At 36.8% G+C, this 72,089-nt stretch overlaps 1 protein-coding gene across 1 annotated transcript; it reads right to left on the reverse strand.

Annotated features, from left to right (window-relative positions):
- Nucleotides 1-46,092: 46,092 nt before the first annotated feature.
- On the reverse strand, nucleotides 46,093-49,337 carry LOC133793852 (uncharacterized). Its single transcript, XM_062231104.1, has 3 exons — nucleotides 49,230-49,337; nucleotides 48,944-49,025; nucleotides 46,093-47,973 (listed from the first exon to the last, which is right to left on the reverse strand). Exon 3 carries the CDS (start codon nucleotides 47,930-47,932, stop codon nucleotides 46,304-46,306), a length of 1,629 nt encoding a protein of 542 aa, XP_062087088.1. The 5' UTR covers nucleotides 47,933-47,973; nucleotides 48,944-49,025; nucleotides 49,230-49,337; the 3' UTR covers nucleotides 46,093-46,303.
- Nucleotides 49,338-72,089: the final 22,752 nt, after the last annotated feature.

Genomic DNA, 72,089 nt, shown 5'->3' on the forward strand with positions numbered 1-72,089 from the left:
GTAACAAATCTCGCAAGATTCATCGTAGTCAAATAGAACCACAATTTTTGCTGCCACCTTTTAAAATTTTGTCCATTGAATTTTTCAAGTATTTCCCCATCTCTCAGAGGATGGTTTGTACGAACCACAGCAAAACCCCATTGGGTATGAGCTTGAACTGCCAAGGCTGGTGACTCAGCTGTCACCTCATTATTCCTGCCATTTTTGTTTGCTTCAGTTGTCATTTTGTCTGAAATCATAAAACCAATAGTGTTATTTTCCTAACAACGAAAAATTATATGGGGTTTGCTTAGATCAAACTTAAAGATAATTCTTAGGTTTGCCTAGAAGTGTAACTGTAATGCCCCAAATTTCCTAATAAGGTTTAGGACCTTGATTAGGAGGCCGGGAGGGCCATAATTGATTTAATATGTTATAAAATGAATATATGCATGTTAATGTGAATTATATTATTATATGATGATAAATGCATGCGTATGGGAGTATTTAAAATGATAAGGGCATTTTGGTAATTTGGCCTGTTGAGGGCATATTTGTAAATTGGGTGCATATTGTAATATGTGAATGAGATCTCATTATTATGGAGATATATTCGAGCTATGCGGCATGAGACGGTCATATATAATGAGTTAGCAGTTTTATCATAACGGGGTCAATTTTGGGGTAATAGAATTGTTATTTGGTGATAGATTGGGAATATTTGAGATCAGGGTGAAATTCTGGAAGTTTTGACTATAGTGTCCCCGGGGGTGTTTTCGGGACCCCGAGCACTAGGTTTTATTTAAGGTTACTTAAGCTTGAAGTAGCTTGACAGATAAGAACATACGTTAGAAACTTCTCGTTCTCTCTCAAAACAGTCCGTTTTACCGTTTGAGCCTTTTTGAGGAAATCTTGAGTTCTAGGAGTCGGAATCAAGCGAGGGTCGAGGCATAGTGATCCTAGGAAAGATTAGAAGATTCTTAACCGAAGGATTTGATGAGAAACAACCCAATCGAAGGTAATCTAAGTTTGAAGTTTTAAGTTTTTAAAGTTTTGAAGCTTAGAATTGGACTTTGTTAATTGTTGAGTTTTTGGTCGGTTTGAGCTTTGGGTTTTGAAGGTTTTGGAGTATTGGGAAGATTGGGAACTTTGATTTGATGATTGGGGAATGTTTGGGTATGTTTTTGGAAGATTTGGAGTGTTTAAAACGCGTTTGGGAATGGCCCAGGGTTGGGGGCCGCGGCCCCGTTCTTGTGCGCCGCGGCCCTAGTTCGAAGAAGCAGGTGTCAGGGAATTGTCCTTGCTGGGCGCCGCGGCCCTATATGGAGGGCACCGCGGCCCTTGCCTCAGAGAACCCTGGGGGCCGCGGCCCAAGGTGCTAGGGCCGCAGCCCTTGCCCTGTTTTCGCCCCGTTTGCTCGTTTTGACCCCGGGAACTTAGTTATGGGCCTCGGGAGTGTCCCTACTACTTGGATTAGTTTGGATTGATCTCTTGGGGGCAAGATATTGGTGTGGAACCTTTGATTATCATGTTATTAATGGTGTTCCATATATGGTTATGATTAGGTGACCGCTAAGGACTTAAAGGTTGATCGTTCTCAAGGATCGTTCTTATATTGGTACTAGCTCGAATCTGAGGTAAGAAAACTGCACCCTGTGTATATGTGACATGCATGGCTATTATGGATGCATGTTGGTTGATTATTGAGCATGACATGCATTGCTATTATGATGCATGTTGATTGGCTATTGAGTATGACATGCATGGCTATGATTGATGCATGTTGGACGTTTAAATGTAAACATTGTTAGCATAATGAATGCTTGGAAAATCTTGCCCATTTGCATATGACTGTTGTTGAGGCATGCTAGATAATTAAGTGTGATGCATGTAATGCACGTGAAACATGTGATAGGGCATGCCATGAACGATGAATATGAGATTGGTCAGAGCTTGAGTCTCTGAGTTTATGCATGATCATGACTGTGCTAGAAACTGTTTAGTAAGCATGCTGAATGCCCTATTCTTGGATAATTGGCATATGATACATATTGATAGCATTGCTTACTTGTGTATGGACTGAATACAGAATCGACAAAAGTGTTAGTATCAGCTGTGAGGCTGTGACTTATTTGTCAGGCTCAGCAGTGTTACTGGACACAGGTCAGGAAGCGCTGACTTACTTGTCAGAATGGCCTTAGCGTGGTTCACGCAAGCCAAAAGAGATTAGATCTAATCGATTACTAGCATTGAATGACTCAAGGAGCATTAATGCCTGACCGACCCTGAGGGTCGATGAATAAACAGAGCCTGAAGGCTAGTGGCTTACCTATCAGCCACTCTCTTGCTAGAAAACAGAGCCTGAAGGCTAGTGGCTTACCTATCAGCCACTCTCTTGCTAGAAAACAGAGCTTGAAGGCTAGTGGCTTACCTATCAGCCACTCTCTTGCTAGAAAATAGAGCTTGGAGGCTAGTGGCTTACCTAACAGCCACTCTCCCGCTAGAAAAGAGAGCTTGGAGGCTAGTGGCTTATGTAACAGCCACTCTCCCGCTAGAATCATGTGATGTGCACCCATTGGTTTGAAAGCTTTATATTCAGTGTGATTATAATGATAATCATTTGATAATGTTTATGAAAAGTGTTATGTTTTCTTGCGGGGCTTCGGCTCACGGGTGCTATGTGGTGCAGGTAAAGGCAAGAGGAAGCTGGACCACCCTTGAGTTGGAGAGCTTAGGTGATGACGTGTACATATGCGGCTGCTCGACCGCCACGGTCGAGGTTTAAAGTGGAACTAGGGTTGAACCCTATTTTGCCGCTTAGAACGGCCTGTTGTAAATATTTTCTGTAATAAACTCTGAATTGTATTTTCGGGATCCCAATGTATATGTTAAACGTTCTAGTGAAACGTTATATCTTAACCAAAATGTTTAATCCCTAAACCGCTAATCATACTTAGATCACGATTTTGGCCAAATGTCTCGATTAGCGAGTTTAGCACTATTTACAAGGCACACCGTAACGGTCCCAGGAGTTGGGGCGTTACAGTAACACCCTGGTTACCCCAGACAGTTACGGTGAACGGTGAACCGAAAATTGACTCGCTACCCGAGTCCTTTGGTTAAAAACGTGCTTCTAAGTGTTATTAACAGGCTAAGGTGGAAAACCAATCAAAAGGAAAGGATATATTTTATTTAATACATAAAACTATTCATGGGCCCATCAAAAACATTTACAAGTTATTTACAACTCAAAATGGTCATTACTATTTCAAATTTACAAACCCGCTGACCTAAGCGGCAAAAATAGGGTAAACCTCTAATTCCTCTGAGAACTCCTTGGCCATGGTGGTCAAGCGGCCGCATTGTACACATCACCACCTAAGCTCTCCACTCAAGGCTGGGTGAGTCTTTCTTTCCCTTTACCTGCACCACATAGCACCCATGAACCAAGGCCCAGCAAGAAAACACAATATAGCATGATATAATATCAACAATGACCATAATAATCATTCAGGACTTTCAACCCAAAACAGGTAAGTGACAGATGAAAAGTCACTAAGGTGGGTACAACTCCCTTTAGCCATGTGACGATAGGGTCATCGGGGATTAACAGATAAGTGAACCTTTCACTAGCTTAAACAGGTTAGGTGCATGATGACTAGTCACCGACATAACCTACCTCATGACCACAGAGTCATAACCATGGAATACTGTTCCTTAGCCATGTGACAAGCAGTCACCTAGGCCTTTGGCCCTGGCTCTCAGTAACTAGTCCTAGACTAGCCAAGCGCTTATAAGTTTCACTGACCTTAGGGTCGGTCCAGCATTAATGTCTTAGAGTCATTCAACGCTGATAATGATTAGATCTAATCTTCATTCAGCCCTGCGTTCTTATGCCGTTTCTGACTCTTAGGTCAGTAATACGCGACCTGTGTCGTCCCTGACTAATCAGTGCCATACATAAGTAAACAACATCTGCTAGCATTTAATATGCAATCAATGTCCACATTTATCAACCAACATGCCTCCACAACAAACATGCATGTCATATACACAGGGTGCAGTTTTCTTACCTCCGGTTCGAGCGAGAAATATAATAAGAACGACTCCTGAGAACGATCGACCTTTCGATTCCTTAGCAGTTACCTAATCACAACCAATTATAACCTCCATTAATGAAAATCAACCATAAGAGGGTCTTAACCTAAACCTCACTCTCGGGACCTCGAAACATGCCTACACGGTGAGTAGATTCAATCCCGGGCCTTAAGGATTGAAACCCCGAGCCAAAAACCCCTAAAAACACTCAAAACGGGATTCTGAAGGAACAGAGTAACGCTACAACGCGACTCCCTAGCGCCCCAGCGCTATACTCAGAACCCCCAAACCGCCCACAGAATTCCTGTGTAGCGCTATAGCGCCCTCTGATGGGCGCTATATCGCTACCCCCAGACTGATGCCCCCCTGAAACCTCCTTCTTCAACTCCTTCAATTCTAACCTGATTCCAATGCTTCCAAATCCCATTTTTGATGCCAAATGAACCCAAAAAACATCCTCACATACCCAAAGCATCACAACCACAAGAACCCTAGTCAAAACTCCCAACAAAACCAATCATTCAACCTAGAAATCCCAACTGAAAACCAGAACTAAAACAGAGCAAATGAGGGATTTTAATGGGTAGAAACTTACCTCAAGCTCAGATTATGATGCTCTTAAATGGTGGAACACACTCCCAAACTCCCAAGGCTTACTTCCCAAGCTTGAATCCTCAAGAATGGCTCAAAAATCCCAAAGAAAACTGAAGGAGAAGCTTCAAATGATACTCTGTTTCTCTATTCTTTTACAGCCTAAAATGGCTTATAACTATCCTAGGGGTGAAAAGACCAAAATACCCCTAGGTCAATTAAGGGTTTCTAAAGGCTCCCAAGGGCAAAATTTTTATTTCCCACTTATCCCGTTAATCATAATTAACGCTCTCCAATTCCCGCTATTCTTGATAATCTCAAACACCAATAATTCATATCCCGTTACCCTTTAATTCCCGTCAACGCTCTAATCATTAAAATCACCCCGCGACTCAACCAGAGCCCCGAACTTAAACCTGTTATGACTAGACCGCTAATTAATATTCCATGATCGTCTCATGCCGAATAGCTCGAACAAACCCACATTATAAAGTGGTCTCAACAATAGGTCACCGATATGCATACAAATATACAATTATGGCCTCAACGGGCCAAATTACCAAAACACCCCTGTAATGAAATGTGGACCCACATGCATGCATTTAACATCATATTATAATATAATTCACATATAAATGCATATTATCATTTAATGACATCATTAAACAGTTATGGCTCTCTCGCCCTATTAATCCAGCCATTAAACTGCATTAGGGATTTCGGGGCATTACAAGAAGAGTCAAAAGCCTAACCATTTGTGGTCTAGCCTCAAGTAGAATATTTCTATTGAGTATTTAACCAGCCCCAAATATAAATATCTCTACTAGATAGTTTCCAAAGAATACCAGGAGGGTCTAGCCTCTGCCTCAGTAGTCTAGTTTCTTTGAAAATATTCAGTTCCCAGGAAAGGCTAGAGGGGTCGCAAAAGGTCCCACTTAATACCCAGCTTTCCTAGACAGAACTTCTCTAGTGAGATTAAAGTAGGGGTGCACACAGGTCGGATTTTCGGGTTTTTTTGGGTTTCGGGTTTCTGATTTTTTCAGATTGGGTTTGGGTTGAGCTGGGCTTGCTGGGTTTTGGGCCGAAAAGCCCAGTTTTGCAAAAATACTATTTTCTTTTCAAAAATACCATATTTTTACACTTTTTTAATTTTTTATAGTTTGTTTTTACAAATTGATATTTAATTGATTTTTTTTTTACAAATTGGGTTGGTGTTAAATTTTTTTTTAAAATATAATGTCAATCAAAAGTCCAAAAACACTTCAAATACAAACAAAGTCCGAATTACAAATTACAAACATAAAAAATGTCAAAGTCCCAAAATACAACCATAAACAAAGATAAAGTCCATAATAAACTAAAGTACATAACTAGTTAAGTACAAAACCATAATAAAGCCCATAAGTCTACAACCATAAATAAACATAAAGTCCATGAAAATGTAAAATACAAAGAAAGTCCATGCCCTTTCCTTCCTTCATTTCCTTCATTCCTTTCAAAATTCAAATAAAAAATTTTATTAAAGAAATGAAATCAAGGATAATAAATAACAGCATACTAAGTAAAGGCATGCACGAATAAATTCTTACAAGTAATTCTTTCAATTCGTAGATTGTTGTGCAGATGGGGCTGAAGACTGAAAATTGACAGAGGATGAAGCTGACACATCATCACTTGTAAGTTCATTGGTCATCTCTACAAATATTATTAATATAAAAGATAAATATTAGATTATAAAACATTCACACGCTTAAATAAATATTTATAAGTTATTTATTAGTGTACTTTGAATGCCCTTGTTTTTTTTTTAGTCTCTTATAAATTTTAGTGTACTTTAGTTATAAAATTGTACCATAATTTATATTGTCTAATTGGTAAAAGCACATTCCACCAACAATGATTTTCAAGTATTGATGATCTAAAACCAAAACTAGATTTATTCATTAGCCAAAGTTTCATATTACTATTGTCAATTTTATAATATAAGGTCAATAATCATATACATAAACATATTCAGCAATATATATTAGACCAAACATATTCAGCAATATAAACGTATTCAACAATATATATTAGACCAAACATATTGAGCAATATATATTAAACCAAACATATTCAACAATATATATTAGACCAAACATATTTAGCAATATAAACATATATTAGACCAAAAAATAGCAAAGAGCAATGCAACCCATTAAAAAATTCAACACAAAATCTACAATTCAGCAATATCACAGAAAAAAATAAAAAATAAAAACCCAGAAATGTTGTTTAATGCCCAAATCATGACAACCACTAAGCGGTTGTTGTAGTATAATCGGCGGTCGATCCACAAGGAGGTAAACTAAACTCAAAAGATTAGTAGAAAATAACACAAAAATTAGTAACAAGAAATAAATAAAAAGATGGAAATGAAACGAGATTTAAGATTTTGATGTTGTCTTTTTGATGAAATGATAAAATGAGATAAGTGAAATAAAGGTAAGATGTAATTAAGAGTTTGAGAAATGGAAAGGTTTCAAGAATCATCCACATGCTTGTTTAGTTACTTGGTTACTTGATTTACAAAAATACACAAGTATTTACCGAGATTTTCGGAAACTAAACTAATGAATATTAGCTAAGACTAATGATATGGAATTTAGGAGATTAACACAGGATTTTTACGTGGTTGGGGCGTTAATGAGCCTTAGTCCACGAGTCAGTTGTATTAGAGCTTGGAAAGTCTTTTACAATGGAGTTTCTCTCTATGTTTTGACAGAGTAACTGTATACAAGTCGAAGAGAGGTCCTTTTTTCAATGCTCTATCACCGGTATTTATAGGCTCATAGGAACACTGGGTCTGGGCCGGGTATGACCCGGACCCATCAAAGATGTGGATACTCTTGGCTTCTCTGGCGGAAGCCCAATACAAAAGATAAAAATACACAGGCCCAAGAATAATTAGGGTCCAATGGGGCGGCCCAAGAACTATATTTTGCCCGACAAAATGGTGCTTTTAGTCTGGGCACTCTGAGTTACGAGGCAGATTCAGGGGACAAAACCAGTCAATGTACTTGGCAGCGCAGGTCTGAAACAGCAGCGTGTAATCCCGAGGTGGCCTTTTCCGTAGGTGAAAAGTGGGGACAACCCCCACGCGTCGTGGGGCGGCTTTAGGGTCACGGATGCTTTTCCTTGCCAACCAGGAGGAAGGGATCCGAGTTCGTTTACCTCTGTCCCTCTTCGTTTACCAGGGGCCCAGACCGTTTACCGGGCTCCGGGATCGTCTTTGCATACACTCCGACTGTAATCCCAGCTGACCATACATCTCTTGGGCGACTATCCTGGATAACCTTCCCGGACACCATCCGGGTTTAGAACTACACTTGGGTCGTAGCCCTTGATTACACCCGTACCAAGCGGGCCTAGGCTGGGCCCATATCCGAACGCCCAGACCATGGGCCTGGACCATCGTCCCGGGCCCACGACATGAAATGGGGATAACATTTACCCCCCAAGCCTTCGCCTGGGTTTGCGAGGTGGAGGCATGCCTGGTTCCCGGAGGCTCCACGGTTGCCTTCCCAATTCCTGTTTGGAATCGTGGGTCCGTGACAAAGGGTAGTGATGCTGGCCGCACACTGGGCCCGAACCATTTACCAGTGTTCGGGTACATTTACCTAAGTCCCGCTTCATGGCAGGGGTACATGTGTCGCCAGGCGACTGCTGCATAGATGGCTTTTAACCTCGAAAGGTCACCTAATCACCTCAAGGGTCACTAGGCCTAGGCTAGTGCGTCAGCACAGATTCCAAAGCGTCCCATCCGCACGGGGGTCCTTCATTAATGCTCATGTGCTGATGTGGACCGTCAGATGGGGTGACCTTTGACATTCGCCTCTCCTGGGCCGTTAGATTTGAAATGGCGAGGATCCAGCTTTAGAGTGCTCATAAATGCCTCTGCATGATCTTGGACCGTTCGATGGGGAGATTTCTATTCGTTGGATTAGAGGCCAGGATTTGGGCCTTTATAAATACTCCTCAGACACTCATTTGCCATTTTTAGACTCTCGAGCTATTTCAAGAACTGATAAGCTTTGCATGTCCGATATCACTGACGATATCCTTCATCGCCTGCTTACTTTACACCGTCATCTATTTCCGACAGCCCCAGCATCTGCCCATCCGCCTGAGAGCACGTCCTGGGTCTGTCCTGTCAATGAGTTGCTTAACCGGCTTCACCAGTTCAAGAACGAAGCTTTGCCGTTCATACCGTCGGACAACCACCATCCTCTATGGCCAACAACTCACAGTAAGTCCTCCTGACCTTCTTGATGAATATATGAACTTTGGCTATTCTTTTAATTCGCATGCTTAGGCTGCTAGAATCTGATTACACTTAGGAACACTGTTAGGAAGGCCGCCTGGTCCGGGTTGCTCTAGGTCCGGATGCTTCCCGGACAGATGGTGGAACTTACTTAGTAGCCCTTTTTCTGTTCCCGATCTGGGTCTCGTGGTTCCCTGGTGATCCCGGACCCGATCCGGAGGGGACTCCAAGCAGTCCTTAGGAGACCCCCCGTACCTTAACCGACTTTCTTGGGTTTAGGTACTGACTGCTTGGCTTCTTTTCTTTGTTCCCAGATCATCAATTATGGCAACGGCCGTCACCCTTCACTCAGAGGAGGAAGTCAACAGGGCCCCCATCGTCCTCTCCGGGTCTTGGACTCCCACGGGCAACAGATGGTAGATGGATGTGCTGACTAACCTGTTCCGGAACTACCGGATGATCTACATCCTGGAGAAGCACTTGGGCATAGAGTCTACTCCTGGACTCTTCCACAACCGCCTGTCCAGGATCGAGGAGTGGGCGCACACATCCGTAGAAGGGTTCGGGGCATGGAGCGCCGGCCACATCAGTATAGGAGCCACACTCCCGCTTCACGACTACTTCGTGCGGTTCCTGACGTACGTGGGGATCACACCATTCCAGCTCCTGCCACAAGCCTACCGACTGCTCGCGGGATGACGAGTATTCTGCATCGCGAAGGAGATCGCGGAGCCGACCCTTGTCGAAATCTTATATTTCTACAAGATGGAGCCGCAGGTCAATGCAAGGACAAGACGTTAGACGACTTCTATAGACTGAAGTCGCGAGGTAACTATCCCGCTCCTACCAGCTCTTGGAAGCATCCTCCAGACGTCCGTCACTACTGGTTCATAACGTCCGGGTTCCTCGTGGAAAAGAACCCCACGCTGTTGCTGGACTTCCAGCGAGTGGGTAAGTGCTTCCCCGATCATTTTCCTCTTTTTCTTTTCTTTCTTTTTCTCTGTTTCTCATCATGTTACTCCGGGTGGCAGGACCCTTCGCCCAGACTCCTCTCACCTAGTTCATCCTGGAACGGAGGAGGTACTATTCCGGGCTGAGCACGGACGACCTGGACGTAGGAGGCTACCTCATCATGGACAACCTCTGACTGGTCGGGATGCTCGCGGCCCACCAAACTATTGTCATCCCGAACCTTCGGGGAATCTAGTGCGAGAAGAATGTCACCATCCAGGAACAGCTGGCCCTGGACCACATTGCAGAAGTGGAGAAGGCGGCGCGAGCCGACACGGCCAAGCGAAAAGAGGACCTGGCCCAGACGGAGGCAGCCACTTCGGAGGAGCTGGAAGAACTCTTCGAGGATGCCCTACCGAACACGGGGACCCCTGGGGCTAGCGTATCGGGGCAAGGTAACTCCCCTTTAATCTTAACTTATGCTCCCCAAGTCAGGGACTTAGCTAGGGATAGGCTAGCACTCCGAGGCCCCGTGTTCGGGGCTGACGGGGAGATGAGACCTTCGTCTCCCGTCCCCGTAGGCTCGGCGGTTCTCATGTTCTTGTTCGGGTTCCTTCAGTACGGGAATTTCTTGAACCCGGACGACATGGGGGATCGAGTCCATTCCTTCACGTTAGATGAGTTGAGTCGCGCCCGGGGCTTAGATGAGGGTTCGTCCTGGGTCACACTTAGTTTTAATTTTGATTCTCTTGGTTAATCGTACTAACTCTTTTTTTTTGTGTTTTTGCAGGAGACTCCGGCATGTGTACCCCCGCGAGCGAATTGAGGCAACTCCTCAAGGGCCGAGCAGCCAGGAAGGCTGCTAGAAAGACCAACGAAGTAGCAGGCTCGGACCCGAACCTCAACAAGGAGGCGCCAGGGGCGGAACCTCGATCCGGTGGGGGAGCGCTTGCCGTGGTCCCCATTCAGGCCGTGGACCCGGCTGCAGTCTCTGGCTCTGCTCATGTGACAATCAGAATCCCGTGATCCGTAAGGGGAAAGACCAAGTAAGCTGTGCAATCCCACACCACCTGGGGAAGGTCAAGTGTGATGATTCTAAGACTATGTGGGTAAGGGACTACACAGTTGAAGAGGGCTTAAATGGATTGATGGGTACTACCTATATCAACAAGATGCATCATCTTTTCGGTAGCCCATCACTTGAGAACTCCAAAGTTAAGCGTGCTTGACCTGGGGTAATCTAGGGATGGGTGACCTCCTGGGACGTTTTCCTAGGAAACATGTGAGTGAGGAAAAAACACGCTGAAAAGACTCGTGTTGGTTTGTAGGGCCAGTTGTCATTCCAGAAAACAGCCATAGTGACTTGGGGTGTCACAAATGGTATCAGAGCCTTGACCCAGCCAGAAGTGTGGCCGACGGGGACGTCGGGCCCGTAAGGGGGGGTGATTGTGATAATCAGAATCTCGTGATCCGTAAGGGGAAAGACCGGGTAAGCTGTGCTATCCCACACCGCCTGGGGAAGGTCAAGTGTGATGATTCTAAGACTGTGTAGGTATGGGACTACACAGTTGAAGATGGCTTAAATGGATTGATGGGTACTACCTATATCAACAAGATGCATCTTCTTTTCGGTAGCCCATCACTTGAGAACTCCAAAGTTAAGCGTGCTTGACCTGGGGTAATCTAGGGATGGGTGACCTCCTGGGAAGTTTTCCTAGGAAGCATGTGAGTGAGGACAAAGCACGCTGAAAAGACTCGTGTTGGTTTGTAGGGCCAGTTGTCATTCCAGAAAGTAGCCATAGTGACGTAGGGTGTCACAGCTCAGCACCCGGTCATTGATTTGAAGATGGGTACCGCGGCCAGCCGAAGTTCTGGGAAAAGGGGCTCGGACGCTGGCGCTGAGGAGGCCAACACTAGGAGGAAGAGGCCCCCCGGACCAGGCGGGCTGGTCCGCCCGACGAGTCGCACGGCGAGAGTCAGCTTGCTGCGAAAGAGATTCCTGCACCGCCGGCCCTCCCCATACGTCAGGCACTGCTCAAGGAGGGGGAGGCCGTTGTGCGGGACGAGCAGTCTCGGCTGATTGCCCGGACTTGGGAGAATGGTCGGGGCTGGAGAGACAAAACATACAAGGCCTTGACGATTTGTCGTCAGGTTGAGTTCGCGGAGCGTCTGGCGGCGTTTAGCGCCCCTCAGCCTATCGTGGATCGGCCAACTTCCGAGACAGGCTTCCGCCCTAAGCTTGGGCAGGACATGGCCCCCTTGGTGGGGGACCTATTGGACCAGGTGGGGAACACCATGTCCAACCTCCAACTCAAACGGTGCGCCACAATAGCCAATCCGGACGTGCTGTTCATCTCCCAGGCACTCTGTCATCAGGCCACCGCGGTAAGTTCACTTCGTTTCTTTTCTTTCCCTCTTCTTATTTGTTTATAAGGATTCCTCCTAACTTTGCTTTGTTCCAGGTTGATCTGCTGTCCCATCAGAGTGCCGATCTGGTGGCCAAGTTAGTCATGAAGATGGAGACAGTCCAGCTGGAGCTGAAGCCGGCCGTGAACCAGAGGGAGGCCGCCAAGGAGGCCCTTGCCAGGGAGACGGCCCAGGCTCGGGTGGACCGTGAGGAGTTCGACTGCGTCAAGGCCAGGCTGGAAGAGGCTTTGTCCCGTTAGGGAAACGTGGCCAATGAGAGGGCAGCCCTTCTGGAGGAGGCCGCGGCTCAGTCTGCCCGGAACAAGGAGGAGATCCAGACCTTGACGTCTTGGGTCCGCAAAATGGACAGCTCTCTCCGCGAGGAGAAGATGGCGCACGAGGAGGCCCGTCGCGAGAAGGAGGAGGCAGACGGCATGCTGGAAGTCACCTTCGAGGAGGTCATTTACATGGCTTGGCGCAAGGATAAGAGCATGAACCTCCTAGTCTTCCCCGACCCGGAATCGAAGAGGGCCAAATTCGAGGCCAAGGAGAAGGAAGACGCGGAGCTCCTGGGGGATGAAGCCTAGACCCGGATCCTCACCTTGCCTCTTTTCTTTCTTTTTTGTAATTTTGTAACAAATTTTTCGGACGTGTATGCGTCCAAAACACTTTGTATTTCTTTCTCCGGTATATATATTTTTGTTATTCCTTGAGTAGAAATTTCATTTTATTACCGTGCCTGATTGATTCTGAGGGTTTGGTCCCGGTTCCAACGGCCTGGACTAGACCAACTGACTAGCTTGTCAAGTTTTCAGACCTACCCGCCTAGTTTTCAATCCTGACTCCAACGGCCCAGGCCAATCATGGTTTAAATAGTTTATTGCAGAACCATGTTCTCCCTTTACCAGTTGCAGGCTACGGCTTTGCCCTGGGGCATACCGGATGCTTCTCTCTCCCGGACATCGCTAGTCCGTAGTGGGACCAGCCTTGGGCTAGGTCCTTTTAATTTATATCCCCGGACATCGTTCGTCCGGGGTGGGACCAGCCTTAGGTTTGGTCCCTTTAATTTATACTCTTGGACATCGCTCGTCCGGGGTGGGATGGGCCTTAGGCTTGGTCCCTTTAATTTATATCCCCAGGACATCGTTCGTCCGGGGTGGGACTGGCCTTAGGCTCGGTCCTTTTAATTTACACCCCCCAGACATCGTTCGTCCGGGGTGGGACCAGCCCTGGGCCTGGTCTTTTTAACTTTATACCCCCGGACATCGCTCGTCCGGGGTGGGACCGGCCTTAGGCTTGGTCCACTTTGATTTATACCCCCGGACATCGTTCGTTCGGGGTGGGACTGGCCTTAGGCTCGGTCCGCTTTGATTTATACCCCCGGACATCGTTCGTCCGGGGTAGGACCGGCCTTTAGGCTCGATCCTCTTTAATTTATGTCCCCGGACATCGCTTGTCCGGGGTGGGACCAGCCTTAGGCTCGGTCCCATGGGGTTTGTATCCCCCGGACATCATTGGTCCGGGCCGGGACTAGCCTGAGCTTGCACCCTGCCGGGTATTTGCTCATACCCGGGATACCCCCCCCGCAAGTGAGCGGAGACTGGTCTGGGGTCACTTGAGTAAGATTTTCATTATTTGATAACCTTTCTTTATGACATTTTGTACACGCCATTTTTATTATTCAAGGGGGTCGCCCTGAGGCGTACATTATTTACAACGAAAATGCAAAATTGGAACACGCTCTCCTGACTACTGATAGTATTTATGGAGATGTTCTGCATTCCAGGCTCGCGGGACTTCGGAGCCATCGAGCCGCTTTAAGCGGTATGTCTCAGGGCACACTTCATGTTGGATCTCGTATGGCCCTTCCCAATTTGGGCCCAGAACCCCCACTCCTGGATCTTGAGTAGTAGGGAAGACTCTTCGCAAGACTAAGTCGCCGGTTCTGAACTTTCATCTTTTTACTTTCGAGTTGAAATGTCGCGCGATCTTGCCTTGGTACATCTTCAGCTGCACCTGCGACTCCTCCCGGATCTCCTCGATGAGATCTAGTGAATCCTGGAGTAAGGCGTGGTTCTGGGCGGGATCATACATGTCTCTTCGGTGAGACAAGATGGGCGTTTCGATGGGGATGACGACTTTGCATCCATAGACCATGGAGTAAGGAGTGTGGCCGGTTGATGTCCTCTCGGTGTCTGGTAAGCCCACAGCACGCGGGGCAGCTCTTCGGGCCATTTGCTCTTGCAGGCCTGGAGATTTTTCTTCAACGTCCCTTTTAGGATTTTGTTCACGGCTTCTGCCAGCCTGCCCGTTTGGTTGGGGTTGGGCGACCGCGGAGAAGCTCTTGACGATGCCATGTCTATCATAAAAGTCCGCGAAGTGGGCATTGTCGAACTGCTTCCCGTTATCAGATACAATTTTGTAGGGGAGGCCGTACCGACACACTATGTTGTTGATGACGAAATCCAAGGCCTTCTTCAAAGTGATTGTGTTCATGGGTTCCGCCTCAACCCACTTGGTGTAGTAGTCCATGGCCACGATGGTGTACTTCACTCCTCCTATCCTGGTTGGGAGCGATCCTACCAGATCGATCCCCCACACCACGAAGGGCTAGGGGCTAGTCATCAAGGTTATTTCTGTCGGGGCCCGCGGGACCTTGGCGTATCTCTGGCACTGTTTGCACTTGCGGACATAAACGATACAATCTTTCTTCATGGTCGTCCAGAAGTATCCTTGGCGCAGAATCTTTTTGGATAGACTGGGCCCGGTTGTATGATCTTCGCAAAAGCCTTCGTGCACTTCATGCTTGATGGCGCTTAGCCCTATCCCGGACACACACCTGAGGTAAGGCATGGGCAACCCCCGGTGATAGAGCTTTCCATCCATCATGACATACCGGTGGACCTGGTACTGAAGCTTCTTGGTCGCGGCCCTGTCGGTTGGCACTTCCCCGGCTGTCAGATAGCGGATAAGTGGTCTCATCCAAGACATGGAGTGGTCGACGGTGTGGACCGCGGGGGCCCTGATGCTTGGGACGGGGAGATGGTTGACGGGGACTAACCCGGCCAGCTCTGCTTCAGCGTCGGTGGCCAACTTTGCTAGTGTGTCCGCGAAGACATTTTGCTCTCTGGGGATCTGGCGGATGGAGTGCTTTATGAATACCCGCAGCATCTCTCTTGTCTGGGTCACATAAGCCGCCATTCTCTCTCCTTTAGTTTGATATTCCCCTGAGATTTTCCTGACAACCAGCTGGGAATCGCTATAGATTTCCAGGTTCGCGGCCCCTACTTCCCGGGCCAAACGCAGCCCGGCTAAGACAGCTTCGTGCTCTGTTTCGTTATTCGATGCCTTGAACTGGAAATGAAGGACATTTTGTAACTGGTGTCCCTGTGTTGATACCAAGATGATCCCGGCCCCGGCCCCGTTCTCATTCAAGGCCCTGTCCACGAAGACCTTCCATACGGGCGCCGCAGGGACCTCAAGATCATCGTCTTCTTGAGATATCCCGGAACACTCAACGATGAAATCGACCAGGGCCTGCCCCTTGATGGACACTCTAGGGACGTAGGATATATCGAACTGACTTAGTTCCATGGCCCACTTTAGTAGTCTTCCGGATGACTCGGGCTTCTGTAACACTTGCCGTAGGGGGTGGTTGGTCAGAACCTTTATGGCATGCGCCTGGAAGTAAGCCCGGAGCTTCCGGGATGCCATCAGTAGGCAAAAGGTCAGCTTCTCGATTAATGGATACCGAGACTCAGCGTCCAACAATCGCTTACTCACATAGTACACCGGGAGCTGCGTCCTTTCCTCCTCCCGTACTAGCGCGGCACTGATCGTGTGCTTGGTCACTGCCAGATAGAGGTACAGAGGCTCCCTGTCCACCGGCTTTGCCAGGATCGGAGCTTGGGCCAGGTGTTCTTTCAGTTTCCAAAAGGCTTCTTCGCACTTGACTCACCACTCGAACCGCTGGCTTCCCCGAAGGACGTTAAAGAACGGGATGCACTTGTCCGTGGCTTTGGAAACGAAACGGCTTAAGGCGGCTATCCGCCCGGTCAGGCTTTGTACGTCCTTATGTTTCCGGGGAGAGGGCATATCAATCAGTGCCTTGATCTTATCCGGATTGGCCTTTATTCCCCAGAAGCTCACTATGAAGCCCAGGAACTTCCCGGAGGCCACGCCAAAAGTGCACTTCTTGGGATTCAGCATCATCCCGTACTTCTGAATGACTGCAAAAGCTTCAGCCAAGTCATTCGAATGCTTCCCGGATGTCTTGGACTTGACCAGCATATCATCGATGTAGACTTCCATGTTTCGCCCTAGCTGGGCCCGAAACATTCGATTGACAAGCCTTTGATAGGTTGCCCCATCGTTTTTCAGTCCGAAGGGCATGACGATGTAGCAGTATATCCCCTTGTCGGTATGGAAACTGGTGTGCTCCTGGTCTGCCACATGCATAGAGATTTTATTATAGCCAGAGTAAGCGTCCATGAAGCTTAAGATCTCGTACCCAGACGTAGCATCCACCATTTGGTCGATCTTGGGTAACGGGAAACAATCCTTCAGAAAAGCTTTGTTAAGATCCGTGAAATCGATGCATGTTCTCCATGTTCCGTTCGGTTTCGGCACCAGAATGGGATTGGCCAGCCACACGGGGTATTCAGCCTCGCGTATGAAGTTGATTGAAGATAGCTTCTCTACTTCCAGCTTAAGGGCCTCAGCCCTCTCCGTCCCCAAGGGCCTTCGCTTTTGGCGGACCGAGGTCGCGTTCGGGTCGATACTCAACGCGTGGCAGATGATGTTGTGGTCGATCCCCATCATGTTCGAGTGAGAGCAGGCCAGAATATCCTAGTTCTCCTTAACTTGGGCGATGATGGCGGCCCGAACATCTGTCGGCAGACTTCTCTTGACTTGGATGACCCTGGTCGAATCGGTGTCGCTGATGCACACCTCTTCAATCTCGTCCATTGGCTCCTGGACGCGGCCGTCCCCTTTCCTCAGGTCCAGGCCACCCTCTTCCCAGATCGCTCTCTCCGCAGGTGGGGGAGGAATCGGGTTGATGAAGTCCACAACGGGCTCATCCCGGACCATATATATTGGCCGGGCGGACACGTGATAGCACTTCCGGGCGCTCTTCTGATCTCCCTGAAAAGTCCCCACTCCTCCATTGTCGTAAAGGAACTTCATGCAAAGATGATGGTTAGAGGTGATGGCCCCGAATTCGACTAATGCGGGTCGACCGAAAATGACGCTGTAAGCGGTGGGGCAGTCCACCACCACGAAGGTGCAGAACTTGAACGAGTGCTGCAACTCACTTCCCAACGTTACGAGCAACTGGATCTTCCCCATGGGGAGTAGTGCGTCTCCATTGAAGCCGTAAATTTGGGTCGGACATGTTGCACGATTTCATATTATCAATAAAAGTAGTAGAAATCATTTAGTTTGACAACCGTGTTGCTTGCTTGTTTTATTACATGATTATTGAAATAATACAAACATTTATAAAATCCCGAACATATGGATAGTTACAATTATAGTGACTAGGTCACAGTGGATTATAGTTGTAATTATATGTTCAAAAGAACGAGTCCTAAGATTAGATCAGTGCATTGGATTTTCACTGATTAGGCAATCTATGATATGATCTACTTACACATTCAGGGTGTGATGTCTTGTCCAAGGCTTCGACCAAGTAGATAAGATCGGATGTATTTAGTTACATCGGACTAGGACCGATATTGATTATTGATTGATAAATAAGTATCGTTGTTATCAAATCTAATCAATGTCACAAAGTTAACCATATATTAAGTCGATCTTAATTCTGAGTGATACTATTATGCTAATTATATTATTTAAATCTTTTGACTTGTTCGTTACCAGCTTACCCTACGGTCTAGCCCATACTTACATCTTGGAGATTTATTAGTGTAATTGAGTGGGAGTATTATTCATAGATACGAAATCTATAACTTCTGTATGAGAAGTGAAAAGATGATTTCCTTAATTGCTTTGTTCAAAAGGTTAAATGATTGAGATCTCATTTCTGTGATTAAGTTCACGGAAATATCATTTATAAGGAACTTAGTGGGAGTTAAGGATAAAATACTGATGAGGGGTAAAACGGTAATTTGCACTCAGCTCGTTAGTAAGTCATCGATAGAGGATTGACTGATTGTAATGGTTATAACAATGGATAACGTATTTGTGGTTTTGAAAATACGTTCTATGAATTCAAGAGTTCAATTCCAAGTCTATAGTGGAGTCACGAGGAATTAATAAGGTAGTGAAATTATTCATAAATAAATTCACGGTAACTTGTTGGAGCTTGATTTCATGGATCCATGGTCCCTGCATCACCTTTGAGTAAATCATCTAGAATGTCTCAATTAATTGATTTAATTATCAATTAGGATTTTTAAAGTTGACTAGGTCAATTTTGGAAAATTTACAGAGATATGAGATTTAGAGAATAAAAGAAAATCTTTGGGTAAATTTATTAATATTGATAAATTGCTATCAATATAAATAAATAATATTAAATCAGGTTTCAAATTATAATTAGTTAATTTGTATAAGGATTTAATTAATTAATTAAAAAAATAATAATAAAATTAAAGGTTTTGAATTTAGGCCCAGTTGGGATTTAAATTCAAAACAAAGAGATTAGGCCCAAGTCCATTTATGGCAGCCCAAGGCTTTCATTTTTGTTTATTATTTTTAATTAATTTAAATTTAAATAAATCCCATTAAGTTGCCTATATAAGGAATATGATGTCTAGGGTTTTCATAAGGAAGCAAGTCAGTCTCAGTTGATTTGGGTAAGTGAAAACCTAGACACTCTAAACCTTTCTTGGCCACTCTCTCTCCTTCTTCTCTTCAAGATCTCTATCTCATGTGTTGAGAACCAGCCCACACTAGTTCTAGGTTGATCAAAGGCTTGGTGAGGAAGACTGTGAAGACTGTGTTGCTGATCTTGTTCAATCTCTTGATAATACTCTGCTACAGAAAGGAATCAAGGGTTAGAGAGATTGAAGGATGGAGTTGTTCCAGTTCCTCTGCGTAATGTAAGTTTTTACTTTACTCTGTATTTGTATCAATTTCATAGGAGCATGTTCTAGGAATTTTCATGTTTGTTTGATAATATGTAAATTGCATGAAAATAAATAAAGATCCTGCAATGAGTTTTTCCTTCAAAGATTGCGTTGGGAACTGTACCTCGTACCCCGGGAACGCTTAGGCGTTGGGCTGTGGTGCCAGAGGCCAGCCAAAAGCCTGGATCTGAGCCTCTTCCCAATTGATAAATCCTTGGGCCCTCCTGATGAACTCTTCCAGGGTAGCCGCCTTGTTACGCTGCATGTCATCCCAGAGAGGAGACCCTTCCCAGATTCCGGACTGCAATGCTACCAGGCACTGTCCATCGTCCACCTTTGTCTTGAAGGCTTCTTCAGTGAAGCGTTGGATGTAGGCCCTTAATGTCTCCGTGGGGAGCTGTTTGATATTAGCGAGGGTGCTGATCTGCATGTCCATCCTCATGGTGGCCACGAACTGTTTCCAAAATGCTAACTGCAGTCCTGACCAGGACTGGATAAATCTCGGCTTAAGTCTTTTCCACCATTCCTTGCCGGGACCACCTCGAGTGATCGAGAAAAAGAGGCACTTGCCGTCGTCACTGACGTGGGCCACAGTCATAAGTCGGTTGTATCGGGACAGATGGTCCCTGGGGTCGGTGTTTCTAGTATAGGCGGTGAGGCTTGGCATCTTGAACCCCTTGGGAAGTATAGCGTCCAGGATGTGCCTCACGCAGGGCTCTTTATCCTCTTCATCGGAGTCGGTATCCGCACCTTCCTGCTTGCGAACCAAACAGTCCGTGACCTTTTTCAAAGCGGCCAGCTGTTCCATGAGCTGCTTGGCCGTGCCATCCTCCAGGGGGATTCTTTCGTTCCTCCTGTCGTTGATGTTGTTCCTAAGGTCGCCAGCTTGGGGAAGGATCTTTTCCTTACGGGCCTGCTCTTTCTGAGCGTTCAGTCCGTCGCGTAGGTCTATACGGGAAGTGTCGTCCCCTGAACTAAGGGCATGACACTCCTCGCTGCGCGGCCGTTCCCGACGGTTTTTGTTTACCGAGGCACTTGGGTGCAGAGACCTTTCCCGTTCGTCTCGCCCTGGGGCGTGCCGGGGTCGTGTGTTCCGCGACCGCGTCCCCTGCAGATCGATCAGGTTGCCCCGTCCTGGGACGGGGCACACCTTTTCTTTCCTAAGGAGCGGCCGGGAACGGGTCCTGGCTTTCGTGACGAGGGTTTTCTTTTCTCGGGTTTTTCCACCGGCCTTCTTTTTCTCCATGTCCGGGTTTCCTGGGGCTAGCTCAAGAAACTGCTCTGGGGGAGGGGCCGGCCTCGCTTCTTCGGGGACCCCAGCTCGGGCTTGCGGAGCAGGCTGTTGCGCTCCCGGAAGTGGGCCAGCTAGGGGATTGGTCGCCGGACCCTGCGAGGCTTTGAATGCCTGCAGGGCTTGGAGAGACTCTTGCATCCGCCGATGCGCCTCCGTTTGCTCAGCAATCCTGGCCTCCTGGTCCAAGACTTGCTGCCTCAGTCTAGTCACCTCCAGGTCCTGCTGGTTGGGCTCTCTTTCTGGGATCTCGGGATCCGTAGCTTCATTATGGTACTCCCCCTCGTTTTCCTCTTCATAATATTCGTCCTCGTTCTCCTCTTCGTACTTTGTCCCACCCTCATAGTCTTGTGACTCGTCGAGGTGAGATGTTTGAGGAGGAACCATATTAGGCGGATTCTGAGGAAGATGCTGGGAAGGCAACAGATCTCCATTGCCCTGCTCTGGGTTTCTAGGGTCGAAAGTGGTGTGTCGTGTGTTCACCATTGTAGTAGAGGCTTGGTGTTAGCACTAGCTTTCTCAGGCTCTCAATGAAAGCACCAAAATGTTTACCGAGATTTTTGGAAACTAAACTAATGAATATTAGCTAAGACTAATGATATGAAATTTAGGAGATTAACACAGGATTTTTACGTGGTTGGGGCGTTAATGAGCCTTATTAGTCCACGAGTCAATTGTATTAGAGCTTGGAAAGTCTTTTACAATGGAGTTTCTCTCTATGTTTTGACAGAGTAACTGGATACAAGTCGAAGAGAGGTCCTTTTTTCAATGCTCTATCACCGGTATTTATAGGCTCATAGGAACACTGGGTCTGGGCCGAGTATGACCCGGACCCATCAAAGATGTGGATACTCTTGGCTTCTCTGGCGGAAGCCCAATACAAAAGATAAAAATACACAGGCCCAAGAATAATTAGGGCCCAATGGGGCGGCCCAAGAACTATATTTCGCCCGACAAAATGGTGCTTTTAGTCTGGGCACTCCGAGTTACGAGGCAGATTCAGGGGACAAAACCAGTCAGTGTACTTGGCAGCGCAGGTCTGAAACAGCAGCGTGTAATCCCGAGGTGGCCTTTTCCGTAGGTGAAAAGTGGGGACAACCCCCACGCGTCGTGGGGCGGCTTCAGGGTCACGGATGCTTTTCCTTGCCAACCAGGAGGAATGGATCCGAGTTCATTTACCTCTGTCCCTCTTCGTTTACCAGGGGCCCAGACCGTTTACCGGGCTCCGGGATCGTCTTTGCATACACTCCGACCGTAATCCCAACTGACCATACATCTCTTGGGCGACTATCCTGGATAACCTTCCCGGACACCATCCGGGTCCGGAACTACACTTAGGTTGTAGCCCTTGATTACACCCGTACCAAGCGGGCCTGGGCTGGGCCCATATCCGAACGCCCAGACCATGGGCCTGGACCATCGTCTCGGGCCCACGACATGAAATGGGGATAACATTTACCCCCCAAGCCTTCGCCTGGGTCTGCGAGGTGGAGGCATGCCTGGTTCCCGGAGGCTCCACGGTTGCCTTCCCAATTCCTGCTTGGAATCGTGGGTCCGTGACAAAGGGTAGTGACGCTGGCTGCACACTGGGCCCGGACCATTCACCAGTGTCCAGGTACATTTACCTAAGTTCCGCTTCATGGCAGGGGTACACGTGTCGCCAGGCGACTGCTGCATAGATGGATTTTAACCTCGAAAGGTCACCTAACCACCTCAAGGGTCGCTAGGCCTAGGCTAGTGCGTCAGCACAGATTCCGAAGCGTCCCATCCACACGGGGGTCCTTCATTAATGCTCCTATGCTGATGTGGACCCACGACAGGAAATGGGGATAACAACAAGTAAATAGTTCACACCCCAACATTTACTTGGAAAATATAACATTAAAGTCCATATTCTTTTTTAACAAAAGTCCATTTGAGTTATAAATTTCTTTACTTTAAAAGCACAATGTTAATCTTATGAAAAATCTAAAAATGACAAAATACCCAAGGGCAATAATGCAATAGAAGATTAGACATAAAATTATGTATTAATATTACTTTTACTAATTAGAAGCACATAGAAAGAGCATGACTAATCTTATATACTATTAGCATAAGTAAATAAATATAACAAAATAGAGATGGAGATGAAAGAACATAAATAACTCAAATATTTTACATTAAGAACATAGTAAATCAAAGTAACAAAATAATATCACTAGCATATGGAATCATCCCTAACCTTCCTATGAAGATTAGGCCATTATATTCATGATTCTCACAAAATTCTAAGAAGAAAGTGAGTAGAAATTTTGCTATAGTTTCTTTACTCTAAAACTTACATGGTAAATATGAAATGAGAGTCCCTATTTATAGAGGGAGAAAATGATTAAAAAGAAATTAAACAAAAAAAATGAGGTTTACAAAATAAATTTGAAATATTAATAATAAAATATAATTTTTGAAAAATCAAATCTTATTATTAATATTAACTTAGCTATTTTGGTGTATGGTCATTTTTCCTTTTCTAAAATACCACAAAAACATGAGTTTTAAAGCTCAAAGAGGAAAGGTGCAAGACCCAAAGTGCACAAAAAATTGGGCCCATGGGTGGCTGTAGCAGAGGAGACTTTGACCAAGCCCAGCCAATGGAGAAGTGACACGTAGGCGGGTTGCTGAGCTGTTGGGCAACTGGGCTCTTTGGGCCGAAGGGATGCTGATGAGAGGCTGCTGTGAAGGGTTACATTGGGCCTGGGCTTGCTGAAAGGAGGAGCTGGGCTGCATGGGCGTGAAGCTGCTGGAAGTGCTGAAGGGAGCTGATTGGCGTGAAGGTTGGCTGAAGTCTGGACACGTGGCGCACGCTGAAGGCAGCAGTTAGGCAGCCAGGCGACGCGTGGCGGCTTCTGGCGATAACACCTGGCGGCTGGGCAAGGAGAAAAAATGGCAGATGTTGCTGGGCTTGGGCCTTCGGATTGGGCTGGCTTTGTCTCAAGAAAAATGTCATTTTCTCTTCTCTTTTTCAGATTTAATTGTTTTCTTTTATCTTCATTTCAAAGTGCCAAAATACAACTTTAATTCCTACAAAATAACAATAAATTAAATCATAATCATATATTTTCATTTATAAAATAAATCATATTAATTCTATGAAAATATTAATTAAAACTTAATTTATTTTGACTATTAAAATCAATAAATGTGTATTTTTCACCACTAATCACAACCCCCAACTAGCTTATTGCTAGTTCCTAGAAATTCAAGCGAAAAATAAAATTATCAAGTTGAATAATCAAGTCAAACCAAGCAAAATCATCTTAAGCATTTTCGAAGTATCAGCTAGAAGTCAGAAATTATTATCTAAGCTACTTTAGTTGCAATTTCAGAATTTTGTGTGTGTGCACCAAACCATATTCTTTTTATCACAAGTCATAACACAAATAGTATCGAAAAATCTCAAAAGTATAAAGGTCTCAACTCCAAATTCCTCACAGGCATTGAAAGTATTTGTATGGGAAGGATTACACTCTTGGAGTTGGAAATGTAACAGTTTACGCTCAAATGAGAAAAGATAAACTTTTTAGGACAAGAAATTTGAACAAGTATTGATCACAAGATAGGAAAATCAACTTATTGGAATTCAAATGACAAACAACCTTTGAGATTTACATGAGAAAACTCAGAATGACAACTAACTAGAAATAATAAGAAAATGAACTATAATGATAATAAAATTGTTTTTTTTTTGTTTGAATACAATTACACAAAATAATAATAATATAAATATTTTTTTTTCAACAACAACAAAATAATATAAGGAAGTATTGCTCTTGTTCTCATTTTTTTCACTTTTTTTTTTCATTTATCTATTATTTTTTTTTCTTTTTCTTTAGTTTTCTTCTTTTTTTTCATCATTCTTTACCTTTTTTTATTTTTTATTTTTTTAAATTTCGTTTTGACAAGAGACAACACAAAAATGAAAGGAAATTACAAACAAAATATATTGAACATAAATTTAAAAATTATTACAAAGACTCATTCTTATATGAAAAACATCCCTCTAGTAAATGTCATGTTTTAAATTCCAAAGATGTGACTTTACCAACTCAAATGATCAATAAAAGTTCAAAAAGTTGTTTTCTTAACTCTCACAACTCACCAAGAAATGAAAAACTTTAAACTTGAAATTTCTCTCAACTATTTTTGTTAACAACAAATTTATCATATGTTTGGAAAGTGCACAAAAGAACTCTGAAAATCACTGCTTAATAGCTAAACATAGTAAGAATTGACTCAAACCAACAATTTATACTCATGCTTGGATAATTTTGAGGAAATTTGACTTAAAAAATTCAACAAGACAATAATGTTTTCCAAAAGAATGCTAATGACACAACAATAAGATTTTCCAAATGAAAGCTAATGCATGCTCGCCACCCCCAACCAAAAATCAGACAGTGTCCTCAATGTCAAAATGAATAATCAATGAAAAAGGTAAGGAGAGAGAACACTTGGATGATGACCATGTCCATGAGGCGAAAGCGAAAATAGCCTAGTAACAATACCCCAAAACAAACCGAATACAAAAATGAAAACATACAAAAATAAAAGAAAGACAGAAAAATAAAGATAAAAAAGAAAAGAAGAACAAACACGCAAACCATTCAAAACTTCATAGTGTATAGATTGGGTCCTTAAGAAGGACCTCCCCAACACGACTCACACTCTCAATGTAATGCTTTAGTCTTTGGCCATATACTCGAAAAATTCTCCCATCGGTTGGGTCCACGACCTCCACCGAACCGTTGGAAAATACTTGCCTCACTACAAATGGACAAGTCCATCACAATTGCAGTTTACCAGGATGCAAGTGCAAGCAAGAATCGAACAAATGCACTTTCTGAGTTGGCTCAAAGTGTTTTCACAGGATTTGTTTATCGTGAGCGATTTTCAATTTTTCTTTATAAATCCTGGAATTGTCATATCCATCATTTCTCAACTCCTCAATTTCACACAACTGGAGTTTGCGATTGATACCTGCGGCATTCAGATCAAAGTTTAGGGCTTTGATAGCCCAATACGCTTTATGCTCGAGCTCGACAGGTAAATGACAGGCTTTTCCAAAGACAAGCTGATAGGAAGACATCCCAAGAGGGGATTTGAAAGCAGTGCGGTATGCCCAAAGAGCGTCTAGAAGACGTGTAGACCAATCTTTGCGGTCGGGATTTACCGTCTTTTCCAAAATGTGTTTTATCTCCCTATTGGCTAACTCAGCTTGACCACTGGTCTGTGGATGATAGGCATTTGCAACTTTATGAAGTGCACCATACTTGCGCATAAGAGCCTCAAAGGATCGGTTGCAAAAATGAGTGCCTTGATCACTGATGATAGCGCGAGGGGTACCAAACCTTGATAACACATTTTCTTTCAAGAATTTGACAACTGTAGCGTTATCATTGGTTCGGCATGGTACAACCTCGACCCATTTGGAAACATAATCCACAACGAGAAGAATGTAAAGGTAGCCAAAAGAAGGTGGAAATGGTACCATAAAGTCTATCCCCCAACAATCAAATATTTTGATAACAAGAATTGGGCTCAAGGGCATCATGTGCTGACGGGATAAGGAACCTAACTTTTGGTACCTTATATAAGAACGACATAAATCATTGGTGTCTTTGAACAAAGTGGGCCAGTAAAGGCCACATTGTAAGATTTTTGCAGCGGTTTTCTTAATAGAGAAGTGGCCACCACAAGCATCATTGTGGCAAAAATTCAGCACACTAGACACCTCATCATCGTGGATGCATCTTCGCATGATTTGGTCGGGGTAATACTTGAATAAGTATGGGTCATCGCAAAAGAAATTGCGCACCTCGACCAGAAATTTGCGTTTGTCTTGGAACTCCAATCAGATGGGAGTTCACCTGTTACTAAGTAGTTTACAATGTGAGCGTACCACGGCAACTTAGCAACAAAAAGCGATTGTTCATCGGGGAAATCATAATGAATAGGTGGACCATCAACGGGATCGCTGAATTCAAGTCGGGACAAGTGGTCCGCGACGACATTTTCAATACCTTTCTTGTCTTTGATCGTTATATCAAATTCTTGCAGGAGAAGGATCCACTGTATTAATCGCGCCTTAGCATCCTTTTTGGAAAGGAGATACTTAAGGGCAGAGTGATCTGTGAAGATCGTAATAGGTGATCCAATCAAATAAGAGTGGAATTTGTCAAGAGCAAAGACAACGACAAGAAACTCTTTTTCAGTAGTGGAATAGTTCATTTGAGCACTATTGAGAGTTCGACTTGCATAATAGACAACAAAGGGTTTCCCCTCCCTTCGTTGTCTTAGCACAGCTCCCACATCAAAGTTGTTGGCGTCACACATGATCTCGAAAGGAAGACCCCAATCGGGTGACTGAATGATGGGAGCGGAAGTGAGTGAATTGACAAGCGTTCGGAATGATTCCTCACACTGAGGTGTCCATTCAAAAGTGACATCTTTGGCTAGGAGGTTGCTTAGAGGACGAGCAATCATTGAAATTTTTTGTATGAACCTCTTATAGAAACCAGCATGACCAAGAAATGACCTAATGTCTTTGACAGTCTTAGGATTCGGCAGCTTGGAGATAAGGTCGACTTTGGATTGATCAACCTCAATTCCTTTTTCAGAAACAATGTGGCCTAAGACTATGCCAGAAGATACCATGAAGTGGCATTTCTCCCAATTGAGTACAAGTCCTTTCTCAATGCATCATTTTAAAACAGCTTCAAGATGAAGAAGACATGTCTCAAAGGAGTTTCCAAAAATGGTTAGGTCATCCATGAATACTTCCATTGATTTTCGGATCATGTCACTAAAGATGCTCATCATGCATCTTTGGAAAGTAGCTGGTGCATTGCACAAGCCAAATGGCATACGCCGGAAAGCAAAAGTGCCAAAGAGACAAGTGAAAGTGGTCTTATCTTGATCCTCTAATGTAATCTCAATTTGATAATAGCCAGAATAACCATCAAGAAAACAATAGAAAGGATGACCAGCTACACGTTCAAGGATTTGATCAATGAATGGGAGTGGAAAATGATCTTTGCGGGAGGCGACATTTAATTTTCTATAATCAATGCACATGTGCCACCCCATCACCGTTTTTGTGGGGACAAGGACCCCTTTTTCGTTTTGGATAACGGTGACACCAGATTTCTTGGGCACAATTTGAGTTGGACTGACCCACTTGTTATCAGCTACGGGGTAAATAATACCAGCGTCTAGCAATTTCAAAACTTCATTTTTTACAACTTCCTTCATTGTGGGGTTCAGTCGCCTTTGAGGATCTCTTCGAGGGATGGCTTCGTCCTCCAGATTGATTCGATGGGAGAAAATTAAAGGGCTAATACCTTTGATATTAGCAAGCGTCCAACCTATCGCAGATTTATGCGTTCGCAGTAGCTCGAGTAACTGCAATTCTTGAGAATTTTAAAGGTTGGACGAGATAATAACTGGAAAGGTTTCATCGTCTCCCAAGAAGACATGTTTCAAACCCTCGAGAAGTTTGGTCAATTGAACAATTGGAACCTCTTCGGCTGAAGTCTTTGGCTGTGACCTATCACGAGGTAGCTCTTCAAAGCGAGGTTGCCAAATGTAGAACCCAAGTAGTTCCGTTAATTAATTTTTTGTCTATTATTATGAGATGTTCTTAAAATTGTGGTAATTTAAAATAATACTTTTAGTTATGGTGTTATTTTAATTAATGTTAGAAAAATGAGATAATTGTTTCAGTCAATTTATTGAATAAATTGACATTTATTTTGAGTTTTGAATTAACTAGATAGTTTGTTTTTATTATTATTTTAGTTATGAGAATTTGTTTTTGGTTTTAAATTTAACATTAGTTCTTTAATGATAGAAGGAATAAATAGAGTTATTAAATTGATAAATTATTATAGAAACATTAATAACATTTAATGTTTAGTGTTTTACGTGATGTTATTACTTTGTCAACTTTTGACTTATTAATAGTTAGTTTAGCTATTGTTATGTGAAGTTAGTTGGCAGTGCATCATATTGCTTTATTTCAAATAAGATTAAATATAATAGGAGTTTTGAGGAAATGGAATAAATAGATGATAATTCAAATAGTTTGTTAGTGTTTTTGAGGAGTGTACTGTTAAAGTGGAATGGGAAATTTTACAAATTTAAATTCAAGTCAGTTGGTTAACTAAGGAATAGAATATAAATATATATATATAGCATAAGTCTAAACGTGGGCTACGGTTACAGAAGAAAAAAAAATCAAAGTTGTTAATAGTTAAAAGATTCTCTCATGTTAGTTGTTAGATATTTAGTATTTGAATAAAGGGGCTAGACTATTTGAGCTATAAATAGGCTTATGAGAAGAGTTCAGAAGACAGAAAAAAAAAATAGAAATAGTCGAAGCTCTATGAAAAAAAAGTGAAGCAAGGCTGAATTGAAGGAGAAGGAAAAATAACAGTCTCTTCATCTTTTGCTAGAGGTTTTGATTGACAGTGAGCAAGTAATTAAGGTAAAACTTTATTGGTGGTTTAGTTAGTTTTGGGGAAGACACTAATGAGATTGTATTTATGATGATATAGGTTTTGCTTTCTGCAATATCTCCTATTAAGTTCTCTCTTAATAAATTCTTTTTTTTCAAGGTAAGGAAGTTAGATAGAATTAGTCTTTGTTCTATGTGAATCTAGTCTTGCATGTTGAGTTTTGTACAGAGATCACAGTTTTTGACCGTGTAGGTCCACAGTATTTGACCGTGTAGGTCCACAGTTTTGACCAAGTGTGGTCTCAGGGGTATTTTATGCCCAACAGAATCAGGATCTCTTGCTTCCTCAACTCATCTATATGTTGCTTGTTGTGGTAGAAATATGTGATATCGTTGTTGTTATATTATTGCTTGTGTAAATCCTATAATTGACATTTTTATAGAAATATCTTTTTTTCTTAAAAGAGAAAATGGTTGATTTAATTGTTTCCTTTTATTATAATTTTCAGAAATATTTGTTTTCCTTTTATTATAATTTTCGGAAATAGTTGTTTTCCTTTCTTATATTTTTCGGATTTGATTGGAAAATATTTGGTTTCCTTTATTCCATTTTTCGGAATCTCTCCTTCCTTTTGTGTGATTTCTGGTCAATAAAATGCTTCCTTATTTAGCATATATTGCCTCTTTTTGTTTATAAAGGAAACAAAGGTTATTGAAAATATTCGGCACTTACCCAAAGTTATTTTGTGGATTATTTACTGACATATTTTCGTGCAGCTCAAGGATTGCAATCAGGAAACTGGTTTTTAATATCATTAATTATTGTTTCCTTTTTGAGCTTGTTTTGATCCGGCACAGGTCTGAGCTGTCCCCACCGATATCGAATCTGTCGGATCAGCATCTTCTAAATAAGGCAACTCTTCATCAATCAAGATTAACTACTGTGATTCTTGCCTTTATTAGAAGAACTCTTTCTCTGCCTTTGTGAGCACGAAAAAGACTCTATAAATAGGGCTCTAAAGGCAGTGAGAAAAGTGAACTCTTTGGTGCATTATTCGTGAGCTTTATTGTAATATTTGAGAGTTCTCCTTTGTTTTCAAGATCATAAGTATTCATGTGATCTTGTTGAATTATGAGTGATTAGTGTTTAGTGGTGAGCTTATATCATGTTCATGAGTGAATACACATTGTAATTTGAACACAGCGTTTGTAGTCTTCGGGAGAAGATCTTTTTCAAGCCTTGCGTCGGGACGATGCAAGCACTCGCTGACCATTGAAGGGAGTTCAAGTGGTTGAGCGTTTCAATCAAAATCAGATTAGTGAAGAGAAGTACAACAAGTTGCGGCAAATCTCAAGAGGGAGTCTTGTTTTGTTTAAGTCAATGTTTTTGTACTTGTGATTCTTTATTAATTGGTTTTATTCTCTGGGCGTGGCCCCAAGGATTAGGTGATCCGAAAGGATTTATGAACCTTGTAAAAATTCGCTGTGTTCTTTATTGTTTTTGCACTGTCTTTTTATTGTGTTCAGTTTCTGTCGTGACAAGTTTGGTTTCTGTCCCGACAGAACTGTAATCTGTGTAAACAGTTAATTACCATTCCGCACTTTAATTAATTTACTTGGTTTAATTAATTTGGTAATTACTAAAAACGGAATTTCAATTGGTATCAGAGCGGGTCACTCATTTCTGAGTGTGATCTTGGTTTATTCCGTTTGTTGTTCGTGTTCTTGCAATGTCTTTTTTCACAGAAGGAGGTTCCATAACTCGCCCCCCTTTACTCAACGATTCAAACTATCCATATTGGAAAGTTCGAATGAGAGCCTTTATCAAATCTCAAGATGAAAAGGCTTGGAGAGCTGTTTTAAGTGGTTGGACTCCTCCAGCAGAAAGCGATGATATAACTAAGGTAAAATCTGAACTTGAATGGACTGATGCTGAAGATAAACTGTCCAGTTACAACAATAAAGCATTACATGCCATTTTTAATGGTGTTGGTGAGGGTTACATTAAATTGATTTCTTCATGTGTTTCGGCCAAAGATGCTTGGCAAATTCTTCAAACTCAATTTGAAGGAACTGCTGATGTCAAGCGTTCTAGGCTTGTAATGCTCACAACAAAATTTGAAAATTTGAAAATGAATGAAAATGAAACCCTCACTGAATTTTATGAGAAATTGTCAGATATTGCTAACGAATTTTTTGCTCTTGGTGAAAAACTTGAAGAAAATGTTTTGGTTCGAAAAATTGTTAGAGTTCTCCCTGACAGGTTTCAGACAAAGCTAACTGCAATTGAAGAAGCAAAAGATCTGGACAAAATGAAAGTAGAGGAACTAATGGGTTCACTTCGAACTTTTGAGCTAAACCAAAAAATTAGACAAAAAGGTAAGACAGAGGAAATCAAGGAAAAATCTATTGCCTTGAAATCCTCTAAAGAAAAGAAGGAAAGTTCGGATGATGAGGATGATGAGATGGCTCTATTGACAAAAAATTTCCAAAAATACATAAAGAAATTGGGAAATAAAAGGGCCTTATCCAAAAACCCAAAAGGTAATTTTTCTAAACCCTTTGAGACTAATAAAAAGGGTATTCAGTGCAGGGAATGTGAAGGATTTGGACATATTCAATCTGAGTGTGCAAATACCTTAAAGAAAAAGAAAGTCATGACAGCCACATGGAGTGATCAAGACTCTGAACAGAGTGATGAGGAGGAAAATAGTGTTGCCTTAACCTCTGTTCACAAAGGTATTGTTTTCAATTACAAGGATGTACTATGCCTTAATAATTCTGTTCAGAACAATGAGAATTCAGATAGTGATTCTGATGATTCTGATTTAGATGAGGAGTCATTACAAGAGTCTTATAAAATAATGTATGATCAATGGCTGAAAGTATGTTCTGAGAATCGTCTAATGGCTGGCAATAATAAAAATTTTGTTAAAAAAATTGAAAGTCCTGAGATGATTATTGCCTCCAAAAATGATGAAATTGTTTCTTTGAATAAAGAAATTGAGTTTTTGCAAAAAGGTGTCAAAATGCTTAATCCTAGATCTGGAATTTTGGATGATATTCTTTCTGTAGGAAAAAAGGTTGGTGACTACAGTGGATTAGGATCTAATGGATCTGAGTCCTCAAGAAAAACGGTTTTTGTAAAATCTATGAATTATCCGTCTGTTGTGTCAACTAACCGTGTTGCAGGAACAAGTCACGATGCTGAGAGGACAGAGTTGCCATCTGTTGCAACAGATCTACAACTAAAGAAAATTTCTCCAAAAAGAAACATTGAACATTTTGTACCAGTTTGTCATTTTTGTGGGATGAAAGGTCACATAAGACCTAAGTGTTTTTCTCTGTTAAAATTGTTCAAAAAGAATTATGATAAACACTTTGGTGGTATGAATCAATTCTTGACCGAAAGAAATTCAAAATCAAAAACAGTATGGGTCAAGAAAGTTAACTCTGTTTGCTTGGCTACTTTTACCTGTCACAAAATGCATGCATCTAGTTCATGGTACTTTGATAGCGGTTGTTCGAGACATATGACAGGTAATGCCAACATACTTACCAACTTCAAATCCTTGAAGTGTGGAGTAGTAACTTTTGGGGATGGAATGACAGGAAATATTCTGGGTAAAGGTACTCTAAACATTGAAGGGTTACCGAAACTGAAAAATGTGCTTTTTGTTGATGGGCTGAAAGCCAACTTAATTAGCATAAGTCAAATTTGTGACCAAGGTTTTTATGTTAATTTTTCACATGATGAGTGTAATGTTTTAAATCAAAATGGTGATATTATTCTCAAAGGCTCTCGTTCTTTGGATAATTGCTACACTCTCACACAAAAATTCACATGTCATGCATCTTCATCAAGCTTTAATACTACTGACTTGTGGCATGAAAAACTTGGTCATATAAATTTCAAAAACCTGAAAAAGATTGCTAATGCAGGTCTCATCCGTGGTATACCCAAGTTGGGTAAAGAATCGCTTGGTAAGTGTGAATCATGCCAATTGGGAAAACAGTTGAAAATTTCCCATAAAGCATTGTCTGATGTTAATACTTCAAATGTGTTAGAATTATTGCATATGGATCTCATGGGTCCTATTCAAGTTGAAAGTATTAATGGCAAGAGATACATTTTTGTTTGTGTGGATGATTTTTCTAGATTTACTTGGGTAGATTTTTTAAGAGAGAAATCAGATACTTTTGAAGCTTTTCAAACACTATGTACAAGATTGAGAGTTGAAAAAAATTGTAACATTGGAAAGATTGTACGAATAAGGAGTGATCATGGTAAGGAGTTTGAAAATTCTGTTTATGATGATTATTGTAAAACATTTGGAATTTTGCATGAATTTTCTGCTCCCAAAACCCCTGAACAAAATGGGGTAGTGGAACGGAAAAATCGTACCTTGCAGGAAATGGCCAGAGTTATGCTTAACAACAAAAAACTCACAAAGAAATTGTGGGCAGAAGCTATTAATACAGCTTGTTATACAATTAATCGTGTTTTTCTGCGCCCAGGTACAAACAAAAGTCCTTATGAAATCTGGAAAGGTAGAAAACCCAATGTTAACTACTTTCATGTTTTTGGGTGTCTATGCTATATTCTTAGAGATCGTGAGAATCTAGGAAAATTTGATGCTAAGAGTGATATGGGAGTTTTTCTTGGTTATTCCACTAATAGTAGGGCTTATCGTGTCTATAATATGAGAACCCAAACTATTATGGAATCAGCTAATGTGGTTGTAGATGATTTTAAAGATTTTTCTGAGTACTCCCATGAGGAGGAAATTAACAGGCTCATAGATGTGGCGGATCCGACAACACAGCTTTCGGAGGGGACAACAGCCACTGCTGACGTATCAAATGACAAGTCTGTTGAAACAACAACAGGGCAAACAGAGAAGGAAAATCCAGTTATTTCCTCTGACTCCATTCAAAAAGAACCATCAACCAGAGTAAAAAAGAATCACCCTTCTGACCTTATTCTGGGAAATCTTGAAGAGAGTATGGTCACTCGAAAGAGGTATGTAAATTTGGTTCAATTTGTTTGTTTTACCTCCTCTTTGGAACCTAAAAATGTGAAGGAGGCCTTAAATGATGAATCATGGATCAATGCTATGCAAGAAGAGTTAGATCAATTCGCAAGGAATGAGGTATGGATTCTTGTCCCTAGACCGAGTCATACCAATGTTATAGGTACAAAGTGGATATTTAAAAACAAAACTGATGAATTTGGGACCATAATAAGAAATAAAGCTAGATTAGTTGCACAGGGGTACACTCAAGTTGAAGGAATTGATTTTGATGAGACATTTGCCCCTGTTGCAAGACTTGAATCCATAAGATTATCACTAGCTATTTCATGTGTTCTTGGTTTTAAATTGTTCCAAATGGATGTAAAATCCGCATTTCTAAATGGTTTTTTGAATGAGGAAGCTTATGTGGAACAGCCCAAAGGGTTTGAGGATCCTTACAATCCTAATCATGTTTTTAAATTGCAAAAAGCTTTGTATGGGCTAAAACAAGCCCCACGGGCTTGGTATGAGAGACTAACTCAATTTTTGGTCTCAAAGGGATACAAGAGAGGGGGAGTAGACAAAACACTGTTTATCAAAAATGTTGATGAAAATATTATGATAGCACAAATTTATGTTGATGATATAGTGTTCGGTTCTACTAATGATTCTCTAGTGCAGGAATTTGTGAAACAAATGCACGAAGAGTTTGAGATGAGCATGGTAGGAGAACTCAATTTCTTCCTAGGACTTCAAGTAAAGTAGTCTGATGAAGGAATTTTTATTTCACAAAGCAAGTATGCAAGAAATCTTGTGAAAAGATTTGGACTCGATGCATCTAAACCTGCTAAAACACCCATGGGTACCACGGTCAAATTGTCTAAAGATGAAAATGGGAAGAAAGTTGATCCAACCCTTTACAGGAGTATGATTGGGAGTCTCCTTTACTTAACTGCAAGTCGCCCTGACATAAGTTACAGTGTTGGAGTGTGTGCTCGGTTCCAAGGGAACCCCATGGAGTCTCATGTGACTGCTGTAAAAAGAATTATTCGTTACATCAATAATACTCTTGACTTAGGCATTTGGTATTCCAAAGAAACAAATTCTAACCTTGTGTGTTATAGTGATGCAGATTGGGCAGGAAACACTGATGATCGAAAAAGCACAAGTGGTGGTTGTTTTTACTTAGGAAACAATTTGGTCTCCTGGCATAGTAAAAAACAAAACTCCATCTCCTTGTCAACAGCCGAAGCTGAGTACATTGCTGCTGGAAGCTGTTGTACTCAACTTTTGTGGATGAAACAAATGTTGGCAGACTATGGGTTTGATGTTAAAACTTTAACCATTTTTTGTGATAATACAAGTGCTATTAATATCTCCAAAAATCCTGTTCAGCACTCTCGCACCAAACATATTGACATTCGTCATCATTTTATTAGGGAACTTGTTGAAAACAAAACATTGATTTTAGAATATGTTGAGACTAACAAACAAATTGCAGATATCTTTACTAAAGCCTTAGACACGGTTAGATTTGATTCCCTCAGGAAATCCTTGGGGGTTTGTTTTATTTGAAATTGCCAATAAATTGATTGTCTTGCCTTGCATATGTGTTTTTGTAAATCTCTTGTCCTGATTGGAAGAAATTTGATGAGCATATTTTTTTTATTAGAGAATGATCGTTATAAGTCCTATACTTTGTTGGAATGAAAATTCATATTTGAAAAATTATAGATCATCCAATTTATATTTGATCAAATCATTATCTTTGTATGAGCATTCCTAATCCAGTTTCTTTTTCAGGCTCCATTTTGGAAAAGAGCTACCTATACTGATGTGTGAAAGCCGACACTGAGTAAGTTGGTACCAGGTAATTAGCAATTATATTGGAGGATACTCTACCAGCGTAAAGGGCTACCATCAGTATAAGAGTTATAGCCTCCATTATGGTTACAATTGGAAAAAGGCTAAAAAATCGCCAAATATGGGCAATGACCCTATCTTTAAAAGGCCAAAAAGAAACGCCAAATTGCTTACACTTGCACACACATATGCTTGTTCTAGACTGTGTAAGATGGTTGTAAGACTCATACATATAATGAATTGACTCAAATATGTTTTGTGTGTGGTATGTTTTTCGAATTATGGTCTCTTAGTATTTGAAGTATAACTCATTTCTCTAATTTGTGATAAATATGGTTATCTTGTTTCTTTTGAACAGGACTTGGGATTTACATGGACACATATGGTAAGGCATTTTACACTTTATTTTCGGCAATTTTGTAATAAAAAATAATAAAAATTTTGAAAAAGAAAATCTGTTATCTACCGTGTATTTTAAAAAAAGGGGTTGAAAAATTATTTTTGCAATTTATTTGTTTTATCTCAATATATTCTAAAAATATTCAAAAGTTTCCAATTTTGAGGTGTGACAGAATTTGTTTTAAAAAGGGAGATTTTTTGGCATTTATCACTAAAAATCTGGTTACCCGTTTTTGGTTACCCAATCTTGAACTTGCCTCATTTGTGTTCCGAATACTTTATATATTCGGAGTCCCTTGGTTGTTTTATGATCAGTGTTTTCTTGTTAAATCTCTCACATATAACCGAAGTGTTTAGGGTTTCTTTCTTTGTGTGTTTCACTTGTTTCTTTCTTAGCAGTCATGAAGACTCGAGGCCGAGGTTCCTCTTCCAAGTCCGTGAAATCTCAGCAGGAGACACTTCCTGTATCTGTTCCCACTGCCACTCCTTCGGTCCCAGCATCAATTCCTGCTGTCTCTCCTACTCCAGGCCGTCGTTCTAAAACCACAGCAAGAAAGAAGGTTCTTGCTCTTTCGGGTCCTATCAGTTCATCTGTTCTTGGTGCTTCTAGCAAAGGAGTTACGTTCCCGAATTTGGATGCTGAGCAAATACCTGCCTCGGCGGTTTCACTCGCCTCTCCCAAAGATCAAATAAAAGTCAAACCGGCCTTGGAAACCAGTCAGTCCAAATCAATTTCTACTGAAGATGTGTCTGCTCCATCTGATCATGACTCTGAATCCTCACTATCTCCTGATGTGTTGACACCCAAGGCAAAGGGCAAACGTAAGTCCAAAGTTGTTGGGTCGAAGAAAGGGAAAAAGGCCAAAGTGACTAAATCTAAAGGTACCAGTTCCATCTCTGATTCATCTCCTTTATCTCGTTTTAAATTAAAGGCCAAAATCAATCCTCCCCCATGCACCTCATCGGAGGATGTCTCTCCCGAGATGGAAGACTCTCAGCCTGAGTTGGATCCTTCTTTGACCGAGCCCAATCCTGAAGTACCTCTTGATAATTTGGCTGAGGAGACTGACTCTGAAGGAGACCCATCTGAAGCCTCTCCAGTTGCATCGGACCCAAAAGGCACCACTCCTTTGGCTTTTCCTGAATTGTCGTCCAAACTTGATAAGCAAAAAGGTGCTCCTGCCCGTACCTCAGGTTCTTTCAAAGCTCACTCTATTACATTCTGTTTTAATGATAATGAGAAGAACATGCAATTCTATGACCATCGCCATTTTACTAGTGAGCGAAATTTTCTTTTTGCTCCTCATCGTGTTTTTGGGGTATTGCTTACTTTAGAGGAAAGAGGTTGGTTGCGATCCTTGTCTGGGTTTGATGGGTTTGTGCCTCGGGTTGTTAAAGAATTCTATGCAAATTTGAATGATGAATTATTAGACCAATCTTCTTTCATGTTTCATAAAGTTTATGTTAGGGGTCATTGGTACAATTTTAGCCCGTCCGAAATTACTAAGGCTCTCAATCTCGTCCCTGTGGAGATTGATGATTCTATTGAGTTTGCAAAGGATCAAGTTTTTTCTGAACTGGTTGGTCAGGCTATGGTGTGGGAACCAAGCACCTCTCTTCGTGTCACCGATCTCACTCATTTCTATGGTGCTCTTTTCAAGTTTGCTATGTTTAATTGGATGCCTACCACACATTCCTCCACCATCACTCAAGATATGGCCTTCCTGTTGTTCAAAATTGGTACTGGAGTCGCCATAGATCTTGGAGCTGTTATTTTTGACCAAATCATGTCTCTTAGTGGTGCCAAACGTAAGGGGCAACACTTGATGTTTCCTCAGGTCATTTACAAACTTTTGGACTCTCAACGTCCTTTGAAGAAGTCCCATGAGACCTTGACTTCTCCTTTGGTTGGTCCCACCTATACTGTCAAGGATGATCATGCTCCGTCTAATGCTCAAAAAGTCAAAGGCATTAATCTGGCTAGTCCTGCTTCTGGCAATGTTGTGACTGACACTCCTGTTGTCCCGACTGATCTTGGTGCTGTCCAGACAGGAATCACAAGTCTGTCTGTCCGGTTCTCACTCATGGAGGAAACTCAGCGCCAAATTCTTGCTTCATTGGCCACTCTCCATGCATCCAGCTCTCCTGCCCCATGATAATTTCGGTTCCCTTGATCTATTTTACTATTGTTAGTTGTAAAAGAACACTTCATGTGTCTTTCTTTTGGTTTCTATGTTTCTTTGGCATTTTTTTCAGACAATGAGGGGGAGAGAGTGACTTTATTTTTGGTACTTTGATTATACTTTGATTTTGTTCACCTGCTGGTTATTATTGGTTTCTTTCGTTAACTGTGCTTTGGTTAAATTTCGCAGGGGGAGTCATTTTGTGATCATTTTGTGACTCTTATGATTTTGAGCTCTTATGTGTGTTTTGCAGGGATCTTTTAAAAATAGATATTCCTTGTCTATAAAATTGCCAAAGGGGGAGATTGTAAATCCTATAATTGGCATTTTTATAGAAATATCTTTTTTTCTTAAAAGAGAAAATGGTTGATTTAATTGTTTCCTTTTATTATAATTTTCAGAAATATTTGTTTTCCTTTTATTATAATTTTCGGAAATAGTTGTTTTCCTTTCTTATATTTTTCGGATTTGATTGGAAAATATTTGGTTTCCTTTATTCCATTTTTCGGAATCTCTCATTCCTTTTGTGTGATTTCTGGTCAATAAAATGCTTCCTTATTTAGCATATATTGCCTCTTTTTGTTTATAAAGGAAACAAAGGTTATTGAAAATATTCGGCACTTACCCAAAGTTATTTTGTGGATTATTTACTGACATATTTTCGTGCAGCTCAAGGATTGCAATCAGGAAACTGGTTTTTAATATCATTAATTATTGTTTCCTTTTTGAGCTTGTTTTGATCCGGCACAGGTCTGAGCTGTCCCCACCGATATCGAATCTGTCGGATCAGCATCTTCTAAATAAGGCAACTCTTCATCAATCAAGATTAACTACTGTGATTCTTGCCTTTATTAGAAGAACTCTTTCTCTGCCTTTGTGAGCACGAAAAAGACTCTATAAATAGGGCTCTAAAGGCAGTGAGAAAAGTGAACTCTTTGGTGCATTATTCGTGAGCTTTATTGTAATATTTGAGAGTTCTCCTTTGTTTTCAAGATCATAAGTATTCATGTGATCTTGTTGAATTATGAGTGATTAGTGTTTAGTGGTGAGCTTATATCATGTTCATGAGTGAATACACATTGTAATTTGAACACAGCGTTTGTAGTCTTCGGGAGAAGATCTTTTTCAAGCCTTGCGTCGGGACGATGCAAGCACTCGCTGACCATTGAAGGGAGTTCAAGTGGTTGAGCGTTTCAATCAAAATCAGATTAGTGAAGAGAAGTACAACAAGTTGCGGCAAATCTCAAGAGGGAGTCTTGTTTTGTTTAAGTCAATGTTTTTGTACTTGTGATTCTTTATTAATTGGTTTTATTCTCTGGGCGTGGCCCCAAGGATTAGGTGATCCGAAAGGATTTATGAACCTTGTAAAAATTCGCTGTGTTCTTTATTGTTTTTGCACTGTCTTTTTATTGTGTTCAGTTTCTGTCGTGACAAGTTTGGTTTCTGTCCCGACAGAACTGTAATCTGTGTAAACAATTAATTACCATTCCGCACTTTAATTAATTTACTTGGTTTAATTAATTTGGTAATTACTAAAAACGGAATTTCAGCTTGAAACTTAATATGCTATAAAGTTTGTGTTATGATTTTATTCTTGTTTGTGTATGCATGAAGCATTTCCTTACTGGGCTTTAGTTGCTCATTCCTTTCTTTGTCTTCTGTGCAGATAAAAAGTGAAACTTTAGGACATACGCAATAAGCTGAGACTCGATCCAGAAGTGTGTGTATCCTGTGAGGACCATATAATTGATGGGAGATCTCGGACAAGCCAACTTTATTTATTTATTTCCAATAAAGATTGTTGCTATAATTATGTTAAGACTTTTTTTTTTTTTTACTGGGATCCCATTTTGTCGAAATTTCTTTTTCATTTAATAAATATGGCGACATCTACTGTTTATTTATACACTTTATTTTGAATAGTTTTTATATAAAATAAAGTTAGGGCCTTACACCAAAACTAAGTCCTTCTATGGTGTGAGTCTATGCGATCTGATATTGCAATAGTAGACTCAATAGAACTGGGACTTTCATTGTCAAACAGAAGGAGGAGTTCATCAAGATTATCAAAGTTGCTTCGCAATTGAACCTCTTTGGGAATTATAGTGTCAATCATGAATGTTTGATAGCATTCATCATCTTCTCGGGGTTGTTTCTCGATGTGGAAGATATTCACTTCAAGAGTCATGTTTCCAAACAATATCTTCATTAGACCATTCCGACAATTGATCAAAGCATTTGCAGTTGTAACGCCCTGGTTACCCTAGAACAGTTACGGTGAATGGTGAACCAGAAATTTAACTCGCTACCCGAGTCCTTTGGTTAAAACGTGCTTCTAAGTGTTATTAACAGGCTAAGGTGGAAAACCAATAAAAAAGAAATGATATATTTTATTTAATACATAAAACTGTTCATGGGCCCATCAAAAACATTTACAAGTTATTTACAACTCAAAATGGTCATTATTGTTTCAAATTTACAAACCCGCTGACCTAAGCGACAAAAATAGGGTAAACCCCCTAGTTCCTCTGAGACCTCCTTGGCCGTGGTGGTCAAGTGGTCGCATATGTACATAGCACCACCTAAGCTCTCCACTCAAGGCTGGGTGAGGTTTTATTTCCCTTTACCTGCACCACGTAGCACCCATGAGCCAAAGCCCAGCAAGAAAACACAATATAGCATGAATATAATATCAACAATGATCATAATAATCATTCAGGACTTTCAGTCCAAAACAGATGAGTCACAGTCGCAAAAGTCACTAAGGTGGATTTCGTTCCCTCTAGCCATGTGACGATAGGGTCACCGAGGCTTTAGAGATAAGTGAACCTTTCACTAGCTTAGATAGGATAGGTGCATGATGACTAGTCACCGACATAACCTACCTCATGACCATAGAGTCATAACCATGGGATTTCGCTCCCTAGCCATGTGACAAGCAGTCACCTAGGCCTTAGGCCTTGGCTCTGAGTAACTAGTCTTAGACTAGTCAAGCACTTGTAAGTTTCGTCGACCTTAGGGTCGGTCTAGCATTAATTCCCTAGAGTCATTCAACGTTGATATCGATTAGATCTAATCTTTAATCGGCCCTGCATTCAGGACGCCTATGCCATTGCTGACTCTCAAGTCAGTAATATGCGATAAGTGCCGTCCCTGACTAATCAGTGCCATACACAAGTAAGCAAGCTCTGCTAAGCATTTAATATGCAATCAATGTACACATTTATCAATCAACATGCCTTAACAATAATCATGCATGACATATACACAGGGTGCAGTTTTCTTACCTTTGATTCGAGCGAGAATGAATAAAAGAACGACCCCTGAGAACAATCTGACTTTTAGCCCTTTAGTGGTCACCTAGTCATAACCAAATATGAGACACCATCAATAAAATGAACAACAAAGGTTCCCAAACCAAGATTTAGCCTCCGAGACATCAATCCCCACTAATCCGGGTAGTAGGAACAATCCCGAGGCCTAAAACCAAGGTCCTGAGGTCAAAACACTCAAACGGGCTCAAAACCACCCAAGAGCTGCGACCCTAGCACCTTGAGCCGCGACCCCCAACCACACCAGGAGCAAGGGCCGCGGTGCCCCATACCCAGGGTCGCGGCGCACAGCAATGCCAAAATGCTCCACCTGCTTCTTCCACCTTATTTTGACAAAACAAGCTTGGTTTTTTTAGTAATAAGTTCAACAATGTAATAGTGCAAAGGTAGATGCTCGAAATGTTCCAAGGCCGATTGGGAATGTTGCCAATGTACCACTTTAGACCCACACTTTCCTAGACAGAGCTCCCCGAGATTCCCAGGTAAGTGTGGACGGTAACGCTATCACAAACCTTATTTAACAACCAATCTTTCTAGACAGAACAATATCGGTTTCTATTATTTGTAATATTACACAATTGTTCTCAATACTAAGCCTTTTATGATTGAAATTTTATGAACAATTTTATGCAGTTTTTTGTTGTTTTTTTTTTTTTTTTGAAACCTAAATTCTAAGGAAACTAAGGCAAAGAAAAAGGAAAATCATAAACTAAGCAACAAAATAAACAACACAAGAATAAAATCAAAAAAAGAAAATTAAAGTGAAGATAAAATAACAAGCTTAATCGTTTTTTTTAAATACGTATTAAACTAAAAAAATAGAATAGAAATTAAGAAAGAAAAATGGAGTAAGAATTAACTAAAAAAGGAAAAAAAATAATTATATAAATAAATATATATGGTTCTTTTTTTTTTTTTACAAAAGAAAGGAAATAGAAAAAGAAGAAAAATAAAATAAAAATAAAAATTAAAGAAAGGAAATTGAAAAAGAAAGGAAATTTAAAATAAGAATAAATATATATATATATAAATATATTTTTTTTTTGGATTTTTTTTTATAGATATGTATATATGTATGAATATTTATAATATATATATGTTTTTTTTTTGAGAGATTGGTTTGACAAAGCAAAAAATATGTAATGCTTTCGAGAAGGGGCAGTGTAGAGTTGTCACAGTTGCAATTTGTGGAGGATGTGTTTTTCTTCCTAGACGTGGATATTCAATGGGCAAAGAATTTACTGCAGCTCCTGGAGGTGTTTTGTTCAATGTGAAAAGGAGTGGGTTATTTGGAATAAATGTTGATGATCAGTTTTTACACAATGTAGCTGTTCCGAAGGTGACTTTTAACTTTCCTTGGAATTGGAAAGCTGTTTGCTTTCACTATATGAAGAGTTTTATCACCCTGTAATTTTAAAATAGGAATGGAAGAAGACAGATTCTGGGAAGATGCATTGATAAATGGGGAGGCCTGACAGCATCTTTCCCTACTCGCCTAGAATCTCTCCTCACAAAAGATAGTGTATTTCAAAATTATGAGACTTCTGAGTCGAGTGTAGATGTCCCAGCCTGGAATTTCCATTTATTTCGAAATTTGAATGACAGAGAAAAACCTAAACTGTTAAAAGCTAGTCATTTGAAAAGGATGATAATTAGTAATAGTCATGACAGAAGTAAATGGATGGCTTGTTCTTCTGGAATGTTTTATTGTAAATACGCATTATCTTGATTTGTAAATCATGAATGATTGATCAATACAACTGTTTCTCGAGGCAAAGATCATTTAGAAAACACAAGCTCCTTCAAAATTTAAAGTATTTGCATGGTTGATGGTCTGAGAAAACTCAATGTACAAGAAAGACATACTACAGAAGAAGACCTTTTCATCATAATGGTGTGTTCTGTGTAAGGAGAATGCTGAAACTACAGTTCATTTTTTCAGCATTATCTCATTAGGAATTATTTTTATTTCTTTATTGTGGATAAGTTGTTCACTTCTAAATTAAAATTTATTTATTTTAATAATGTATAGTAGGAATTATCCTAGCGCGAACCAAAGGCCTCACCTCCATGGACGGCGGGCGACCAAGCTTCTCCAACATTTGAACTAAGGTAACTTCTACCCAATTTTTTCAATTTTTGATGTATAATTATATGATTTTCGCATGCCTTGGAGGTATTAATTCATCATGTATAATTACTTCCTCTGCCTCAAGTTATTCAATTTATTCCTTTCAATTTTCCAAAATGGAAAAGATCTTGTTGGCTTGCTTTAGTAGTATAAACCATCCATAAATATAATATTTATGTCATTTAGTATTAATAGTGCTTTAATAATATTGTTGTTATTTCATTATTTTTTTACCAAGATAGAGATAGAGGGAATCAAATGGAACGTCGTGACTTTCAAATTAAATGGAAATAACAAAGCATCATAATATTTTTAGATTTCCGTAATTGCTTTTTAAGTGAAACATAGAAAAAAATTTCAAATTTTAAGCTAGAAGTATATTACAATGATTTGATTCTCTAAATTTTACTTTTTGAAAGTTATTCACTTCTTCAGTGACATATATGTATTTGGACCAAGTTACTTAATATGCTAATATTGACATTTTTGTAACTCTAATGTTTTCTTTTCATTATATTTTTATCAAGGTACAAAAATAAATTTTATTAAAATATAATATAAATAAAAAATAATATTTTTTAAAAATGTAATAACTATAACAAAAAATTATCACTAATATAATATAGCAAGCATAAAATGTTATAAAATAATCTATAATAACATTTTTATAACACTTAAATAATATCATGAAATAAGCATAATGTTTGACTCTTGACTAAATATTTATAAGCTTGAAAAATAGATATTATATGTATTTTGTAACAAAGAAAAAATATTATAGAATAGTTAATTATAACAATATTAATAACACTTAATAATTATTATAAAAATGTTCAGACTTTTAATAACATGAGCTGTGTTAGCATTTGGTAAAGTGTTATAAACTGTTTTTTATAGCATTTTTTTAGAGTTGTTCATAATGTTTTTTCTTGTAGTAGCAAAAATCAAATTTTTATAATTGCATCGAAAAAAACATTGTTTTGGCAAAAAAAAAATTATGATTGCATCGAAAAAGCATCGATGTTGTAACTATAATATTGTATGCATACCAGATGATTGAGATTATAAATAATAAATTAATAATAGTCAGCAATTTATATATTAAAGTTATGAAATATTTAATCAAGCAATGAAGTACGATTATTATGAACACATGTTATCTAAAATCGTATAACTAATATAATATACATCTTAGAAGGTGATTTATATAATAATAATAAGAGAAATTATAGGAAATGGCCCAAAATAAACCCATCAAGAAGCTAATGTCCTTATTTTTAAAATTGTAGATAAATGACCCTTTTACATTGTTGATTATCTAAATTGCCCTTTTTTATAATTTATTTATTTATTTAGGATTGTATGACTTTAATATAGTGGTATATGTATATTAGTTTTGTTTAATTAGTTTTTATTTTAAAGTTATATTGATTTTTTAAGTTTTTTATAGGTTGTTGGTATATTATTTTTCAATTAGTGTATATGTTTTTTGTGGTATGGTATATAATTTTTTTTTTGTGATATTTAATTTCTATTTTATTATATATAGTGGTAGTATATAATTTTGTATCATGGTATATACATTTTAATGGTAGTATATAACTTTGTTAGCATAGTATATATATTTTTGAGTAATAATTTTGTAAGTTTTGATGGTATATTATTTTTCAACTCAGTATATATATTTTGTGGTATGGTATATCATTCAACAACCCATAAAAAATGGAAAAAAAATCAAAATAACTTTAAAATAAAAACTAATTAAACAAAACTAATATACATATACCATAATATTAAAATATTTAGAATAAAATAGTAATTTGTTAAATGGTGTATTTGGTAATATGTGATATTAAATAGATGATTAGGCTATTTTACTACAAAATTAAAAAGATAGACATTTACTTACTTTCACACAACATCAACATCAATAGTGATTTTGCAACATGTCCCGTAATAATTACTATATAAGTTTGGGCCTTATATATTTAACTCTTTACTAAATACCCTTATTATCATATCATAAGATAAGGCTCTGACCACATGTTTGTCTTCGTTATCCTTCAAACTTAGGTATCCAAAAACTATATACGGTCTCTTTCAAAACCCACAATCAAAACCATGCATGAAAAAGTTGAACAAACTACAATCATTGTTTGCACACCTCTACATTTCAGTCGGTCAACGTACATTTGGAGTAGATTGTGAAATAAGTTTGAGTGGCAGTCAATGAAAGAATTAATGAAGCAGCAAATAATGAAAGAACAGTCCAGGGGCTACTGAAATGCTTCTCATAGAACTGGGCCACCCAAATCGCATACTTTCTGCTGCACTGCTCTTCTATTGCCTCCTTGACGTGTTGAAAACAGTCAATCTGTGGATTAAAGCATTCTGACCCAATTTCGTTAAATAGTTTAGCGGCATCTGCATCACTGCTGAGGCGGTTCCGAAGTACTCTAGACACCCTTAGTTCTTTAACATCTTCTTCTTTATCAATTAGAAAATCCATAAATTTTACATAAGAAGTCACGGGTTCCCGTTCGTCTAAAGGTTGGCACATCTCATAAGCGACCAGATTCATCAACTTACGCTTCGTCCCTTCATCCACAACAAAAGGAGGAAGTTTAAGATTTCCTTTGATGTTTAAAATTTTACTTCTGAAAGAGATGCGACCGTCGTTACTTGGCTTAAACTCTATCCCAGCTGATTTAAATTCTTGTACACTACGAAAGTCTTGTCTCCCATGTAAAAGTTGATAACAAATTGTGCGACTTATGAAATAATGAAATATAAAATCATATAGCATGCAACACATTATCTTCACAAGCATGGTACCACAATCGCAAGAAAGATTGAAACACTCTTCGATGTAGGAGTGGAGAAGCGAAAGGAGGTGAACATATGCACCCTCACAATAACCATTTTTTATTTTTAGAAAGTCATCACAGTCTTCCTTGGTATTCCAGTTGCCTTCTAGTTTATCATTCCTGAAAGCTTGCGTTGATTGAATGAAAACAATAATTTTCCTTTTCAGGTCAAGATGACTTTCGTGCTTTGTGAATTTCAACAATAGCACAATGACTTGGAAGGGGATTTGGTTTTGAAGCATGAATAAGTCCTCCACCATTAATGCTTCTATATGACGACTAATTCCAAACTCTGTCAATCCACTTGTAAGATAACTCATTATGAACTGTAGTATTGTACACCCATCCAAAAATAGCTTCCTGGCCAATTCATCATCACCGACTATTGAATTGTTTTCCCATTTATTTAGTAGATAAAACTCGTCATATATCATCTTTCTCAAGTTCTTGATTTCCTTCTTGGTTTCAATGAGTGCATTTTCCCCTATCTCATCATCCTTCGGAAAATAATTTTCAATGAATTTTCTTGCCAATTTAACCTTAAGTTTCTTACTTTGGTCAAACTTTTCTGCCAATTCCACTAGGCGAATATCCATCGATTTGTCTTGCTTGCATTTTTCATAATTATGGTTAACTACCTTAGACAAATGATTATATATAGGACCGATAGGCAACTCCATTGGGTAACAGTATCTAAATACAAATTTCATATCATCTTGCCGCAAAATCTGTGGAAGCCATCCGATCTTATGACCGTATACATTTTCACCACTCCTTTGAGTTTCTCCTTTTCCCACTTTAATTTCATTTAAAAACTCCATGTCTAAAGAATCCAACTGAATAGGATTCCCATTATGTGTTTCTTGATTATCAAATTCGATCTCCTGATGCGTTATATTGCTTCTTACATTTAGTACATGACATTTCTCTTCCATATTCAACGTGCGTATATAAAAAATAATTCAAAATCACTGGCCTGCATGAATATAAAAAAAAAAAAAAAAGTACACACAAAAAATGTTAATATAATTACACACAAAAAGTGTTAATATTTGTATGTATTATAAATGTGAATTTAACCCAAATTATTAGTTTAAGATAGATTTAACATTTTTTTTATTGTATGAATTCTAACACGGAAAATAAATTTAAAAAATAAAATAATATTAAAGTTATCTAAATAAGATAAATAAATTAAAAATAAAAAATAATAAATGAGTCATAATAATTTCTCGTAGCATATTTTAAATTTCCATGTTAAATTATTTAAATTACTCTATCAATTATGTTACTGAAAAATATATATGTGTTTAAATTTATTATTTTGTTTCTTTTATTGATTATTTATTATTTTGTCATTTTTAATGAGAAACCAATTATTTTGATTTTTCAAGCCATTAATTAAATAATATATTTATCTATAATTTTTTGTTGGCTTTAAATTTTTTTAAATTAAGTAATTAAAATTTGATAAGTTTAGATTCATAGTTTTAATATAGAGTTTTTGAATATTTTATTATATTGAATATTTTTTCTAAAAGAAAATTTAAAAAAATATATTTAATTTTAAAACTAGAATCACCACATATTATATATAAATCGAAACATGAAAAATACCATAATTTAAATTATTATGAACACTAAAATTCAAACTAATAAATAACATCAAATATTTTACTTTAAAATTAGAATGCACCATAATATCATATTTTATATCATATAAACAATTTTTAGCTTAATTTTTTTATACTAGGTTTATGTCTTTTATTTTTTATAATACATGGCATTGTTTATTTATTTAAAATTTAAATAATAATTAAAAATATAATAAAAATAAATTAATACGTGTTCTAAATAAAATTAAGCAAACGAACTAGTATATAGATAAACTAATTAACTTTGAACAAATCTCAACATGAGTTGTTTTTGGGTTTGGATCAACTTACCGTACTTAGTTTCCGTTGGTTTTGTATTATTGAATGTCTCTTTCGATCGGCGGTGTGTTCCGGGAGAGAGCACTGAAATGTCCTATAGTCGTATGTCAAAAAACACTAAAATTAGATCAACAGAAAGAAATATATATTTACATGATAACAATTAACATATTTCATAATAATACATATGTATACAACTTTCTATAGAGTATATATAATTAAATTATATGCATATGTTAATAAAATATTGGGTTTATATATTACGAAGAAAACTGTACACAAATTAAAATAAATATACCTTTCGCAATAAGTTTAATTAGGATCGAATTTCACAGTGCAAGGCCGATAGCACAGATAAATATGAGATTAATTAATGAGGGGTAGGATGACCTGTATTAGAAGAGCCAATAATGTTGCATATATATATATATATATAATTACGTCCCAGTAATAATTTCAGTACATGTGAAAGACTCAAAAAATAGAGAATCAATCTTGTCCAATCAAGTGTCGACAAGTGTTAAAATAGATAAGGTTTCATACCATGGTGCATTTAACACCCTAGCCCCATGGAATTTTCTTCGAATTTTGCTATTTGACATAAAGCAAGAGTACTGACTAAAAAATGCAAAAGAGAATACAAGAGCTGTAGGTTTCTCGGAATCTTCAAAATTTCAGTCCTAATAATGCTTCTCTTTTCTTTCAGTTTGCAGTATGGATAATGTAGGAGTTATGGACAAACTTTTGAATATTACAATTCAAATGAATAATCCCAAGTTAATTTAATCTACAATTAAAGAATAATACAAAAAAATAACTCAAATAAAATCAAGTAATAAAATAAATCTTTGTTAGAGATGTAAAACCTTAGTTACCTAAAATCACAAGTCCATGATCATTTTATGTGAATCAATAGAGTTTATAAAGACTTGACACAAATTAGAAATTATTGTCCAAAAATTTCTATTTTTAATATTTGCTTGGAAATTATTTGAAGCTACTACAAATAAAATGAAATTGAAATTTACCAGTCTTCTTGTATCTTCGTACAAGACAAACTTTTTTAGTGTATTGTTACTAAACACAAGTATACACCATAAAGGGCAAAAAAAAAAAGAGTCACATAATTATTCCATTAACTGGTGGCTTCGACGACCAAGGCTTCCCTCGCGCGTGCCGTGTTCCTAAAGTCATTTGGATTACGTTTCAGATGTCGTCTTGTACATTTGAATAGTCAAAGCACCACTACTACGTTCATATTTCTCCAACCAATAATTATTCCACTAATTCTTTGACTAATATGCCTTGAAACTATTGCTCGTCATGGCTGCATCGTAGAATTTTTAAAATGACAGCATAATTCAATTAATAATTCATATGATTGACTACTTGTTGCAAAGCTATTGGAAGTTGACCCTTTATGTAATTGTTTCTTTTGATGACTGAATTATCATGATAAATGAGTTATGTCTTTTTAAAAATAATATTAGGCGTTTGTTTTGTTTTGTTCTATTTTATGTTTGTTTTTGTATGTTTTTAGGTGTCGAATGACTTAGGTGTAGTAACATGGTGGAAAAATCGACAAAATGACAAAAATTGGTGGAAAACGTGTTTCAGAGCACTTCCTGCGACCGCAGGAAGTGTGTCTTGCGGCCACAACTTCATAAGAGTTTCTGCATTTCTAGAGCATTCCTGGGCCGCAGGAATGGCATCTTGCGACCGCAGGATATGTCTACAAAAGAGAAAAACACAGATTTTTAATTAAGAGTGTTTTAGTCATTTCATGTTTAACAAAACACTAATTAGATTTAAATGAGAGGGAATGAGACACTTTTTCATATCTGGACAGGGAGAAGAGGCTAAGGAGTGCTTTTGATGAAGATTGGATTGATCATCTAGAGTTCTTTTCTTTTTTTTCTTTCTTTTAGTTTATGTTAATTTTATATTTATGTATTTCTTAATGATAAACATGAACTAAGTTTTATTTAGGGTTTTTAATTGAATCTCTTGAATCTTTATTATGAATTAATGCAAGTTTTTAATTTATTATTCATTTAAGATCTATTCAATTTGTGTTGATTATATGATTGATTGTGCACCTTTTACATGCTATTTATGAATTCAAATCAAAATCTGAGAAGTGAGATTTGGATATGCTAAAATTGAATAGACATAGATTTCAATTTAGAACGAGAGTACTAAATTGGTCTATGTGATTTAGGGTTGAGTTCATTGCTTCCTATTGTTTAGATTTCTCATAGAAATATAGAGAATTTGCATTAGGTCGACTTTTATATTTCTTAACCTGAATATTTAACATTTTTGCATGTCTTTCATCTTAATGAGAAGAATTATCTCTGTGATTGCATTAATGAATAATAAAGTGAATAGTAGAGGAGATTAGAATCCCTAATTTCTTATATATATTTGAATCGAGTTTGTTGTAAGATTATTGTTCTTTTCTTGTTTTTTTCAATTAATTCTGTTATTTATTTATTTTAGAATTAAAAATTCTACTTTTTGATTACCAAATAGAAAATAAAATAAACTATTAGTACTTACTAATCAGTCTCCGTGAGATGATACTTGTTCTTACTGAGATTTATTACAAATTACGATTACGTATACTTACGTAGCTTTAATTTTTGCAACATATCACATCAGTGTAATAAGAGTTGGCCCCCCATTCTTTAAATTATTAAACAATACTTTTCTTCTTTTCTTCTTCAACACAACGCAACGTACCCTTAACATATCTCCTTGATCACTTTTTGGTTGTATTTACTTTGTTTAATTAAACAAACAATACGTATCTCATATGTACTGAAATCAATAAATGTCAATAAATAAGGAGTAACTATCAAAAGATTTACTAATAAGGATAAGTCAGTCTAGAATATGATGTCTTCTACAGATAGCCTGAATTAATCCTCTTTTCATAAGTTGCAACACTGCGTATATGATTATATAAATACCCATATATACTAGATAAAACTTTCAATCCAACTTTATTTTATTTATAAAATTTATTAATTATTTTTATTAAATTTATATCATTATCATATAAAATTCAAATAAATAAACAATATCATATATAAAAGAATTAATTAGACATATAGTAAAAAAAAACTTAAACCAAAACATTTATAATTTTTTTTAATAAAAATATGTATAATATTATAACATTTTCAAAAATAAATAATAATTTTTTAATAAAAATTAAGATTATGTAATATATATTATTGTTATAATAATATTTTATTATATTTAAATTTTTATTAATATAAGTAATAAATATTTAGTTTTGTATTAAATATTATTTGAATTCATATTAATATAATTAGTAAAAAATTAGGATTATATATTATTATCATAATAATATTTTTTATAATATTTAAATTTATATTAATATAATTATTAAATATATAATATTGTATTATATATTATTATAATAATGATATTTTATAATATTTAAATTTATATTAATATAATTAATAAACATCTATTTTTAATTAATTTTAAATATATATTCAGTTAAATATTTAGAATATTCTATTAAAGTAAACTTAAAATAAATTTTTTTTATTTTTTTATGTGTAGAAATATACTACTTATATATATATATTTATATAGATATAGATCGAACAAAATTTTATTTCTTTTAAGAAAAAGAGAATAAAATAATAAGATCAACTACTATCGAATTAATTATTCATTCCAAGAATGTTAACCGCCTCAAATGTTGATTAATTCTTCATGTTTCAATTGATTTTACAAAGCACAACACAGCAACATAAAGCCATGATGATTAAATTCATTCATTTTTCTTTAGGGCCATTTGGTACGAGGAGTTCACAATTTTCATATTATTGGGAAAGTTGAAGAGGGTAATCTGATAGTCTGGAAACTTACATCATTGTGTTTGGTTGTGCACTGTAATCTTATCTGTGATTCCTGTTAATATCACTTTCTGTGTTTGGTTGTGCATAAGAATCTGTTAAATTTTCATATTTTCATAAAATTAATATAATAATATATTTCATCAAAATAATTTATAAACAATTTTACTCATGAAATATTTTTTAACAGAATTAAAAAAATACATCTATTGAATACTAGAATCAAGTATAATTTTTAAAATTACAAAAATACCTTTATTTTATTTTTAATAATATTTCATTTGTTATTTTAAACTAAAATAATGATATAAAGGCTTTAAAAATTAATTTCTTTGAATAAACAAATATTATTTATCATTTTATAGTTTGATATATGTATATTTGTTTTTATATTATAAGCTTCAAAAATAAAATAAGTCATTAACTAAAAAATTATTGGTTTAAGATTTTTTTTTTAAATAATAATAATAATTTTGAAGTGTTTCACATTCCTGGGTATCTGAAAACCACTTGTCAGATGGGTTTCACTTGAACCCAGAATCAGGCAAAGTTAAAACCCCTGGAGTACAGATTCCCAGGTTAGAAAAACTCAAACCCAGTACCAAACATGGGAAAGTGTTCAGATTCCCATGTAATAAATGGTTTGATTGAGTCGTGGGTGTTTAAATATCAATAGTCGAAGTAAGTATCATTGTTCTTCTTGAATGTTAAACGTTAAAGTGTTCTAATTTATATTATTTAATCTCAATCCCACAATAATCGTCCTATCAACTCCAGCCTAAAGATTTGATTAGTCTTTTTTAACATAATCAATCATACGATTGTCTCTCGGAATTTTGAAATTACAAATATTACCAAAAATCTGTTAGGGTTAAATATACTTTTGTCGGTGGAACCACTTTTACCGGCGATATAAAGCGCCAGCAAAAGTCCCACCTACCTCAATTGCAAAGGCCCACGTGGTAAATGGGCAAGACTTTTTCCGACGAGCCCAACCGTCGACAAAAGTAAATAACATGCCAACATAGAGTTTATTATTAAAAAAGCACTATTTTATTATAGGGTTTCGCGTGATGCTTTTCCTGACAAGAAATTGACTTTTGTCAGCGAGCCCAAACGCGCTAGCAAAAGTCGTAACGATATCAAAGACCCAGATCGCGCCTCCCCCCTCACTTTCTTCTTCTTCTTCTCCCTCTTCTTCTGCAACCCGCCACCACCGTCCCCCACTGCCCATCCCACCACCCAGCCGAGCCCCCCACCAGAGCCCCTACACACGGCACACACAACACAGTTTAAAAGCCCCCCACCCGAGCACCTCCCCTCTCAGCAATAATAACATGTTGATGATGGAAGCAACAAATGATTAGAAGACACGCTCACCATCACTACTAGCTACCACATTCCTACTCGATATTGATGCGTCCACCTCAAAGTAGCTTTACCTTTACTGTGGTATTATTTTTCATTGCTATAACAACAGCCAAACTAAGTTATGGAGCAACATGTATATGTCGACGTCCGGTCATATTTACCCATTACGTGTTGAGGCAATCAATACAACAACTACACAATTAGACTTACAGATTCCCATCTCTAGAAGGGTACAACAATTCTCCCTGATGGATTATCAATAGAAACTAGGTCTGTATACAACAATTCTCGGCCAATTTCAGAGTATATATTTTTCTTGAGTTGTGTAGAACAAGTGTACAATCCTCTTTATATAGACACAGCCCCTTGCATAAATATCTCTGATATGTCCGAAAATCCCCAAACTCGGTTCGTATATGTGGTGTATGCTAGTGGCTTCAAGTTTTCTGATTTGGCCGACTCCTGCCAAATAGAACGAGCGGTCACGATATCATCAACATCGAGAAAAAACACGATGAGTGCTGCATCCACATCCTACCGAGATGGCTGGCTTTGAGGCTTCATGGCTCCCAAGTTTCGGCCGTCAATATATAGATGATGAAAAACCCAACAAGGTTAATTGTACTCGCCATAATAATTGCAGTAGTAGTGGCGGAATAAGAAGTTATAATTAAAACACAATGAGCACTAAATAAACAATAATCAATATCAAATCATGCTTATGAATTTCCATGATCAAACATTTTATTTAGGGCATTAATATAATAATATATGTACCTCCAATTATCGCCTTGATCTCTAATAATCATGTTGATTACACTTCTTTGATCTACACATATAGAGAAAATGAGAGCTTGAGATTAATGAACACTACTCTATCATTCTCTCTACACCATAGCCACACTCATTCCACCTTAATCATCAATCAAGAGCACAACCCTTTATATAAGGAATTATGGGCCAATTGGGCTTACATGCCCAATGTGAGAGAATTAGTTGTCTTGGCCCAATGGGCTGACCAAAGACGTTTTAGAGCGTGTCCATGGGCCCTGAGCATGTTAGTACGTTATGTCCATCCCATTATGGCCCGATGGTAATATCATGCATTACCGATTACATATAGTTATCATTACATGTTAATACCGACACTGTGTGAGTAACACTTAATTATGTTAGTCCATATAAAATATTCTAACATTCTCCCACTTGGACTACAAAATTACACCAATATGTGCTCACTAAGCAACAGTATCAATACACAGAAATCTCAAGAAACAATAATGTCTATAAACTAATTATGCACCATATTGTATCGACAGGACACAAATATAATACATAATGAGACATCTGAGATTCATAAAACATGATGATAACTACTGATCTAGATCCACTTGAACATAGCACCGAGACTAAGCCACTGGCTTGCATCAACAAGTGTGTACACACAACATCAAAGAGTTATCCAGAATATGCATATATTCAACAACCAATAGCAATCCTTAACATATCGATCATGCATGAAAAACAATGACTCCCACTGATCAAATACATCTTTGGCTCCCAACAATCCAAACAAGAAATGACTTCTTAGTACATACGTTCAGGTAACTCGTGTCAGTGTAGTCATTAGCATGTTGTTTGTAAGTGCGTGTTATGATACTAATAGAGGACTCCACAACTTTCTCACTACATATGGAACGTCATCATCATTAATGGAGCAATGTTACTCCCCAAGTTCCGAGAGATAGATATCATTGCGATATTTATCACATAAGTTCAATAAGTTCACAATAGAGTCAACTACTCTTAACACTAAAACGGAATATCGCAATTGTAATATACAATCAATGTCCTCGTAACACGCCACACACTCTACCTTCACATACGAGGATGTTGTCAATGTCCATGCAACACCTAATCACATATAACTTCCCTTACCATTATACTCACTTTGTATGAGAGAGGAAGTTGTAGGTGTTCATATGACATTTAATTACAAAATAGCTCCTCCTAGAATCATGAATGCTTATAAGTGGATTTAATCATCCATGCAGCCTTTCCAATAGATATCACTAAAACCAACTACTATATGTCACAATGTTGGTTTGTCGATTGCTAACACATCCTTGGTACCATAAGGATGACAACTCAAGTACCAATCTAGCATGCCTGTAACAGATATCATGATAGGAATGTGTATACTTGAGTAAGCCCTAGGCTGCCTTTAATAAGCATATATGTGAGATAATCTCAAACTTGATCTCTCGTCATTACTAATATCATGGACTTTGGGCCGTTCATAACACATCACAATTTAGACTATTTAAAGATTCTCAATGAAATCGAAACATTAATCACTACAATAGTTAGTCAATGCAAACTATGAGACAATTCAGTCTACCGTTGATCTCATCACGAAGAATCTAAATTTTTAGACCATACAAGGTTTATCAAGAATTCTTCATCTGACAGATATTATCAAATAACGACTTAATTTGTCTCCAAAATAGATCAAAATCATAAGATATGAGCAATGTACTATATCAAGTGACAATATAAACATATCATTGCTCCCACTGATCTCTCATATAGTGTTGACTAACGATAATGTTTCGAATTGACTATTTTGAGAATTACAGTAATCACTATCTTGATGTCCTGCCTCAAAATGGATTTAATGCATTGAACTCGGGTGTCCTTTAAACAAGGATTTAGTTCTTGCATCCTTATATATTGATTTCCAAATAGTCACCACTTTAAAACTCAATAATAGTAATGAACAAATTCATTGTTATAGTGGAGACTAGCTATAGGCTTTAATTCACCTTACTTTAACCATCAAACAACTTATTCTTAAAATGAACCACCATCAAGAAAATCTCCCAATTATTATGGGATTAAGCCTAAACTTTCATGCTTGATCATAGCTTGGAAATCATGAAATAACCATATCAATTCTCCAAATAAGGATTAAGAACTACCAATGACTATCGATTAGAAATTTAGAGGTATATGTAATTAAACTTATCTCGTGTATGGAATCACAGGTTTATCAAACTGTCTCGATCCTTTATCTTTATTTGTCTGCATATGGAGTTTCTTACAATAATCTGGCAAATTGTAGGTCATCAATAATAACAGCGGAAGCAACAAAATGAGGGATAAATCCAATTATTCCCTAAATAAAATTTTAACCCTTGTCTAATGCCAGCTTAAAACTCCAACATAGATAACTTTATATACTTATCAAAAATAATAGCTAGAAGAGCCATACATATTAAACTTGATATTCTCAATAAAACACTTAAATGTTCATCTTCTCTCATATGATTAAAATCCAAGATTGTCAAATGCAATGTCCTATATTGCCTCATAATATTAGAACTTCTGAAATAGCCTTAGATGTAAATTCTTATTCAATCACAACATTCATGAGGCTATTCAGAATAAAACGATATGATCCATTGAGTCTTAGTATCTTGAGTGTTGCTGCGAAAGACTTATCTCACATTGTCTCTTTCGAAAAACAACTAACATGGTTATGAATATGGAATTATGTTTGTGATTATATTAGTCCATACAAGATTCAAATATCTCTCCCACTTGGACCAATATAATCAACAAACACCATATTAATCTCCAGCACGCAATAGGCAATCAAATAAATTATGTATGATATAATATCGATAGGATATGTATACTACACATAATTTGGCCTGAGAGACATTCAAATATAATACAACCATCAAACCAAGATGCATGGAGTACAACAATTAAGACTATCTACCAGTCTTGTTGTGTCCTTGTCACTTCGAGAAACAATACACATAAAAAAGTGACTGCATATCATTATGCATGCATGGTTTAATCCCTTAGGTGTTTTCCACTATAAAGCTTTCTAAAACATAAAAGCCTTCAAACTTTGATGAGTCAAAACTTTGAGAAGACTGTGCTCAAGATAATAATGCATGAGAAATCTTAACAAAAGAGTGATAAATACTCGATATCTCTCAAAATTTGTATGCATTATAGATTAATCATTGTGGACAATTGGGTTGTAAAACTATTATCAATAATTATGATAGTCATTAGCGATGAATATGTGTACTGAGATTGAATAAGTCAAAAAACTTATATCCTCTATTCTTTCCATTTCTCATCCAAAATTGTAACTAAGTTATCAAAGTCACTATACTGAAAACTTTGTTCAGACTTAAATCAATCCAAAATTGTTGCCTAAATATAGCTTAGCTATCCTCAATTTTACTAGCAACAACGATATGATATCGAGTACATATGCATTAACCCATTATCTTGAATTCGCTATATTTACAGACATTCACAATTAACACAATCATCTCTTCGGAATAGACAATGACAATCATACATCCATTGTAATATTGATCCAAAACTTGCCAACTTATGATCTATGCCTTATCTTGATCCTTAAGCATAAAAGTATTGTAATAATTGATTCATTAGTTCCACCGAAACTATTTCAAGGCACAAAACCAACGTACTAGTCTCCTGAACTCATCATTGTGTAGCAAACGTAGGAATATCACTTTAGATGCCCAAGAAAAAATTCCTAAGTGATTCCACCCTCATAATATTTGTCAATAGGGATCGATCGACACATATATACCTTACTAAAACCAACTGACACCCATCGCAATACTCCCACTGAGCATGCAGTAACTTGGCATCTTTGAATTCAAATGATTTCAAGATTTATCAATTTCGAGGCCTAGTCCAATTTTCTAATGAGAGATCGATATGACAAGACATATTATAGTCCCATCCGATAACTAAGCGGTAGAGGTTTTAGGATTGCTTAATACTAAAAAAAAATATCTTAGAGCAGTGCCACTATGTGAAAACAAGGATTATGCAATCTGCTCGTTTTCTTAGCTTTCTCAATGATCTATCAACGGAAACGATCATGTCATGTTAGAGTCGTTCAAACAAAACATATGACTCTTACGCAGGTAAGGACAACTACTTTAAATATCATAACCAAATTCAGCTAATCCACTACCGATAGGGTAGAAAAGATTGTGTGGTTCATGACATCTAATGTGTTTCCTTCACCATCTAAGCATCCTACTTTACAGTAAAATCATCGACAGGATGACTAAATTGCATGTATGGATCTTAGTTTTTAATTGTGATTGATACGGGAGAAAAGTATTTAACATGAATCATAATTTTTGACAATTGACATGTGAAAACTTACGACAGGTAAGCACAACACATTCAATGAAAAAATTTAATCTCATAATTATCTAATAAGGCCGATTGCGCATTTTTGTATTTCTAGCAAATTTTATTACCAAAAATATTAATTAAATATTGACAATAATTTTTATAATAAATGCACAAACCATGACCAATATCTTATTACACATTTTCCATAGTATATGCCCCGAAAGAATTCATAATAATAACAACAATGAAATTCACAAAAAATTATCAAAAATCACGAAAGGCATATATATAACAAAATTATGGAATGATAAACAAATAAAAAATGGCCTTGTATGAGATTAAATTAATTAACGATAAATTTATCACAATTCTCACAATTTTATGAATAACAAAATTGACATGCTTAGACTCACGATAGGCGAGTACATAAGCACTTAATTAATTATTCATTAACATAATTATATTATCAAAAATGTCAATCATCTATCAAATAATTTTTATGGCATGAATATAATTATGTCTTCATCCAATGAAATAAATAAAAAATAAAATTGTGAGAGAAAAAAAAATTAATTCAAATTAATTATGTGATTATGCGTCAATTAAGAATTTAAATTGACCAAACCCAAAATATAATCACACAATCAAATGAGAAAAATTAAAAGAAGCAAAATGGTGAAAATTTGATCCAAAATGGAATCTTCACGCACCCCCACGCGCCCAATTTTTTTGTTTTGTGCTGAAAAATGCCCAAAAACGACATGTAGTTTTTCAGCAAACTACATGTAGTTTATCAGAAAACGACATAAATTATAAAAAACGACAATACTTCGGAAAATGACAAAAAACCAAAAAACGACACTTGAGGTTGTCTTCAACCTCCAGCGGGTCTGTTCGACTTGTTTCGAACCCAAATTCTGACCCCGTTGGATTTTAGCCACCAGAGCTCCGATTTTGATGTCGTTTGAGGGGGTTTTCTCCATTTTTCATGCTCTTTCTATTTCCAGTACACATTCAAACTTATAAACATCTGAAACTCGTAGATCTAATAGTCATTTTTGGCCATTAACAAGCTTTGAAAAAGCTTGGAGTTTTGGGCGTTTTCAACGTAAACGAAACGAAAATACAATATAAAATATTGATAAACTCAATACTCATCATTCAATCTGATTTTATCTACCAATAATATATAATATAATTTTTTTTTTTTTTATATAAATCAGATTTGAAAAAAAAAAATTATTCTAATAAACCCTAAAATCAAATGACCTGGCTTTGATACCAATTGTTATAATTAAAACACAATGAGCACTAAATAAACAATAATCAATATCAAATCATGCTCATGAATTTCCATGATCAAACATTTTATTTAGGGCATTAATATAATAATATACGTACCTCCAATTATCGCATTGATCTCTAATAATCATGTTGATTACACTTCTTTGATCTACACATATAGAGAAAATGAGAGCTTGAGATTAATGAACATTACTCTATCATTCTCTCTACACCATAGCCACACTCATTCCACCTTAATCATCAATCAAGAGCACAACCCTTTATATAAGGAATTATGGGCCAATTGGGCTTACATGCCCAATGTGAGAGAATTAGTTGTCTTGGCCCAATGGGCTGACCAAAGACGTTTTAGAGCGTGTCCATGGGCCCCGAGCATGTTAGTACGTTATGTCCATCCCATTATGGCCCGATGGTAATATCATGCATTACCGATTACATATAGTTATCATTACATGTTAATACCGACACTGTGTGAGTAACACTTAATTATGTTAGTCCATATAAAATATTCTAACAGAAGTGGGTTAGGGTCACTTATGCATAGTAAGCCAAAATATCTATCTATATACGGCACATGCACATATAATTATTGTTTCAAATGGTTAGTAATTGTATAGTTATGTGTTGTTATATTGGTTGACACAGGGCTCACGAGTATATTCGAAGATCGAGTGCAACCAGTTATCCATTATATTCTGGGTGAGCTTCTATCTTTACTATACATCTTTTTTGGTTATAACCTCTGGATCCCCTTTTTCCCCATTGGTTTTCGACTTTATTAAGAATCGTCGGGAGATTATTGGTAAGATTTTTTATTTTTAGTTCAGTTTAATAAATCATTATACGTTTGGCATACAACTCTCCCACAGTACGGACAAAATACCATATATAAGTTAATTAGGTGGTTGATGTGTGTCGTTGTGATTTATCTAGCTAGGTTTGTGTTATTGAGTGGTCTATAGATAGACACAATTTTGCTTGTATTTTGCGAAACCCCGGGATAAATCTATTTTTATTATAAAAAAATTATAAAGAAAAGTTAATATATAAAAAATTAATAAAATATATTTTTTTGATTAATTATGACAAATATGTACAATGCTCATTTGTAGGATATATTTTCTTTTCTATTTTCTAAATGTTGTTTTGGTCTTCAATAACTCTTTCTATTTTTTTATTATGCCAAAACAACCAATTATATGTGATAAAAAATATATATATTAAAGGGAAAATGTATTCATTTGGTACTTGTGTTTTTACAAAAAGTATCATTTTAGTACATTCTGTTTTCAATAATGCTTATATGGTGCTCTATATTTTAAAATCATATATATTTGGTATCCTAGATTCATATTTAATAGATAATTTTTTAGCAATAGGATCAAGCTGTCATCAGTTATATGTAATTAAGTAATTAAATTTAAATTTAGAACTCGTATACACTACAAGAAATCTTAGTTTTAGTCACAATAAATTTTGTGACTAAAAAAAATCATCTTACTTATGTTATCACTAAAAAATCCGTGGTTAAAAGTATTAGTCACAAAAATCACAATTTGTTGTCACTGAATATATTTTTAGTCACAACAAACTTTATCACTAAAAATAATAGGTTGTGACTAAAATTACATTAGTGACAACTTGTGATTAAGTATGACTTTTTAGTCACAAGTATTTTTTTGTTGTTATTAAAAGAGACATTTAGTCACACAAAATATATGTTGTGACTAAAAAGTTGTCACTAAAAGTTACATTTTGTTGTAGTAATAATTGAGAGCAGTATGATTAATTGGTAAAATTTTATTAATTATATTTGATTTTAAGGTACCAAATATGTACGATTTTAAAATATAGAGTAACAAATATGTACGATTTCAAAATACAGGGTACTAAATGAACATTATTGTAAACACAGAGTACCAAAATGATACTTTGTAAAACACAGGATACCAAACGGTTACCTACCCTATATTAAAAGCTGAGAATATTCAAACTTACCATTCAAATTATTCATTACATTAACATTAACATGTACTTTTGCCATTTTAGAACCCAGAACAATAATAGGAACTGTATTCGTGTTTGGTCTTATTATCTATAAATGGTGCAAGAGACATTTATCAATATTTATCGACATTGAAGAATTTCTCCAAGGACATAATAATCTCATACCCATAAGATATTCATATTCGGAGATTAAAATAATGACAAAAGGCTTCAAAGGATAAATTAGGTGAAGGAGGATTCGGCTGTGTATATAAAGTAAGACTTCGCAGTGGTCATTTAGTGGCAGTTAAAATATTAGGTAAATCAAAAACTAGTGCACAAGACTTTATTAATGAAGTTGCTTCCATTGGAAGGATTCTTCATGTCAATGTGGTGCGTCTAGTGGGTTTTTGCGTGGAAGGTTCGAAGAATGCCCTTGTATATGAATACATGCCTAAGGGATCTTTGAACAACTATATCTTTCCACAAGACCAAGAAGTCAATAATTTCGTAAGTTACGAGAATATATTTGATATTTCACTTGGGATTGCTTATGGTATGTCATATCTTCACTAAGGATGTGATATGCAAATTTTGCATTTTGATATTAAACCTCATAACATTCTTTTAGAAGAATTTTTTTTTCTTAAAATTTCAGACTTTGGCCTATCAAGATTGTGTCCTTTAGATAATAACATAGTGTCCTCAAATGCAGTGAGAGGAACTATTGGATATATAGCTCCAGAAATGTTTTACAAAAACATTAGGAGAGTGTACCATAAAGCATGACGTCTATATTTTTAGAATGTTAATGATGGAAATGGCTAGTCGAAGGGAAAATTTAAACACACAAGTAGAAAGAAAGAGCCAACTACTAGCTTTTGTTACTAATAAATTATTTTATCAACTTCTGGTAGTTGTTTCTTTCTCAAGCTATCCCTCGACAACAAAACCTTTTTCATAGACATCTATGACTCGGAACTTAACACTAATTAATAACAAGTCAAGAACATTATTAGGTGCATGCTTATATCCAACATATACATACCTAGATATACATTATAAAATTATATATGTCATACTTTTTTCATATATATATGTATTGTATTAATTATATTATAAGATAATGCATTAAATGAAAAGAAAAAGTAATGTTTATCTTTCTGTCCAATATTTGCATATGCATTGTATGTGTCCTCGTATACGTATATATATATTCATCCGCTAGAAATATACAAGTTATTAGTGGCGGACTACTGGGTCCGTTACTAATAATGTGGAAATTAATAAAAAAAATTTATTAGTGGCGGTTTTACCAATTATTAGCGGTGGGTAGTCCGCCGCTAATACAATGCTCGGGAAACGAAAAGTTATTAAGTTTCAAAATTATTAGCAGCGAGTATTTTTCTTTAATAGAGGCAGACGATCTGTCGTTAATACTATTACCGGCGAGATATATTAATAGCGGCCAGTAAATATCCGTCAATACTAAGACTATTACCGACGTGATATATTAATAGTGACGGAAACCTCCACCTCTAATACTCCTTTCTGTTGTAGTTATTGACACTAATAAATGTATAAATTATTCATTCTAAACACATCATAATACATGTTTAGCCTTATACACTTGTTTAAGTCTTTTCAAACTCATATCTGCTTCTCTCACATTGTCACATGCATCAATTGACTAACATGATAGAAAGAGAGGAAGAGAGAGTTCAAACGACACTAGTGTTCCCACAATTTCAAGAATTGGCTGGGAACTTCCAAATTGTCTGATAATAATTAACCCCAGGCCACCATATTTGTTAAGCCTTTATTTTGTCTTATATATAATATATATTATGTGTTATTATTATATATAATCCTGAAAAGTTAGTTAAGCGCTTAATGATTAAACGTCAAACGACAATAAACCATTATTGTTATTAATAACATAATTAAAGGGGTAAGAGAAGATGCTCAGCAGAATGTGTTTGTTTTTTTCTCTCTTTTAAAAGATAATGATTTCCCTGTAAAAGAATCAGATTCCTCAACTTGGGTTACAGTTATTTCAGTTACAAATATTAACGTACGTCTTACATTAAGATATTAAATGACACCGAAATATAAAATGAAAGAAGCAATTAAAAATGCAGTTATAATTAAGTAACATAAATTAATTTATTAGTTCTGATTGCTAATATTCGTTAATTGTCAAATAGGGTAGTGCTGCAAATGTGAAATTGACAAGCAATTATGTATATGTCTTCTACCAAATTGTATGAGATTTGAACTTTAAATCGATTAATAAACATTTGTTTTAGCGATGTTGGTACTTAGAATTGGAGCTTGGTGCAAAATAATATTTAATGGTGTGTGATGGCAAAAAAATTTAGTCGATTGGGGCGGGTCAGAGTCCCGACCCGACGGGGCAAATTATAATCCGGATATAAGCGAGGCAAAATCAGGGCGGGTCGAGATCCGACCCGACCCGCTAGCAATTGAAGTGGGTCGGATCACGACCCGACCCAGTTGTGCTTTTTTTTTTTGCAATAAAGAAATTTTTTAAAAAACTAATTACTACAACTATTTAGAATGATCTATGATCCAAATATACATATATATAAGACAAAGTATATTTAAGAGAGAGAAGAAAATTGATGTTTTGCTTTGAAGTATATTAAATTTTATTTTATTGTAGTAAGCAAGACCATTTATAAAAAAAAATAGGCAACTCATTTATGTATAGTTTGACAAATTTTTTTGCCATATATTTTTATATTGTAACATTTTAAAAAAAAAATTAGTCTTTATTTTTGTAAATCCTATAATTGGCATTTTTATAGAAATATCTTTTTTTCTTAAAAGAGAAAATGGTTGATTTAATTGTTTCCTTTTATTATAATTTTCGGAAATATTTGTTTTCCTTTTATTATAATTTTCGGAAATAGTTGTTTTCCTTTCTTATATTTTTCGGATTTGATTGGAAAATATTTGGTTTCCTTTATTCCATTTTTCGGAATCTCTCTTTCCTTTTGTGTGATTTTTGGTCAATAAAATGCTTCCTTATTTAGCATATATTGCCTCTTTTTGTTTATAAAGGAAACAAAGGTTATTGCAAATATTCGGTACTTACCCAAAGTTATTTTGTGGATTATTTGCTGTCATATTTTCGTGCAGCTCAAGGATTGCAATCAGGAAACTGGTTTTTAATATCATTAAATATTGTTTCCTTTTTGAGCTTGTTTTGATCCGACACAGGTCTGAGCTGTCCCCACCGATATCGAATCTGTCGGATCAGCATCTTCTAAATAAGGCAACTCTTCATCAATCAAGATTAACTACTGTGATTCTTGCCTTTATTAGAAGAACTCTTTCTCTGCCTTTGTGAGCACGAAAAAGACTCTATAAATAGGGCTCTAAAGGCAGTGAGAAAGATGAACTCTTTGGTGCATTATTCGTGAGCTTTATTGTAATATTTGAGAGTTCTTCTTTGTATTCAAGATCATAAGTATTCATGTGATCTTGTTGAATTATGAGTGTTTAGTTTTTAAGTGATGAGCTTATACCATGTTCATGAGTGAATACACATTGTAATTTGAACACAGCGTTTGTAGTCTTCGGGAGAAGATTTTTACAAGCCTTGCGTCGGGAGGATGCAAGCACTCACTGACCATTGAAGGGAGTTCAAGTGGTTGAGCGTTTCAATCAAGATCAGATTAGTGAAGAGAAGTACAACAAGTTGCGGCAAATCTCAAGAGGGAGTCTTGTTTTGTTTAAGTCAATGTTTTTGTACTTGTGATTCTTTATTAATTGGTTTTATTCTCTGGGCGTGGCCCCAAGGATTAGGTTATCCGAAAGGATTTCTGAACCTTGTAAAAATTCGTTGTGTTCTTTATTGTTTTGCACTGTCTTTTTATTGTGTTCAGTTTCTGTCGTGACAAGTTTGGTTTCTGTCCCGACAAAACTATAATCTGTGTAAACAGTAAATTACCATTCCGCACTTTAATTAATTTACTTGGTTTAATTAATTTGGTAATTACTAAAAACGGAATTTCAATTTTATTAAAGAAAAAGAAGAAAAAAAACCTTACCGGTTGGGTCTGATCCGCTCCATCACATCCGAGGCGAGTCGGGTCGGGGCAGAACTTTAGTGGGGTGGGGTCGACCCACCCCCATTTACATCCCTAGAAAGTAGGTAAATGTACATGTTTTTAATTTTGTAGTAAAATAGTCTAACCACTTTTTTAATATTACATATTATCAAATATGTCATTTAGCAAATTACTATTTTATTCTAATATTTTAATATTATGGGATATGTATATTAGTTTTTATTTTAAATTTATTTTGATTTATTTTTCATTTTTTATGGGTTGTTGAATTATATATCATACCACAAAATACATATACTGTGTTGAAAAATAATATATCAACAAAACTTACAAAATTATTACTAAAAATGTATATACTATGCTAACAAAATTATATACTACCATTAAAATACATATACCATGATACAAAATCATATATTACCATTATATATAATAAGATAGAAACTAAATATCATAAAAAAAAAATGATATATCATACCACAAAAAACATATACACTAGTTGGAAAATAATATACCAACAAACTATAAAAAACTTAAAAAATCAATATAACTTTAAAATAAAAACTAATTAAACAAAACTAATATACATATATCACTATATTAAAGTCATACACTTCTAAATAAATAAATAAAATTATAGAAAATGTCAATTTAGGTAATCAATAATGTAAAAGGATCATGTCTCTACAATTTTAAAAATGAGTACATTAGCTTCTTCATGTCATTGTTTTGGGTCATTTACTATAATTTATTCATAGAATTCTCTCCATACATAACACTTTTAGATCAATGCTGGTCTACTAACTGTTAGAGATATTTGTATTGTCTCAATGGAAAATAAGAAAAAATATTACAACTCTATGCAAAATAATACAAAGACACAACGATTGATTAAATAAGATTACAACTCAATACTCAAAATACAAATAGATATAGAAAATAAATAGATGAAGAGAATGATAAGGACTACAACTCTAAAACAAAATATACAAATAAATATGTAAAGCTAAAATAGAAGAATAGAAGATAAAAACGATGGTAGAAGAAATAACAAGAACAAAAAAGTAAAACACTCTCACTCACACAACCAAAGTGAATAGCATTGAGGATCACCAACTTGAACAATGTTTACAACCTTTGCCCAAAAGCTTGTTTCCCCCTATCTCAAGCACTAATGGGCCATTTGGTATAAGGAGTTCACAATTTTTATATTACTGGGAAAGTTGAAGAGGGTAATATGATAGTCTGGAAACTAACATCAATGTGTTTGGTTATGCACTGGAATCTTATATATGATTCCTAAGAATATCACTTTCTGTATTTGGGTGTGCATAGTAATCTGTCAAGTTTTCATAAAATTAATATAATAATATATTTCATCAAAATAATAAATAATATAATTATAAAAAGCAAATGACATTTTAAAAAATTACCAATTTTTCATTAGATTATAATTTATAAACAATTTTACTCATGAAATATTTTTTAACAAAATTAAAAAATACAGTTATTATATACTAGAATTAAGTATAATTTTTAAAAATACAAAAATACATTTATTTTATTTTTATTAATATTTCATTTGTTATTTTAAACTAAAGTAATGATATAAAGGATTTTACATATCAATTTCTTTAAATAAACAAATATTATTTATCATTTTATAGTTTGATATATGTATATTTGTTTTTATATTATAAGTTTCAAATATAAAATAAGTCATTAATTAAAAAATTATTGGTTTAAGATTATTTTTTTTTTAAAAAATAATATTTTTGAAGTGTTTCACATTCCTGGGTAACTTGAATCCAGAATCAAAATAAGATAAAACCCTTGGAGTACAATTTCTCAAGTTAGAAAAACTCAAACCCAGTACCAAACATGGGAAAGTGTTCAGATTCTCATTCCCGTCTCCAGATTCCTGCATACTAAACAGCCCCTAAGGGATTCTCTCAATATTGGAAATAACTCTCTCGAATAATCAAGCATTTTGGTGTATTTCTAGTCAAGTGTTCTAGTTGATAGAAATAGAGTTGTCTTACAAGTGAGTATTAGACTTCTATTTATAGAGTTTTGAGACACCCTTTAAATTTTAAATTCCACCAACCTCCATGGTTGTTATCAATGATTAATTGGATGATTTTGGAATTAAAAAGGAGGTTGGGGAGTTACTTGGGGTGTTAGAACCATTTAAAGTGGGAAAAAGGGTTGAAAATTGGTTGAACACATCTCTGGTCACGGCCACTAGCATGCCTAGCCACGGTCGTGGCTCGCTGTCCCCCAGGCTGCGGCCACCAATGCTCCTGGCCGTAGCCACAGGCCATTTTCAGCTCAAAAATGTCATTTCTCCAAAACATCCCAAATCATTTCCCACGTAATTTTGTAACCTCCAAACACCTAATGAGAGTTAAAAACATGTCTCCACAGCCATATTTCATAAAGTCTTTGTGAAATCCAATCTCAAATGTGTAACATACAATCTACACATTATTGGATAATTTTTGGGAGTTACAAATTTGTAGTTGATTTTGTAACTCCAAAATATGTCACATTTTGGTACACACATGTGTCCAATTTTGTGACTCTCAATAATATGTTACAAGGTGTAACAAATCACATTTTGTCACATTATTTAATCTAACATTATATTATATGAAATAATATAACATTCCCCCACTAGATTAAATAATAACTTTTTGTAACACCTATTTAATCAATCAAACATTATATTAAAATATAATATTCCCCCACTTGATTAAATAATCACTCTCTATAGAAACCTTTGCATTAGTGCATAAAGTAAAATGTCTGTCGACTTGAATTTTACCTTAGTGTAATTATCACAAAGTTTGTTGAAATTCTGGTTGCCAAAAAGCATTGAGCCATTATCCTTTGATAATAAACCGGTGGTAACATACACATTTTTGCTATGTTCACTTGAGACCTCAATGTCTCGCTTTTGCACCGTTAATGGCCATGTGACATTCCATTCATAGAATTTTCTTGAGACTGACTCTCAATTCTCATGAGGGGCAGCACCACCCCTAAGTCTTTATAGGTAGAACTCTTACAGTATTTTGGTACCCTAAAATACTTGTATTTTCAAGACCAAGTTCTATTAAAAAAACATTTCGGTTTTAACCCTCATTTTGGTAACACACTAGTACTCATATTTCAGATGAGACAAAATTTGAGTACTACTACTATTCACTTAATTGACTTATTATTACCTATTGAACCTAATACTAGTTTGGTTACTAGTATTAAGATAGGTTACCATCAATCGTGAATCTTTTTAGGGAGTCTAAGTCTCATCCCTTGAGATGTAGAAATGATTCCATTTGAGTCATTTCTTTTCTCATGTATGCATACTTAAACACTCTCATTATTTTATTCAAACTTTGTTGCTAGCCATAGTTTGATTAAAATAGTTACCCCTTTAAAATAGTGATTTTGACCATAATTAGCGCCTCATTATTTTATAGTTCAATATCCAAGATAAACATTTAAATATTAAATCTAGAAACCTCTTTGTTTCTAAAATTCTCCTTTATGTTTTAAATTGATTCGTTCTTGAATCAAAATATTACAAACAATAACTTTAGACACCAAGCATGCCTAAATTTATCCATTCCATACACATATAGCCAAAATGATTTAGAATGTGAAATTTCAAATCACCTATTTGATATGATGACCAAATTAAGCAATTATTGTCAACAAAATAAATTTATTAACTTTGGAGCATCACCCCCACATTTCTCACATAGTGATTATAAAATATCACTTTAAAATAGAAATTTCTTCATTTCTATTAAGTATTTTATCCTCCAAGATAAATCAAGACTTATAATTCACAAAGTTCATCATGAGTCATTTAAGCCACATGATAAACTCTCAATAGATCAAGATAAAAAACCTCAATGTTTATCTTGATTTATTTACTTGCTAAAGCAAGACACACTTCTTTGAAAGTAACTTTCACTTAGTTTCTTTCTTTTATATATTTCTTATGTTTTAGTTTAAAATTATCTTCTCATTGAAATTAATTTAAACATATCATCATCTTTAACCAAAATGAATAAAGTTTTCTTTTATTCACCATTGGTATAAATATTCAGAATTGCTTCTCCAATTTTGTAATGTCTCCTCATTGAGACTTTATTTAAGATTTATTGTCACTAAATAATTCTCAAATATTTTTTTATTTATTTGCCCACACTTTAGACTCCAAGTCTATTGGACAATATATTATCTCAAAATTTTGGATCCACCTTGATCCAATAGAGCAAGATATTTACACCAAAAGATGTAACCTCCTTAGGTTAATCTTTTTTTATCTCATAAAATGAGATCTCATCTCTTTAAATGAGAAAATTAAAAATTCTCAAATAAATTTTTTTTCATTTACCAAATAAATGGTTACTAATCACATTAATAATCATATTATATGGCAAACTATAAAATCATGATAATTCACATCAATATATTTTTATATATTAACATAATTATGTCTCAATGTAAATTCACATAATTTGTCAACATATGTCTATTATATTAACATGCCTTTTGAATCACATAACTAATTGTAAGTATATCAAAAATATCATACAATAATTCTCATATCCACATATTGATATAATCTATTGATTCACAACATCAATATATAGGCATGTCAAAACTGCCAAATTATCATGTTTTATAAAATCTCAAAACATAATTTTTATATTAATGTAATACTATCTCACCTATTGCATATACATATAAGTTTTATAGTCCCTATATTATGAAAATCATGTCAAAAGTTCACTTCTAAGGATCACACATTAACTTTCACAAAACAATGTGTCAACTATGTCACAATGTATCTCATATTGTGTTAACATGTTAACAACTACACACTTATTCATATAATTTTTCTTATTTCTATCACCATATGAGAGCCACTAGATCTTCTAAGAGAAACAAAGAAGAATATTACCTTATCTTACCATATTTTCACAAGATCTCTATGATTTCTCCTTCCATTGAAACAAACAAGGGTTTTAAGCTTTTGATTGTTAGAGATATTTGTATTGTCTCAATGGAAAATAAGAAACACTATTACAACTCTATGTAAAATAATACAAAGACACAATGATTGATTAAATAAGATTACAACTCAATACTCAAAATACAAATAGCTATAGAAAAGAAATAGATGAAGAGAATGATAAGGATTACAACTCTAAAACAAAAGATATTGTAGTGTCTCGGAATTTTACTTAGCTATATAGTAGTAGTAGTAGT

This window comes from Humulus lupulus, chromosome 8, assembly GCF_963169125.1.
Source record: "Humulus lupulus chromosome 8, drHumLupu1.1, whole genome shotgun sequence".
NCBI classification, from domain to species: Eukaryota; Viridiplantae; Streptophyta; class Magnoliopsida; order Rosales; family Cannabaceae; genus Humulus; species Humulus lupulus.

Excerpts from the sequence above, each read along its gene's own strand:
- LOC133793852 (XM_062231104.1), bottom strand. The coding sequence starts at position 47,932 with ATGGAAGAGAAATGTCATGTACTAAATGTAAGAAGCAATATAACGCAT.